Genomic DNA, 72,089 nt, shown 5'->3' on the forward strand with positions numbered 1-72,089 from the left:
TTTTTGAATCAGGAAATTGAATTATGAAACAAAGTGACCTGATGAAAAGAACTGCAGTGACAGTATGGAGCTGCGGGGGTTAAGCCAGTTTGAAGGGCTGGCACTTCACCTAAAGGTTTCTTAATTAGATTGGTTGACAAAAGTGTATGTGTGTGTGTGTGTGTGTCTATAAAAGAGGATCTAAAGTGGTGTGATTATTATCTCTTGACTCTGTCTTCATTTTATCCCCCTTGTTTGGCAATAAAAGTAAGAGGTCTCACTGAATTGAGACCTGATTGGGTCGTCACAGCTGAGACAAGTTTCAAGTTAGCTGAGGCTATTTTTTATATTTCTATGAATAATGTAACTCTATTGCCAGGGAAGAGCATCAATACTGAATGACTCTGGATTATATTTAGTGCCAGTGTTTTTCAGTTTTATGCTTTCTACAATAGCTGCCCCTGACAACTATGGAATGATTAATGTTGCAAAAATATTGTGGTTATGGCAAATGAAATAAAATTGAGGTGTGGTTAATAATGATGCCCCGATGAAGTTTAATTTGGCCTTCAGCCAAATCAGAGTCATTAAATGTGAGGTATCTGGTGATAACAAGTCCAGTATTGTATGCTTTGTAAGATCCGATACAGTGACATTGCTCTGTCAAGCCACAGGCTTCTTTTCTATTTGAGAGTGCAGTGTCCGTTCTAGACCTGGCTGTGTGGAATGGGATTTTGGTTGGGCTGTGGTGATGCTGGTTGCAGCTTTCTCTCTGAAACTGTAAAAAAGCAGTAATTGAGACCGGCTGCAGGACTCAGACTAATAAACCCTGAAGCCACCGCTGCTGTTCACCTGTTTATTCAAAGTTCAGTGAAGCTCGACTTGGTACGAAAAACCCCACACTGCAGAATCAGATGTTGTTGCCATTGACAACGTTGCATAATGAACACACCTGTTGTCATGATTGACGACAACACTACATTGATGAGTCCCTGCTGCTGCGGCCGCTATAGAGCACTGGTCATCTTTTTATTCAAATTGTATTAATATTGATGGTATTGCATGTCCTGATGTCCCCAGATTTGTCCTCGTACTTTCTTTGGAACCTTAAAATACACATGCTAAGTGTGAAGCCCAGTAAAACAGCTCTGAAGATATGCAATCCAAATTCAGAGATATCTGCAATTAGTACGGTAGATAGATGTATGATAATTATAGGTAGATGATGGACAGACAGACCAACTGACTTATTGTGTCTACAGCTAGATGAACTGCAAAGTTTTAACATTTCCCTGGAGGTAACTCAAGGTTAGCATACAAGGCCAGCACAAGCCACATAAAAAATATTTCTTTGGAATTTATTGTAGATTTGAAGTTTGAAGTCAATGATAGTTATATTTAACAATCATCCAAACACCTGTAGTTACCATGACAGAGATAGCACGGGGCTGGAATACCTGGAGGACTATTTTCTTGGGCCATCTCCCTGAGTGACTGAGGTAAAGAGATATTCTTCGCTGACAGAGGGGTCACTCCACTCACTCTGGTTAGACCAGACTAGCAGACAGGCGTAGTCTCCTTTCCATGCGCCCTGCTCTCACAATCTGGGATTTTTCTGCCCTCTTTTTTTAGCTTTTAGTCACGGCTGCATCCAGCACTTTTCTTTGTCTTGCTTCCCCTGTTTCTTTGAACAACACACTCTCTACTTCTCTTCTCTAGTCATTCCTGAAGTGTGGCTCTAAGGATGGCAAGGATGGTCCTCGAGGATAGATTATGATTTTGGTGATCCTGACCTTTCCTTTCCTATTTTAAAAATTTTCAGTGAAATGAAACCTTGACATTGACGTGATGAACTGGCAAAAAGATTTGTACAGATATTTAGTGTTCCCGGAAGGTTTGTCTGGTAAACTACTGGCTCCATGGTTAGAATAGCATATGTATATAAATGCAGGCTTTTACAGCTACTATTTTTCTTCCAATTTTTAATTTAAATTTAAGACCAAGTTGTACAAAAAAACATCAGTTTGGGGCAAATCTCAGCCTCACTATCCTTCTTCCGTCTTCCTCTCTAGGCCTGCCAACAATCTCCGAAGGAGGCACACTTTCCCTCTGAGGCCGATAAACATCTCCCACTGCAAACTTCAGAGCTTTTAATGTATGCATGCCTTGTGCTGGGGATTTCTCAGGACATGTGTAAAACGGCAATTGGTTCAACGTTCGCCTGAGCTCCGTTTCTAAAACTGTCCTTTCTTCTCCTCCGTCTCTACCGGGCCATTATCAAAGATTCAGGACAATCAGTGGTTTATCGCTGCTGGAAATGAGTGCAGGAAGCAGATGTTGTTCTGATTAAACACACACATGAATCCACACACACACATGCACTGTGCCAAGTGAGCAACGCTCGCTGCTGCCTCAAGGCCTGAGAGGAGCTAAGGGCCAAGTCGTGAAATCCAGAGTCATGATATCTGCTTAACATGTGGTGCAGAGGGAACAAACTGCCAACCGTTTGCCCCTTTTTTTTATTATGTGTGTGTGTGTGTGTGTGTGTGTGTGTGTGTGTGTGTGTGTGTGTGTGTGTGTGTGTGTGTGCGTGCATGCGTGTGCGTGCGTACGTGTGTGTGTGCGTGTTGTTACAGGGAGTGACAGTAGAAATAAGAAGGCAGAAACAAGGCCAAGAAACTGCTTGATGTTCTACCTTGGCCTCCTTTTTCTGTTATGTAACACCTCTATTATGTGCAATCATACAATGGAGTAATCAATGAATAATGGTGAGGTAATCAGCTCTTCTCTATAGACATAATAACTGCAATAACTGATGATGACCTTTGTATCCGATACTGCAGTGTGTGTTTGTGTGTGTTTGTGTGTGTGTGTGTGTGAGCGAGAGAGAGAGAGAGAGGTAGAGCGTGCCTGTGTGTGTGTGTGTGTGAGAGAGAGAGAGCACGTGCGTGTGTGAATGTGAATGACAGGCAGGCACAGTGTAATATGGTTTCTACTTTAATAAGAATGCACTTTGGCACCCCTTTTATTTTCTTCACTTTAGGCTATTATTTTACAAACTAGATATAAAAGGACATAAATAAATGACATAAGTTACATGTACCTAGAGCTCCTTGATAAAAACAAAATAAAACAAATAAAAACAAAGCCAAAAAATGATGATCATGTCAAAATAAAAGTACAAAAACGATCGAGAGAATGTTAGATCTACATGGCTGAATCATGGCATCGGAAGGCGTACAATGACAAACAATAACTCTGGCGTTTGTTAATTTTTCTCATTTGTTTTTTCAAATCTTCCGACATTTAAGTAGAGGAACAAAGTATTTTACAGTACATTCTGGTTTCCTTAGCCTTCCCAACATGTCTTGCATATTTCCAAACAGGTCCTTTTACAATAGATAAAACCCCAAAGAAAAAAAAACATGTTGCCAAAACAGGAAAGAGCAGTCGAGCTGTATTAAGGACGGAGGTGTTTTCTGAATTATATGAAGTGTCACTTACGAGTTCAAAGACATTCACATAAGTATACTTTGAAGAGATAAAGAAAAAAAATGAATATAGTCCGTTGAGTTAAATCTGTAGCGGTATGATGTGTGGAAAAATAAAAAGATAACCAACAGTTTTCCCTTCTTAAACACTTTTTTTCCTCACATCTCTGATCCATTGTTGTGTACAAGTGCGACATTTTAAACTGCTCTCACTTCAACAGAGAGCTGGCTCCTACGTGTCCGCCTTGACTTATTCCGGAGTCCAAACTCCAGTGTACGTTTGTTGTGTGTCTGCTTGTGAGCCGCTGTTACTGTCAAAAGCAGAAATCGGTTGCATTCCAGAAAGCTGTTTAATAAAACGCTGTCGAGTAGAGTTTTGCACGTCTGGAGCAAAAAAAAAAAAATGTACATAGTTTTTTTAGACACAAAAGCAAAAAAGGTTCATGTTTTTTTATATAAAAACAATACAACTCTGTTATCTCTTCCTTCTCCACAGTGGCATGAAAACACACAGTTACTGATACTTCAAAGACGTTTTCAATCATTAACACACTCACACACACACACCCACTCATACAGTCATCCATGCACACACGCCATCACATCCGCACTCAAATCAAGCACTTGTTACTTTACATGCAAACAGAACTAAGCAATAAAAAAACTAACAAAATTTCACAAAATAAAATGAGACCTTCAAAATAAAAGCACATTATCCGCTGGAGCAGGGCTTCTCTATTATATTACATTCTTCGTATTGTCTCTTTTTATGCTGTTAAATCATTCATAGTAATTCCAGTACATCGCTGGATGGCCACAAGCAGACGGTGGCTAGTTTGTCAAGTTGACGTGTTGTGAGGGTGGACGTCCCACACGCTCGGGGATGGATTTGTCATCTCTGTGTCGGAGAAGGCTCCGAGGAGAGGAGGAGGGGGTTTAGCAGGAGGTGGAAGACAAAGAGGAAGAATTCTGGTTGTGGCGAGCGAGGCCGGGATCCTGTTTATGATGGACGGCAGCAGCTGGGGAGAAAGAAAAGGAGGGGGGAGAAAAAGAGAGGCTGCATCAGTCATGGTGGTTTTGAATATAAACAATTTAAGCTTGGCATCCATTCCTGACCAACAATATTCTACTCTCCAGCTCTAACTCGATGGAACATTCGACTCATCCGCTAAACAAAATTGAGTGCCAAAGCCAGAGCGTCCAGAGAGTGCGAGCGGCCGCCCAGGGCTAAAATATGGATTTTGATGTATTAACTCATGTGCACCACATGCTGTTGTGTGTACATAATATATGAAACATGCCCTTGACTTACTGGCACACATCAAGAGCACGACAATGCACATTTAATCAGCGTGTGTAGATGATTTCTCCATGTATAGATTCAACAGTAAGTGAGGCCAACTGAAATAAATCCTTTGCAAAGGCTTCAACATTACTCAAGCAGAAACATTGATGAATTATATCTCAACAACTCATAATATTTATCATATATATTCTTTCTTGTTAATAAAAACTTTGTATACAAAGACACCTTCCCATTCAAGAGGACGATAAGGATTTCTATTCTATTCTATTCTATTATTTTCCATTCCATTCTATTCTACTGGAAAATAGCATGTATTATACTCCTCAGTTTTTAATATTTAATCTATATAATGACAGAAATCATTTTCAATATTATCTATTTTAAACATTTTTTAACCAAAATGTCAAACATTGGCTTCTTACATGAGAGGATTTGATGTGATGCATAATTACATATCTAAATACGATTTATAATTACCTTGGGCTCTGGGAAATAAAAACCCATATTTCACGGTTTTCTGAAATTTTATAGACCAAATGATGACTTGGGAAAATAGTAAATAAGGCAGATTAATCTGAATTATTGTTAACTGCTCCACAGTCAACTGACTCCAAAATGACCCTAAAATTTAATTTTAAAGGCTCCAAACGACTGAACATTACAAATTTCACAAAATAAGCATTTATTGCAGAGGTGCTGAGTTAGTTGTATAGGTGTAGCTGATAAAATGACAACACAGTGTAAAGAGAAAATCAAATAAACTAATGTATCTACAAAGAAACTTAAATCAAATAGGCCAAAGTCTTGAACTTGCAAAGTAAGCTAAATCCATGTTTAATTAACTTGTGATCATGTGTTGGATTTATGTGCATAAATTATCAGTTCCACAGAAAATTTAAAAAATCAAGGGTTAAAACCAGAGAGAGAACAATCTATTATCTAATATACTAAAAGTTATCAAAACCCTCCAGTTACCATGGCAACATATTGGTGCTTTCACACCCAAAAACCCCTTCTGTCTTCCCTGGAAAGTGTTGCCCAGCTCTGGTGGGCTGCGTTTGTCTGACTGGGAGTCGGCAGCTGATTAATTCTTTTCATTAAGATACTAAGAGCAGCAGCATTGCAGACTGATCACAGACCAGTGGCTATTGATCTGCTCTGGCTGTGTGCGGTGGCTCGATCTGCTTGTTAATTAACACAGTTTCTGGAGGGGCCAGTGATTGGGGGGCGCAGGGTCTAATGATTCTTATAGTCTCTTGGTGGCGAGACACACATACTAGAAGCATGCTGCACTAATTAAGGGAGCTACACTCCAATAACTTCATTTGTTATGTTTTAATAGGCCTTCTTTGTGCATGAAGCTAAAAAGTAAAACACCATTGATCCTCACCTTGATGATGGATTGATTAAAGGTGAGCGCGTTTTCTTGGCGATGATAATGCTGATGATTCTGATTGACTCTGCATCCAGATGGCCTCTGTTGTATCCTTTTGTCCGAGTAAATCCTGCCAATAAATTCCTTCACTCTCGCATTCCAATTCACAACGGCAATTCAAGTGGTCCAGACAGCTGTCTATCAAAAGTGGCGAGGAAGCGATGGGTCCCGGTGGCGCTGGGGCGGGTGCTTTGATCCAGATGCGGCGATGAATCGAAGAATCCAAATTGTATGTTTATGTGAGGTGTGGGAGAGCATTTTTGGGAAGACAGGGGAGCGGGAAGGCTCCTCTGGAAGATCAAACACATTCTCAGCAACGTCCTGAGGGCAACAAAACACGGCGTTCTGGGAGAAAAACAAGGCCAGAACAGAGCAAAAAAGCAACAAGAAGCCCTCCCTGCAAAGCCATCTCCCCTCGGAATCCAACCCTCAACCTCTCAGAGATGTTCTGTTTATATCTGACGGGTTAGGATCCTCCATTTTGTCTGTGAGATACCAAACAGATCCAGCTGAGAGAGAGAACAATGGTGGCTGGGGCAGCCGGCGAGTCCCACAGAATCTATTCATGTACAATAAACACAGTCACAGGAAATCAAAAAAATCTGCTCTGCGGATTATTCCAGAAAGAAAGTTCCAGAAACAACACTCTGCCCGAGACGAGGGAGAGAGGTATGGTTCCCCCCTCTTCCTTTCCTTCCAGACCATTAAAGGCACTCCAGATTGGTCTCTCGGAAGCACTTTTCCAGCCATCCCTTCATCTATCCATAAATGCTGCAGACAGAAGTGCCCCGTTCTCCAAAAAACCAAAAAAAGGGCATGGTAAAGGTCTGATTAAAAAATAAAAAAGTGCCATTTTCACCACTTTTTTTCGTCTTCATCAATGTCTTCTTTTCTTTTAGATCCAATTTAAAGTGCATGGATGAGGTAAACTATTTCTTCATAGTTTATTTGTCTCTTTTTTTTATATTTCATCTTTTTTGTTATTTATTTATTTATTTTTTTCATAAGAAACGAAGTCGCTTTGCTTCCTTTTCCCTTTTTTCTTAGCGTGAAGCTGTCAGACAGGAACCATTCTGCCTTGCAACTGTTGCATTTGGGACAGCATTCCCTTGACGCTGGTCAGGATCTTGTTCTGGTGAGCTGCCGAGGAGATACCTATGCGAGCCATGTCCCTAAAAAAGAAAAAAGGTAGAGAGGCCTTTTAGGAGCGCGGACAACAATATCAAACACATGAAGGCCTGATACACATAATGAATTTTACAGCCTTCCACAGGAAACAGGCCCGACACTTTAACTGCTGTATAAGGAATTGTAGTTGCCAACGCAGCAATTCTGATCGTAATCATAATATGTGAAGAAAAAAAATATAAAAGACAAGTGACAGCGACTTAGAAACATTTAACACATGTATACAGTGAGCAAAGTCTCAGACCACTTTACCATTCAAGTTACTGAGAAAGGGATTTGATCTATTGTAAGTGTACACTGTATTTTTCAATATATTTCATAAATTATTTTTTAAAGACTGAATTTCTTTAAAAAGTTGTAGTCATAAATCATGTGCTACCACAAATAATTAAAAATATTGTGAAATATGTTTTTCCAGGGATGAAACAGCTTTTTCTTCCTTTACCAGTGTTAATATTCATTAAAGTGTTATTCTTGAAAAAAGTGAATGTTTCACACCATGAATAATGAATGAAACAAACATTAACTTTCGGCATATTCTTTTTAAAAACATTTTTAATTATCTGGGGTCATTTTCTCAAAGTGAGTCCTGCTATATGTGTAAGGTGAAAATAGATTTTTATAAAATTCAATTCACTTGATATAAAAACATTTCCTGTCATGTTTTTGAAGCTTGCACCTTCGTCTTTTCCCTTCATTCTATTTTTCTATTTATTTTTTCACTCTCTCGTTTCCTCCCCTTCCCACTCACTCTTGTGTCATGTGGACCACAGCCTCTGGAGTGGTGTAGCCGGCAGCAGTGAAGTTGTCGATGTATCGCTCCATGCCGATGGCCTGCAGCCAGTCCTCCACTGTTCCCACGGCCGAGGACGCCTCTGGGCTCCCGGGCTCCAATAGGGTGGTTTTGGGCCTGTTGTGAGTGGAGGAGAGAAAGGGAGAAGGGAATAATTGACTATTACTTTCATTGAAGTTTGATGGTTGTCATCTCAACTCTCAGTTTGGTTCTGTATTCAGAGTCGGTGTTTGAAGCTGCAAAATCTAAGATGTGTGCAAGTGTCTGTGCAAACAGACAATAAAGGTTACATTCTGTTTAAGTGCACTTGACTTGAAAGGTAATGATCTGCTTTCTCACACAATCTGGAAATCCACTGATTCATGACAACTACAGAAGCGGCAGCATTATGGGAATTAGTTTCCTCCCATGACACATACACATGCGATTATGGAGAGCAACCCACAAGCTGTAAAATGCACCATGCTACATTTCTCTCTGCCTTTCCCCTCCCCGATGGGATCAGATTCAGCTCTGTTTCGTGTCACTGTTTTGTGAGTCCTGCCAGAGACGGAGCCAAGTCAAACACAGTTCCTCCTGGGTGTGACCCACACAGTTAGTTAAACCATATTTTACAGAAACCACAACCTGGTCTCACTTTGGTATAGTTTTTACCACTTGGTTGAGTTCCTCCTCATATTCAGATATTCATCAGCACATTCATCTCCCGCTTTCTTTTGTACGTCTTTCCCTTCTGTCGAGCTTTGCGGAAGCGCCGTCGACCATGAAACATTTACACGGGGAGTGAGTTTGAGTCGGTGGCGGCCTCGTCCTGCTCTGGTGACTCTCTCACACACTATCTCTCTCTTTAGCATGCTCTCTTGTTTTTAGAAAAGGATGTTGACTTGCAGTGTGAGAACAGGGTGTCAGACTCTTTGAGAAGTCATCTCTACTCAGTAGGTGAAAAGGCTTGTGCACAGCAAGACCTCTTCAAACACACACACATTCTCCTTCCCTCTTTTAACATAAAAACAGCATTTACGGGATTCGGTTCCTGTAATTACACTATAAGGGCCCCCCCCTCTCTCACTGAGTCCCATTAGGTGAGTGTGTGAGCGTGCGTGTGTGCATCCACATTTGCGCGCTCACACACTTGTTAAACTCAAACAGACTCCCGCTGGCCTGCGTCGAGTCTGTAAACATACGTAGGTCATTCTTAACACGTTTAGCCACTCGAGAGTAATGATGGTGGAGCTGTTTGGTCATGTTTGTTTTTTTACTCTGCGTTACGTCGTAACTCTCCCCCCGCTGTTCGAGCAGCTACATTCCTCAGTGCACAGCACCATTAAAGCCAGTTTGCAGAGAAATCCATTATAGGAGGCTGTTTGTGCTGAAAAGAGCCACACGTCGCTGGTAGATAATGTTTAATGGTGAATGTAAATACCAGCGAGAGAACAGGCAAGTGTGTGTGTGTGTGTGTGGTGTGCATTTAATAATTTTACAGTTATTAGGCTGCATATATTGAGTGTGAACTTGTGAGCTTAGCAGATGAGTCAGTGTGTGTTTATGCAAATTACAACGTGCACAATCACACACTGACATTGATTCAATTTACAACATAATTGTTGGTTGTCAGTTTGAAAAACCAAGACTTTTAAGTCATTTTCTAGACAGCTGTTCATCTGTAGATGGAAGCCACTGTGCTACAAAGCTTATTTTAGTTATAGTTTTGTCTTATTATTAGTTTAGTTTAAAAAAGATACAAACAAATACATGAAATAAAGATATATAATAGTTTTTAAGTAGTAGTAATTAATACCTTAAATTTATATTACAAATTAATTTTATGACAAATGTGTCAAACTTACAAACTTTTTCTATTGTTTAAGAGATATCTACTGAAGTAACCTTTTATTTTATATCTTATATGTACAGGCCTGAGGAGCTAAAACAGAATGTAGTCATTCACTAGAAAAAGATTAGATGTCTTGAAAGTCTAGCAAAATAAATTGTTTTTGAGTAGTAGAAAATAGTTTATTTCCGACTAATCTCCTGGAAATTATTTTGAGATCCCTCATATTTATCATTGCTTGAGGGTAGCTCAACCCCTAAGCTGAGAACCACCGGGATAGACAGAACTTTTTGAAATCTGTGATTCTACAACCTAGCATAACTTCTATTGTGTGTCTGTTTGTGTGTGCAGATGCCCCCTCACCTGACTGCGGTCTCTCCCCCGGTCCTCTTCAGAGTGTTGGGGTTACGGATCAGCTTGTCCAGCATGTTGACGATCTGTCCAAACTTTGGCCGGTCGGCCCTCTCTCTCTGCCAACAGTCCAACATGAGCTGGTGGAGTGCCACAGGGCAGTCCATGGGCGGGGGCAGCCGATAGCCCTCATCAATAGCCTTGATGACCTGAACAGTAGAGTAGTGCTGTCAGTCACTTTCTTTCAGAGTTTGTCTGGCGAGTGTCAAACTGTGATAAAACACTGCAGGCAGATTGATCACAGCTATGTTGTTTTTTTCCCTTTAATTTTATACCTTGTTCTTATTTTTTATCACCTTACTTTAGCCTCCAACACAAGACATTTGGTTATGCATAAATTAAATTCTTCATCATCATTAGTGGCATTAGACTCGTGCATTCAAAGTGTAATGAGAAAATAGAATATACTGCTGGTATTTATCACCCCTGGAGATGATTTGATTATCTAACCAAGTTAAAATGATGAAGTATCTTAAAAATGTTTGACAGTAACTGGGAATTATTGTCTGAGCTCTAATATCACACACTAATTCAAGCTGTATAACGTTCATGATGGTCTGCATGTGATTACATTTCTCCAGACTTACGTCTTGGTTACTCATGTCCCAGTATGGTCGCTCGCCGTATGACATCACCTCCCACATGACGATGCCGTAGCTCCACACGTCGCTGGCCGAGGTGAACTTCCTGTAAGCGATAGCCTCTGGAGCCGTCCAACGGATGGGGATCTTCCCTCCCTGTAATTGAAAGATGGGCTGATTAATGAAATCTGACAAAGTCGACAAGTAAGGTGACACACACAGACACTCCGCTGACATGTGCTTGCTTGAACACACAAACACACAAACACACACACACACAAACTCACCCTCGTGGTGTATGCAGCCTCTGGGTCGTCCTCCAGCACTCGGGACATGCCGAAGTCGGACACCTTGCACACCAGGTTGCTGTTGACCAGGATGTTGCGAGCCGCGAGGTCACGGTGAACGTAGCTCATGTCTGACAGGTACTTCATGCCCGACGCGATGCCACGCAGAATACCGACCAGCTGAATGACTGTGAAGCGCCCGTCGTTCTTCTGCAGAAAGGAAGACAGAGTTTAATCCTGGAGTCCTGCATCTTCAACATTTTGAATTGTGTTTAACATTCAACTGCAGTAACTGATTTATTGGTTTTACTGCTAAGCTGTACGTTACTGTTCAGTTTAAAAAGAAAAAAATATATATTTTTTGGTTTAAATGACCAGGAAATGCTGCATATTAGATTCAACAAAAATTATTAAGTTATTATTATTTGACATTTTTGGTATATAATAACTTAAGAAACACACCATAACACACTTTAAGCAGTTCCAAAAATGTAAAGTCAGTGAGTAGAGTTTATTACAATGCTTTACAAATTGTATTAGCTGTTTATACAAATCATGAGGATAATCATTAAATATAATCTTTACCTTTAACCTTAATCTTTTTAAAAGCCCATTTTAGCTTTTAGAAGCAGTGCACAAACACCAATGACTCAGAACAACATGAATGTTTTAAACCTGGATTGTGTTACTTTTTTTAAAGAAAAAATGTATTTACTGTAATGAAGCTTATGATAAATGTATTAACAGATGGGTTTATTATTGTGCGTTAAGCTAATTAGCACATATATAACAACTATATTATATTAACCAATACAATTTTATTTCTATTGCATAGAATCACAATGCACATTATCTTAAGGGACTTTACACTAAAGTCGAGACTTAACAATATTATAGAGAAGCTCCCTTTTAACAAGAAGAAACCTTAAACAGAACCAAATTCAATGTATTATCTGCCCTGGACCTAACCAGACGATGTTGGGGATATATCATACTTCCTAGTATTCCTAACTGCTTTCACAAGTGTTAAATGCATCATAAAAAGGTTTATAGTTACAGAGACATTTAAACATTTAAAAATGTTCTTAAAGTATGGCTGTGTGACTGATACAGAGACAGCACAACTTTTCTCTTCCTTTTTCCTTGTTCTTTCATTGTTTTCGTGTTTGTTAAGTAATTAATCAAGTATGTATATTTACTGAATCAAGTATGTAAGCATCTACTATAAGTGTAGTTTATTCCTGGAAATGAAACCTCTGCCAACCTCCTTGTCAGAAAAACAGTAAGTCGATCAAGATTAGGGCGAATGTTTGCGAACAAACGCTTGTAATTTCGGCGGATGACATTACAGAGATAAGAGGGGATCAGGCGACTACAGTCGTATCACACACTCACACACTCACACACTCACACACATGTGCACAGACAGAAACGCATGACTGACCCTCAGGAATGCATCCAGCGATCCGTTTTCCATGTACTCTGTGATTATCATCACTGGCTTACCTAGAGAGAGAGGGAGAGGGAAAGAGTGAGAGAATGAAAGGCAGATGATTATGGAGGTAAACGATGCACATCACAGCCCGACACAGCAGGGGGGTTCTCGAGGGAACGTGAGCAATGGTGTGTGTCTGTGTGTGTGTGTGTGTGTGTGTGTGTGTGTGTGTGTGTGTGTGTGTGTGTGTGTGTGTGTGTGTGTGTGTGTGTGTGTGTGTGTGTGTGCACGATTGTGTGTTAGGCCATCCATCTCTGTCCCGTAGTGATTTAATTAGCTCAGAGTTACCCCTCTTCTTTACCCTGCACATGCAAAGGCATCTCCACCGAAACAAATTACAAGTACACACACACACAGACACACACATACGCACACCATCTTGAGTTTATGCAAATATGAACTGATGTTGGACGCATTATCCAAAGTCCCATCAGAGGCACCCACCCAGGATCCCTCTGACTCACTGTTTATGTCAGTCACTGTCCCTTTGCCCTCTTTCTCCTCTGCCAACTTTGGACGCAGCTGTCACTCTCCTGCTAGTTCCTCTTTACTGCTCTCTTTTTCCCTCCCTCAGTCTCTCCCTCTTTTCTCCCTAATCCCCGCCCCTCCTCTCTGGCCTTTTTCACCCCATCCCTCTGTCTTCCCCTCTCTGTCTCTCTTGGGGGACCGTCTGTGTCTTTATCTGAGCCGGGGCAAGCGGCGGGGAGGATGGACATTCCCTGGTGGGTCTCTGTCTGTCTTTGTCTCTCAGGATGAGGATGAGGAGGGGATAGCGGGCATGAGGAGAGGAGGAGAGAGAAAAAGAGAGAAAGGGAAAGGAAAAGGCGGGTGAATTGTTTTTGTCCCAAAATGGCAGCAAGCTGGTGCCTAACCAGCCGTGGCAACAGCACATGCTGAAAAGTGCCGCCACCGATTCCTCCCAGGACTGCGGTGTTCTTGGCGTTCCATTTTAAGTGGCACAGTTAAGGTGGACTTAAAAGCTTATTGTGCTGATGAGAAGTGCTGACTTAAGCCTGATGCCTTGGGGGAAAGTCGTGTAAAATCTCTTGTGTCCCCCAGCAAAACGCCTAAAGCGGCAGAGAGCCAGCCGGGTGGTTGGCAGCTGAGGTCTTCAAGGTGAAGTTCCTCCACTCCTCAGCAGGCCTCTCGCCGCGCCAAGAGGCCGTCAGTCACCGCATTACCCACCATATGATTGGCACTCCATTAATTATGGGGCGCCCCAGCAATGCCCCAAAAAAAGGAAGTAGAGTTAAAGTTGGGGGAGAGAGGGGACTCTCTTTGTCGGCCATCTTTGTTCCCTTTGTTGCGCGCCTCTGCCCCAGGGCTGCCGGTGATTGACAGCTCCCCAATCAAGTCTGAGGAGCGTCTGACCTGCGACCTTAAACTCTCGCCTTCCCAGCCCTGTCCTCATCCTCCCATGCCATTTGCATGCTAATTTCTTGTTTACTGAATACACCCTGCCGCCTTTGGCAATGAACTCTGGGCAAGGGCCCCACCAGTGGGACGATTATCACCTGCCAACAAAACAGGGGAAGGGGAGAAACGCAACAGGGGCACAATATTGAGGGAACATTGGGCAAACGCTCTCTTTAGTCCTTGACGTTTGCAGCAAACAAAGATCTGGTTTTTAAAAGCAGACCTTTTCTAAATTAGCACGCTCTTACTTTATGTAAATCAGATGTTTAACATATTACGTCTTCTTTTGAGCTCCAATAGCAGTTAGATTTTAATTATGCACCAGCATGACTGACACATTAAGTATATACAGACTTCAAGATGGTGGACTACAGCCAGCAATCCTCAGTGAGAGATTTTTGCACATTTATGTATTTTAGTGCCTATTTGGAGTTCCTCCATAATTAATAAGGCTTAATTGGCTCTGTTGGACATGCCAGCAAACTGAGGCCAGATTGAGAATTCCCTCTAACTTGATTGTAATAGAGAGGGGAGTGCAATTCAAATAATGGACTTTTAATAGATTCCACTGACACACTCAAGTGTGAAGGACTAATTTGCCCAAAACCTTGTGTCAAGCTCTCAAAAGTAAGAGTGGAGGGAGGTGGAGCAGGAGCTATCGGATGCCCTTATTGCTTTGCCTCACCATCCTTTCATGTCGGCTCCCATCATCGTTGCGTAGCTAGTCTGCTTCTCCTTCATCTCCCTCCCTCTGCCTCTTTCTTTTTCCAGTGTCCGGTCCAGCAGTTCTACCACCCTCCGCTTTCTCTCTCTGTCGTTCCCGCTGTTGTTCTCCGTCTCTCCTCTAATCCATCAGCGCCTAACCGCCTCCCTGTCTCTTTCTCGCCGCGTCTCTATTTGCACCTTCCCTGGCTGCAGCCTGTGTCCAATTCCTTTCCTTCCTCCTGTCCATCTGTCGGCCTTTTCTCTGTCTTTCTCACTCTGTCTCTGCGAGGTCTGAGAGGTCATTCCTCACAGTGAGAGGTGTGATAGGTGATAAGCAATTCTGCCTCTGCTGCTGTTCATTTTCAGCTCCAGCTGGGCTTAGCGTGTGCAGTGTGTGTGCAATTATCTGTGTGTGTGTGTGTGTGTGTATGTGTACAGCGTCTTCACGAGAAGAGTCAGAGAGACAGTGGTATCTACCACAGATAGGGCCAGGCTGTTGTGTCACGACACATTAAAGCACGTCATCCATCTAACCTGAGCCGAAGCTGGCCATCAGCTATGGTGATACTCACGCACGCACGTGAAAACAATTACAGACACACAGACGCCAACATGTGCTTACAAGACTTTCGCACATGCACATGCACACACGTGTACACCTCTAGCCTAACAAAAAGCAACGGGGGAGGTGTAAAAGGTGGGGAAAAACAGAGAGACAGGGAGGAGAGAGTTCCAAGGGTAGAGGGGGAGATTTGGCCGGTGTTTTGTGGCCATGCAGCAGCAGATAGAGGAGGGATAGGGTATCACTCCCTAACCCCAAACACATTTACGGCTGACACCATGATTAATGAGCCTGGTGCTGCACTACAGGGCCTGGTCCTGGACCCATTAAACCCCCTCCCAACTGCCCAACTACCTCTTAATTCCACCTCCCCACCAATGCTGGACCCCTTCCATCTGGACAAAGCCCACCTGGGGATACCCGGGACGGGACATAGAGACATGTACACAAGTGCACAAATCCAAGAATACATGTGTGAATACAGGTATCCTGGAACAAGTGCAACAAGGTTACATCCATACTACTATGTTATAGTTTGAAAACTGCCTTTTCAAACTCTGGGCATGCGCATGGCAGTCTACACAAGAATTGTCACTTATTGCTTATATAATACCTTGTCCCCATAAGCAGTTGTATCATTTTAAAATGCAGAGTTTAACTGCACATCAGCTGGAGCAAAGACATCTGAGTCACTTTATTATTTCACACTTAAATTATTATCTGTTCAACACTGGTAGACGAGGCTAATGGTGGTTGTTAACTCCCAGGAGAGTGTCATGTGATAGGACCCTGACAAATCAGGGAAGCCTAAAACTCCTGTTGACAGCAGGCATATCCATAGCAGAGGCAATTCCTTTTGTAAATGAAAAGGTAGAAGTATGGATGTAGCCCAAAAGTGGCCATGTAGCTATACATACAGTAGCTAAGCAAGCATTAAAACACACAACAGACACACAGCTATGATGGGTAAAGATTTGGTTTGTCCCTACACTCACCCTTCCCCAAAGTCACCCACAACCACAGATTCAGATTTATTGTTAAAACATTTTTAACAGCATAAATTTATGTATATCAGTCTGTGTGTGTGTGTGTGTGTGTGTGTGTGTGTGTGTGTGTGTGTGTGGGGGTGTGTGTGTGTGTCGTGTGCGTGTGCGTGCGTGTAAATGACTGGGTGAGTTGAGCATTATTACAATTTGCTCCCAAGTCCCCAAGATATATTTTCAGATATTAAATTATGCACCAAACCATGTCCTTTCCCTGATTTCTGAATGTTTCTATGGAAAAAGGAAACAAAAGTCATGCTTAACATACATTTGGTGACCACACCCTCCAGGTGGATGATGTTCGGGTGGTCGAACTGGCCCATGATGCTGGCCTCAGACAGGAAGTCCCTCCTCTGCTTGTCGGTGTAGCCGGCCTTCAGCGTCTTGATGGCCACGCAGATCTCTCTCTTGCCTGGCATCTTCAGGCGGCCGCTGCAGACCTCGCCAAACTCCCCTGAAAACACAACACACAAGCACTCTGTTAGTACAGTGCACGGACTATAAATCACATCAAGAGGGGAGTAGGTGAGGGTTTGTGTGCGCGTGCGTATGTGTGCATGTGTGCACCGGTTAGAAAGGGTCCACTTTAAACATTGATCAGGGTCTCTAATCCCTCTCTCCCCCTCCTCTCCTCACCTACTGATGCAGAGAGAGGGGAAATTGATATTGATTCTTTCTCTTTATTATTTTGTCATTGGGTGACTTTTCTCTGGCCACAGGAATAGCACAGACAACATATTTAGCCCCCCCTGATTTTTTTTTTAAATCGCTGACCTGTCTAGAGACCAAATGTTACTGTCTGGGGAAATGCTGTTTTTTGTTTTCAAAGGGTAACACATGAGAGCACACACGGCCACACACAAACGTATCACTGTCACAGAAATGCTTTTAGCGGAAGATTTGCATGAAACCAATAACAAATATTCTTTTATTTCCTTAGGTGGATGCTTTTATCCAAAGAATAATACTCTGGGCCTTACTGCAGAACACACACATTCATAATGATTGATGAAAAGTGGTGGAATCAACTGAAGTCACTGGATTCAAAACAAACTGTAGCTCCTCACCGATGCCGATGACTTTCTCGATCTTGATGCAGGAAGCATCAATCTCCTTGGCAAACTCACGGACGGCTTGGTTCGGGTCCTCGTAGGTAAAGGGATCGACGTATATCCTCACTCCTGAGGAAAGAAGTTTGCAAGAAAGGAAGGAAGGAAAGAAGTTTAAAAAAAGGGAGAGAAGGGGGTGAAAAATGAAGGTTAATTCATTCCGGCAACTAAACCCCATCTGTTCTTTATTTCCATCATGCTACAGGCTACACTGCCTTCCTCTGTGGAGCCTCCTCCTCCTCCCTCCCCTCCTCCTTTCTTCTCTCCAAACCTCACTTCACACTGACTCCGCTGCTTTTCATGTCACTGCGGCTGACTTCAATAAAGATGGGGCTCATTAACTTGAATTTTTTGTGGGATGCAAATAACAACACTGATGACTTGATAATGAGGTGTTTGGAGCATGTTGGGATGCCAGTACATTCACTTTAAAATAGTTTGTTTTTCCCCCCTGTTTTATGGGCTTCATTTGTGGTTTAAAGTGCAGGCACATAAACACACCTGACAGCGCTAATGTTTGTCAATTATACAGAGTGTGTTGTCAGTGTGTTAACGTGGAGTTACCTTGATGTAAGTGCTTTTCTTCATCCGAGTCCTGCTTGGCTTTGCTGTACTTACTCCTTCTGGGGGCAAAGAAAGCAGGACGGTCAGTCGAGGTGAATGAGTCAGAACAAAAACTACAGCAACTGCATCTTCATATGAAAACAAAAAATGAATTAATAATAATAATGACGGAACACAAGTGTCATTTCAGTAATCTCTGATTAAAACTAATACCAAGTCTCCTAAACCCACTTACACATCAAGTAAATCCTGTGAAGAGCCAACACAATCAGTGATTACTGATGAAGCACTGATAATCTTGTTTGATATAATTATCAACCCCAGAGAGCTCATTACAAAGACAGAAAGTGAAACTGTAATGAGATTTTTCAACCACAAAAAAAGTCTTTATATTTGCTCATTGTGCTCAGTTGTGTAGGTAAAATATTTGACGTTTTGGGAGAAAACACTTTGTTGAAAGGTTTTACAAGAGAGGATAGTGTATAAAGACAGGAGACAGGCATGGGACCTTATCGCCTGGTTCTGTCCAAAGGTAAAAATAATCAAATCTGAAATTTACTATTTAAATGTTTTATCTTGCTCTTGCTCGTGTGAAAAGAATTTTAAGTGTATTCCCCAGGATGTCAAGTTACTCATTTATGTTAAATGTATACTCGCTGTATAATGACTTATCACCAAGTTTTCATAATACCTCAAACTGTTAATGGTTTTTTTGAGTACATTAAGTACCTCAAAAAGTTTACGATTAAAAAAAAATAAATACATGCAGAATAGAGTCAAAAAATCACAAAAAGCCTTAAGTTTACCATGTGTCAAAATTCACTAGTTACATTTTTTTAAGTATGCATTTATAGTATTTTATTTGTTATATGACTTTGCTAATTAAGGCTTTACATTGAAAATATATGGGTTTCTACACAGCTGTGTTTAGATAAAGTTGTAAAAGTAACATCAACTTGACTAGCTTAACATTACAATGCTACTTATATGTAATGCATTAGTTGTAATAAACCAATAACAAACACTGTATACCAGTATGACAGTATTCATCAGTATGAGAAAAGGCCATTCTGAATAATGAGTAATTACTTAATACTTAAGTTACTTTGCTGCTCATACTTGTGTACTTTGACTTGAGTAAATATATAAAAGAAAGCATTGTATTTGGTTTTTTATTTGTTTTGACTATTTCTACCTTAAATCCAATATGAAATCAATCAGCACTGTTGGTTTCTGAAGGGCACAGAAAAAGCAGCAAAACCGCGGAGTCAAGAAGCTGGCGGGTATAAAAGCTATAAATAAATCCAAGAGAAGATGCCCTCAAATCCCTCTGAATCCCTCAGGCACCCTGACACCTGTGCTTATATTGATGTGTCGGGTCAGTGGTGGAAATGACCAGATGTGCGAGACATTGTCCTCCTCTATGCTTGTGTAATGATGGTAAACGAGGACGTGATTACAGTCCCTCCCCACAATCACAGGATGGCTGCAGCCGCACAATGACAGTGGCCGTCACATGCATATAAAAAAGGCAGAGACAGCCACCTGCTTGGCTGGGGGAGAGAGGCAATCACATGGAAACGAGAGGACACACACACACACAGGCACACACTCACAAGCAGCAGCCCCATTCACTTCTCATCATCCTCAGCAGCAATACACACATGCAAACAGTGATTTGGTTTCCATATGAAGAGGCACACTCACACGCATAAAGGGATCAACGGATGCTCATAAAAGGAGCACACACACACAGACACACTCAGGAATCAACACACAAGCCATTAACACTCCCCTCCCCCCCAGTGCCACCACACACATGAAACAACACTTTTTTTTTTAAGGATGCGTGCACACATACACCCTAAGCACACAAACACACACGCGCACAAAGGGGGAGTGTGGGTAACACCCAGAGGTGAGACAGCCCCATCTGCATGTAATCCCATTTCTGTGACGGTGCTTTGTCCCGCTCGCTGGTTAACACCCTGAGATTGGGTCACTTGCAAATCCACCTGATGCCTCTCTGTTGCTCTCTCTGTATTCTATCTCCCACTTTTCATTGCCTGCTTATCTCATTGTCCACCCTCCTCTCCCCCTTTCTCTTTTTTCCCCCCTCACTCATTCTCTTCACAGCAGCGGGCAAGGCACAGCGGGAGAAAATAACTAGCGGCCCAGATTACAGCCACTAGCTGAGAGATAGAGGCAGAAGGATGGTGTGATGTGAGGAGCGGGGATTGATGCAGAGGACAAGGAGCGAGGGGTCACTGATTGCATCTCTTCAGCTGTCAGAGCTGTCAATCACGTCTCCGGTGTGGCGAGTCATCACTCGTCCGACGTGAGCGAGTTGGACTAGCTGTCTGACTGAGTGTGTGTTGGTGTGTGACTGTGTTTTTGAGTGACGTCCATCTCCTGACAGCTACTTTTCCCGTCGCTAAGCAAGACATCCTTCACCTACAGCGGGCGAAAGTGGGAGAGACAGAAAGCAGAAGGGACAGAGGGAGAGAGGGAGGGATGAAGCTCACCTTCGGCTGATGACGAAAGCACTGATGAGGATGATGAGGAGGACCACGCTGCCCACCACTGACACCAGTAACACTGTGGAGTTGGCCCCATCGCCAATAATGGGAGCTGGGACTGAGGACAAAGGAAGTAGAGATGGTGGGGAAATAACAGAGAGGAGGAGGGAGTGGGAGAGAAAAGAGAAAGAGAGAACAGTTGTGACAAAGTTAATATCATTGTGCTTCATCGTGCCACAAACAATGTTTGTCCTCTTTTTCTATTCCTCCATTTTACAATTCCCCCATTGTAAATTCTACAGTGTTGCCGGGTTCCTTGAGAAACAATGATGGCCCTTCAGGATGTGAGCTTGACCGTGTCATTATCATGCACCATTGTGTCTATTTACATTACAATGGGGACACCTGAGTTTACAGTGCATCTGTGTGGCCCTCTACAACAGTATCTGTCAGTATAGTCAACACTATGTGTAATAACATTTAATTAGGTAAATCAGAGATGTCAATAAAAAGTTTATTGAGGCAGAGCCAAGGGCGTATTGGCCCCAGCTGAAATCTGATCACTTTTGAAGTGCCCCTGTCCTGTCGGTAGTTTTTTTTTTACTTGTCACTTAACAATACTAATTTTAAAATGTGTCATTTACTTTTAATTTATATAATTTAAGTACACAATGTGCTTGAACAAGGGATGATTTTCAAAATGTATGTGAGCAAACAGTCAACAAGGAATGACTTCAATGTACTGAATCAGAATATGTACATGGATGTTTGGCATAAATTTGGCTCCTCTGTGTAAATTCTGGCCCCTGATTTAGAAAAATCTAATGTGCCACTGTAATATTCATATAAATACAGAAAACTGGATGTTAAAATGTGTTATTTCACTCTAAAATACGTTCAGTATCAGCTTATCCCAAGGTTGTGTTTTCTATAGCTGCTCAATTCAATCGAACGGAAACCTTTGGAAATTTAAATTTAAAAGAAAGTTCTGTGAGTTTTGGCAATTATAAAAATTGTGATCAGAGTCCGCACACGTAGACGCTGTTAATGTTATCTTAGGCATTTTATTGAGTTTCAGAGTCTGGTGGAAACATTTAAAGCTTTTGGCTTTGAAACACTCACATTGAAGGCCACTGATGGGAAGCAAAAAGTATTTTTCAACAGCTTCCAACTAAAATGTCAGAAGAGGTATCATTCTTCAAAAACCCATAAGTTAGCGCATCCACTGAGACTCATTGTGAGTTGTATAAAGGAAGCTATAAGTTGCCAGTCAGGTGCTGGAGCACAATATCATTTATCTTTTATAGGTGACAGCAGTGTTGATTAATGAGTCTACAATGAAAGAGACAGACTCGCAAAAGATGCTATCATTGCAGGGTTTAGCAGAAATGGGCGTGAGAGAGCTGGCTCTGAGCCGCTCTCTGGCTCTGCACTGGGCTGATGTCATTAAGTTAAGTAGAGCAGAGACGACGTGGCTGAACTCACCGGAGTTGGTCATGAACTCAAAGGGCCCGCTGAAATCCCCGTAGCCTGCTGCGGTGCGAGCTCGCACATGGAACACGTAGGAAGTGAGGGGGGTGAGGCCCTTGATGTCAGCGTTCCTGGATGATGTTTTTATGATTCGGTAGCTTCTCTCATTCTGGTCCTGAGGAAGACAGATGATGGTGAGACACTAAAACAATCCAGGGTGTTTTTTTTGCAGTGTGTTGAAATGCATTTCATCAGCAGAGACTACCACTCCCCTGGGACCCCTCACCTTCTCATAGTACTTGACTTCATATTCCAAGATGACCCCATTGGCTCTGTCGGGTGGATGCCAGGACAGTGAGATGGTGTGTCTGGTGATATCCTTGCCCTGGATGGACGACACTGGAGATGGAGCTGGTGAGATGATCAAAGAAAGAGAAAAAGAGGAGAAAACCGTTTTAGTCTGCTGCTAACTCCACGTCCTCCATGTTTCTTTCAACCTTGGCGACACTGAGTCTGTTTTGTGTTGCTCTCCTGTATCCCCCACTCTTTGCTCCTGCTGAGAAACTCAAACAGTGGTGCAGGCCACAAGGCAATCACTTCCATTCGTCTTCACACTTGGCTTCCATTCAAAAGCTGAGGCCTCACAGAGCAGTGTAAGGCCACACAGCTGAAGTATGTAAAGCAATACTGATGTTCTTATGTACTAATATTTCTGAACTGATGGTTGGTGTCCATAAAACGGATCCAATTTCCTCTTGGCTGATGCTAGCATCTCGACAAGCTTGCAAAATAATGTCCAAGTCCATTTTCTGCAGATTCTCAGGTCACCCTGAGAAACCTCACATCGCTACAGTCCACCTCAAAACGCTCAGAATGAGCTCACTGCCTTTGCTTTTTTTCCTTTTCAACAGAGCAAATCAATTGGTTTTCATTAAAGCTCCAGTGGGCGATCTTATCTCAAGCCCTTTCTGCTGCAGCTGATAATGAGGCCATATTTCAAGCAGCGGTGCTATCTGCATTCAGACGCTTTTAACACGTGAAGGTTAAAGCACAGATAATGGCTTACACTCGTCCCCTCCCTCCAGTGTGTCACCGCTGCACAAATCAAGCCTCTATCTTCAGGGATTGTGACAACACCAAAATTGGATCATACACACTCAATGCTACAAAGAGAAATCCATAGACGTAGGGGAGATAGCGTTGTAAACAGAGAAACACTCATGTACAGATTGAGTTTTGGACCGTCAGGAAGATAAATGGGGACAGGTGGAATTATACGCCATCAACAAAAGGGAACATAATTGAACACACAACCCAGGTTCAAGAGGGCAGGACACAAACACACTGTGTACATCTCCAGCATTTTAGTGATTCTACCATCCGTGATATCCCAGTGGAAGTTTAGATGACCCAGTCACTTTCCTACAAGTCCACAACTCAAAAACCAAACAAACAAAGCACCACACTCATACAAACACATGAAAGAATTCCATTGATGCCCAGGTAGCATTTCATTGTGGCATCTGCTCTTACAAGTTCACAAGGAGTGAATCTTTGACCTCTGATACTCACTGATATTGTAACCTCACTCGCTTCAGACCATCTGCCTTTTAAAAAATTACAGTGGGATGATTAATGAGGGGTTCGCGGTCCACCGATTATGATTGGATTATCTATGACATTATATACATTCTCATCACTTTGACCAGGGGCTCCAGGGAGCCTAGCCTTCAAGCTAGCTCTAACAAAACCCTGCTTTTAGCTGCGGATTGAGTTCAAACAGGTCTGGAATTCAAGCACCAGCCATGGATAGAGTTTCAGAGGGGGTGAAGAGACGGCAGGAGGGGCGGAGGGGTTGTGACTGGGTGGGGTGAGATGGAGATAGAGGGATGGGATTGCAGACTCTTGGTAAATAGATTAACCCGAGGTTGTGTCATCCTGTTGGCCTAATGTGTTGCGTCTCTCCGTTAAACAATTAGATGGCGGCCATTTGTATCCCTCTGATCAATCTTACCCAGCAGCGAGAGCCAATTTGAAGGCCCTCCTGGGGCTGACCGAGAGCGCTCCGGCTCAGAAAGAAAACCCCTGAGGGGTCACAGGCCTTCGTTCCCCCAAGGTAATCCACACATCCATCTTTCCTCCCAAAGATGACAGATATGGCGTTTTAATCGCATTCCCCTCCTCTTGTTGCATTTTTATTTTCCCCTCGTCTAATGTGAGGATAAAGATGAGTGATTTTCTGAGTAGTCCTGTCTGTGGTTCACTATGTGAGAAGGCAGCCCAGACACAAAACAAGTAATCCGTCAAGGACAAGTTTTATGGCTTGTCACAGACAAATTAGTCTGTGCCTAAAAACCTAACTGATACACATGCAAATTTAAAATACTGTCAAACTGTGGACAAAACTGATACAAGAATAAATGTTTATTCCAAAGAGAGAAGAGTTTCACCTAAGGGTTTGATTTAGGCAGACCATGGTCTGTAGATGAATTAAAAAATGTGGAGTATATCTGTAATTTCTTTCCTTCTCCTGAACGTGTGGGCTTAAAATACTGGTGGAATAACGAGTGTTAAGCGCAATGAATATTCAAATCTCATTTCAGAATTTTGCACTGAAAAAAAATGTCTTCACAGCCACTTGCACAAACACACATGCAATACACACTGACACACACACCCAGCAACACAGGGACCTCATTACACATACAGAAAGATAGAAATTCACACAGACAAAAATTCACCCAGTGCCATTATCTCACAAAGACAGCAAACACTGCAGTCACACTACCTATGCATACATTACAATGAGTAAATCCTGGCAGAGGGACATGAGGTTCAGAGTTTGGTTTGATTTGATTTGGAAAATCACCCTCCCAAGAGAATAGTGGCGGCTGTGGGGACATTTTGTTGGTGTTTCTTTTTTTCTGCAGGGAACCCGTTGAGTGAGCAAGTTTGTATTTGCGAACGTGTTCTTCACAAATTATTTGTGCTGCGAGGAGTGGCTGTGGTCGGCGAGAGCAGTTGTGCAGAATATGCAGTCGATTACAATCTGACATTAAAAGAGACAGGGGCCGTGGTGCACATGTGGTTGCCAGATTGGAACCTGGTTGCCAGATTGGAGTAACTCAATTTTGCTGCCGCCAAAGAAAAATAGCAAAAGAGGGAGCCGTTTTTCAGTGTGTCGAGAAAATGGCTCCTGCGTACAAGATGCTCCCCCCCTTCACCAACAAAGCCTGCTTCCATCTCCCCGAACACATTTCCACATGCACGTCTGTCCGGTTCGCCAGAGACATGGAAACTCACACACATGTGTGCTGACAGACGCGCCCACACACACACTCTCTCATGCACTAATTCACTTTTAGTCACCTAAGCCTGCCAAGTATTTTGTATGGAGACATAAACACCTTTCACTCTGCCTCTCTCATTCCCTCTTTCTCACACACACACACACACACACACACACACACACACACACACACACACACACACACACACACACACAGAGGACTTGATCCCATAAAAGGGGAAAAACATCCATTTACAACCAGGGGTCAGTTCAAAGCTTGGCCATCCCGCCTCTCTCCCCTCCCTACATGCAGTCCGGGTGAAGGGGTTACACCCCAGCTGATTTACGACAGTTCATGGCGAGATGTGGAGTCTGACCTCTTTGTACACACACACACAAATACATGCCTATATCACACGTGCATACACATGCAAGCAACAAAACTCAAGTTTAGATTTTTCCGTCACCTGGCATTTATTTGCTTCACCTAAATCCATTCTCCTCTCACGCAAAGCTCCACAAACGATACTCCCTTCCAACCTGCCAACTTCACTTCTTCCTCTGTAGCTGAAATTTGAACTTTTATGGAAAGGCAGTGGCGGGGGCGTCTTTCCACAGCATTTAAAAATCCTAATAAATCTATCATAATAAATGTGTAATCCACAGTGTCTGGATGAGGGGAGGCGATACAGAGAGAGGGACAGCCGCAGATGACTGGCTGGATTACCAGCGGGTGCAACCAGATCCTCCAAAGCCCCTACCGAGCATTAGCAGTAAGAAATCCAATCAGTCTGGAGTTATTCTCTTTAACACACACATACACCGACACACAGTCACAAATTAGAAGACACACACACACACACACACACACACACACACACACACACACACACACACACACACACACACACACACACACACTCACCACATTGTTTAAGGGGTAAAATGTATCCATCCATGAGTGCACAAACACATATGTGTGACACACATTTTCTCACTTGCAGCTAAGGATGTAGTAAGTTCTGCAGATGTGCATACACTGGAATGCACTCTCTATTACTCCAGCTGCAAGCTTCACGTGACTAATCCTGGGGACGTGTTGTGAAACATGCAACAGTGACGAGCCAAAAGGCAACATCATCGATATCTTACAACCTGAAGTCAGCAGATCAGCCTGGAGCAACCTCCAGGGCACATCAGTGTGTGTTTGTGTGTGTGTGTTACTATGTTTTTCATGGATCCATGTGTGAGAGTATGCACCTTGGAGTTTTTGCACAACTGCATCAGTGTGACCCTTTTCACAAACTGTTGAAGGCAGGAATGTGTGCTTTTATTACTTTTATATTATATATTTAAATGATATTAATTAATATGCTGGCTTGTTTTGGTTTAATTAAACAAGCAATGACAGCACAACACGGAGTCGTCTTCACGGCAAAATAGCAGCATCTCTGTATAAAAGGAGATACTGACATGCTATTCCGAGCCCTCTGCCTGGACTCAAGGGTGTGCTCCATTACAGCTCTCGCACATGTCTGTCTGGCATGACTCGCCGCTCTCCCACAGGCAGCACATCCATTCATCTCTATCTTGCTGACCCCAGCTGATAAATCAAGCCAGTGGGTCCTTACATTGCCAGTCCAAGCCCTATTCAAGATATTCGCTTTTCCCAGGGATGGAAATTAGTGATAAAAAAAAGTGACACAAAGGAGCACTTAGCTTACCACCCAAGAGCGGAGCAATAAAGAAGACCAAGGTAATGACCGGCTATAAGCTGAGGAGAGAAGGGAGGGATGAAGAGAAAGGGCCAGGGTCATAAAATCCATTTGCACAACAACCAGTTACAAAATGGTTAAATGACAAAACAACAGGAGGCTTTGAACGCAACCCCGGGCTCGATGGCTCCTCTCCAGCTCCGGAGGAGAGGCTGTATTCATGGGCGTATTCTACTAGAATAATTACACGCACATGTAAACGCACACGATCCAGCAGCATTTGTAATGAAGCCTCCACAGATCAATACAACTCATCTAATTCATTAGCTCGAGAGCTAAATATAGTGCGTTGCCCCTATCTTCAGTCTAAGCTTCTCATGCCTAATTATGCAAAACTCAAGTGAAATATTGCAGAAAATCATTTCCCACTGCAGAGAATTTATCATCCTCTTCAGTAATCACCCAGCCTTCGCCCAAATTATTCACAGCTTTAATAAACATGTTTTGACACGGAGATTGCCCCCCAAAAAGTACTTCAAGCGCTCAGTGTAACGAACCTGTGCTCTGCATCAAACATCAGCCTGCACACCCAACTACAAAGCTTCTCCAGCATCCACTCTGTCTCTCACATGCATGGGTGAGTCAAGAAACTAACTTGGATTGGAAGCAAACCACGGGAGACATCCTAAATTTAGCCGACTAAGTGATAGAATCTGAGAATGTGTCCGGATATATGAAAATAATTGATGAGGTCCAGGGGAAGAAGGCCATGAAGCAGAGGCGAGTTCATTCTTTTTCTTTGTCAGGAGACTGCAGAATGCATTAACACACAGAAAACACACAGAAACATCTATTTTGACCATGGTATAAAGGGGCTGTTGTATTCAGTGTCTCCTATTTCCTTAAAACATCCTCTGTTTTAGTAAGGGAACTCTTGTCCTGGAATGATGATAAACCAAATCCATATATCTTGTATGAAAACATATAATTTGCAACATCTCTTTGGGATCCAAATGACATAATTGATAGGGATGAGAAATATGTTGCGTATTAATGTATATTAATATGTATTAATATATCAGTACTGCCAAAGTCAGATCAACATAACACTTATTTATTATTGGGAATCAATCAAAGGGGAAGCCTTTAAGCGACACTTTGACAGTGATTCCTATTAATTATCTAGACTGTGGCGGCCCAACAATATTAAAATTTGTCCCACCACAGTTTCATAATGAACACATTTTTTTCCCCTTCTCACAATGACGTGCACCCATGTTACCGCAATGGATTTAATGATTTCTTTGGGAAAACTGTATATTTATAAATACTAATATAAACTGACACTAAACTAGGGAAAACGTCAATTATTTGTCAGGTTGTCACATGATCTGTTTGGGGGAACAACTTAAATACTTAAACACCTCTCCTTCTTCCTGTTTGCAACAGTTTTTTTTTTCCTTTATCAACTTATATTCTTGTCTTGTTGTCTTACCAGCCTGGTTGGTGGTGACGGTCACCGACACAGCCTGCTCTGGTCCTGGGCTCTGAGGCGAGACTCCGTTCACCGCCCACACCTCGAAGGTGTAGTTGGTGTGGGCCTGCAGCTCGTTGATGGACACCCTGGATCCCTTCAGGCTCAGCTGCTGGGGGCTGAAGTGGATGCCATTACCGCAGGGCTGACAGCGCCGGCCATCGGGCCCGCAGCGCTTGCACACCACATTGTATGTCAAGTCCTGGCGCCCTCCTGAGCTCCGGGGCGGGCTCCACTCCAGGTTTACAGAGGTCTCGTTCACATTGGAGATGAGGTGGACCGGCGCAGACGGAGGACCTAGAGGAAAGAGTTGATTTATTACCAGGAGTAGTAAGTGGCAAGATGATACGAAGGTACAGAGTAACATTATTATTTATCGAGGTTATTATGAAAACTGGAGCGTGCAACATTTATTCTCTGATAACTGTTGCTGGCCAGAATATTAATAATAAACTTCTGGTGAAGTCTCTTTCCATACATATATATAACAAATATAATTGACTGGGTTGTCCCTTGGTTGAGACCTGAGGCTTCTCAAATTGCCTTTTAATGTCCTGTCCGTTACAGGGAGGGAGGGTCCGATTTCACTTCAGTTAATCCAGCACGTTAACTGAAATCCAATAGGCCAGCAGCTTTCTTTCCCATTCATATGTGGAATCAGCTGGAGGTGGCAGAGAGCCTGAGCCCGCTGCTAACAGCAGGGCCTTCATGGCACCCACTCAATAACTTTAGACAAAGTTTGCTTTGGACCCTGTTATTAGGATTCTGCTTTGATGTAAAACCTACGCTGCAGATCTATGTGGGAGCCGCTCAGCAGATATGTGACGCAAACTCCCCTGCTCATCAATCCCACTTTACATGTCAGCTTTATTGTAATTAATGTGTTTTTTGCAATGCTTTCAAACATAAGCAGCGATAATTGACTTAACTCTCCCTCCCTCCTTCCCTCCTTCCCTCCCTCTCTCTCTCTTTCTCTCTCTCTCTCTTCTCTCCCTGTCTCTCTCTCTCTCTCTCACTGACTAATGAAGCGCATGCGAGCGGGCTGGGGGGGATCGATGCAGGGTGAAATATGAAAGCTAGTCAGTCCACACACGATTCATTTCACAACGGAAATTAATTATCAGTGTTATTTTTGGAGGAGCAGAGAGGCAATGAGTGATTTCACAGAGACCCAGAGAGCAGCGGAGGGGACAGGGTGTAGCAGTGCGTGCACACGGTCACCCGAGGAGGGGTAAGTGCACTTTTATGCACGAGCATGGCCGCATTAATGGAGATGTGGAAGTATAGCTTTACCTGAGTCGCATGCATCTTTATAAAACTGGATGGATGGATGGATAATGGCAGGTCAGGAGCGGCGTCTCTAACTGAAAATGACCTAAAAGCTCACTAACAGCACAACAACACAGGCCCGGTAATGAAAGGATGCGGAGCACACTGGGTTAAAACAGTGTTAATATTTGCATCACTCAGATTTCCCTTCCAACTGCAGCCTTCAATGAAAACCTATTAATAAATTCTCATTAAATCCCTCTTCCTGCTTTTCCCCCTCCTCGCCCACTTTTACTCCCTCTCTCTTCCACCTCATTCTCTCCCTCCACATCTCAGATGGTGGGAACACGATACAGATGGGGTTTCTAAAATAAGGTGGCGACACTCACTCATCATTATAATAGTGTCTTTGTCAGTGTGCTAGGTTCAACCAGCCTCAACTACCTTTTAATACTTAACCGTGTGCCGTCTGAAATACTCTCAAAAGCTATAATTTGGCTGTTCGCTGGACTTAGTGAAGTATAAACCAGTCCTCTCGTCTAACTCTTGAGAAAATAATTGCACATTTTCCTAAAGATGTAGCCTCATTAAATGTCAGAGTGATATCTTCACTCGTGAGTGTGTGTGGGTGTGTAGGTGTGTAGGTGTGTAGGCCTATAATCACCTCACAAGATAATTTTTGATTGTTGCTATGACAAGAGTTGCAACAGTGCTATATAACTTTATGACTGTATGAAGTCTTTACCACATTCCACCATGTCAGTGTGTTTCCCTACATTACCACACACACACACACACACACACACAGGGAGGAGAGAGAGAGAGAGAGAGAGAGAGAGAGGCCACTACCTTTGTATGTACCTGTCGCTCTCCCACAATGAACCAGTGGGAGCAAGGGAGCGTGAGAGAGCCGTCGGTTGTGACTGACACCCCATAATTAATCCTGAGAGAGAGAGAGGCAGGGGAAGGCGGGACCACAACGCTCAGATAACCTTCATACAACGTTAGCTCAAACGTGGCCTTAGAAATTCAAAAACTCCGTATGGGTGGAATCCAGGGGGAGACTGTTGAAGTTTCTCCAGAAAAAAGTTCCCCTTTTCCCCTCCGCTCCTTTTCCGTTCGTTTATGTCCGTGCAATTTGCTCAGAGCCTCATTTCTTTCTTTCCTGTCACGCCTTCTTTAATTGGTCTTTCTCAATTTACTTCACTAACATTCTCCATTTTTTTCCCTCCCTCTCTTCCTCTCCACTGTTTCTCCTCCTTTCATCCCTCTCTCTTTCTGTCTCCTGTCTCTTTACATCAGTCCTTTTTAGCTGAGTGTTGCGCAGGGCCAAGGTACTGAGCAGGCAAAATTGGCCTGAGCATCGACCCCGCCATTACCATCCGGCTGGGATTCATTCAGTGCACCCCCCCGAGCCCTCCCCGCTCTGCGTTCATTCCTCGCTCCGTCCCTCCCTCTTCCTCCAACAAACCGCCGCTAAGAAAACTGGGGAAAATCTGACAAACACATCAAGAGGCAAGAGAAACCCCAAAATGGAGAACACCCCCTCCCTATAACCTGAGTGCAGCTGAGCAACCGACTCCCATGGGTGTCTGTCCCTGGTCCTCATTACCGTCCTGTTACTGTAAGTTATTCATGTGTACTGGGGATTTTGCCCTAATAACTCTGTACTAAACTGTATGTTTATTGCATTTACCAGATGTCTCATACCTGTTGAATTTTTCTAGAGTTATTTAAAGTTGAATGTGATGTAAATATCTGCCTTTAGTACACTATTACTATATGTTCAAAGGTTAATTCTTTTACAGTTGTTTATGGGTCTTTGGAGGTGTAACAAGCTTGAAGAAAATGAACTAACGCAAGGCTACAAAAGGGTTTTACAAAGAGGTATAAAAGGAACAACAACACAAGTAAGATAAACTAGGCAGCAAGAACAATGGAGGCGAGCCAGGAAACATAAAAACAAGATGGAAACATAAAAATAAACCATAAAAGGTTGTTACAGCGACGACAATCCACCAAAAATATATTTTTTTAAAGTGATATAACTCATCCACCGTGCCAGGATGTTAGGGCAGATTGATCCAAGGTGTGGGAGGGAAACAACTGGTTGTCTCTTGTTTCTAATTTAGAATGCGATTTAGCCTTTGGATCAAACATAGCGCACATTAATCAACGATCAAAAGAGCAATTGCTGCAAACCAGCAAAAGGCAAAGATGCAAGAAAGGTATCGACAGATAGAAAAGGACGTGGAATAACAGGGCCTGCACACAAATAGTCGCACAATGACAGAATAACGCAACATCTAGGTTTAATCATCTCCTTGCCTCACTATACCCCAAGCTACGAGAGGAAAAGCGTTTTCAATTACCTGCACACACACACACACGCACACACACACATGTTCCCCAATTACCAGACACTGGCTCTTTCCCAGCCTCATATTGAGAAAGTCAAACTGAAAGAGTTTTGTTTTTCTTCATCTGCTCTGTTCGTGACTCTGAGTGGGTTTTGAGAGAAAGACAGACAGACTGAAAACTAAATGTGAATGAGGACGGATGTATGAGTGACAGCTGTAATTACAGAGCTCTAACACGGGGGTGAGAATTTCTGTTTTTTTTAAGCACAGGGAAGGAAAATCGCAAACGACAGGGTGAAAGTTCAGAGATCAAAAGATGACAAGCTGACGAGGCGAGGGTCGTTGAGAGTCCGGCTTATGTTCACTTCCTCGCCGTGGAGTCAGGAGCGCATGCATTGGAAAAGGCAAAGAAGGCTCCTTTACAAACCAGCCAAGTAATGAGCTTTGACAGCTGTTGCTTGCAGCAGCGATGCTCAGATGCCTCAGTGACTAACGGGACAATGGGGATGAACCCCAATCCCTTCCATTAAATTAGTGGTTGTAACTCAATACATTAGTGATGTGACAAAACAGTCAGGGGATGAGAGGGGGACTTAGTCGTTGGTCTCATGTTTTTATTTTTAATTATCAGAGGATTTATCTAATTTAATTAAAACTTACTACCAAGGTGAAGCTTGTATTGAAGAATAAACATCACAAATACCTTGACATGATTTTCTTTTTTCTTTTTTAAGAGATTTATAATCAGCACATCAGCACTTTTTTTCTTTCATTTCTGTAACAGGAAGTTAAATACTCAGGAGGGAAAGAAATATTTAACGCTTCAAATTGCTGCAGTAGTAAACAGCTTATAAAATATGTTTGTAAGTCAAATTAATTTTCATTTTCTTTCACATTTTCTCTGTCATTTTTGTACAGGTATGATCCCTCTTAAAAATAAGTGTATGTGCAGAAAAAGCGGGTTAGTAATTAAATGATGAGACTATTTAAGAAGACCATGAAGTCCTGCATTGCTGACTTGCTCAAGACCAAGACATTATAGGGCTGCAAATAATATATATTTTAATTATTGAATAGTCCCACAGTTATTTTCTTGATGAATCATGGAATGTTTGTCTATAAAACATGCCCATTACAGTTTTCTTGAGCCCAAAGTTATTTCATCAAGTGTATTCACTAACAGACCAAAACTCAAAATATTATAATATATAAATAAATAACTTATTATATTTAAATGTTTTTAAAAATGGCACCAAGATAAAAAGTGATTAAAAAAATAGTAATTATGATTCTAAAGAAATGTGTAATTGTAACTAAATTGCATAATTTCTTAACTTAAAAAAGACGATTTAGAGTTGACTAAATATTTGGGATTATTTTGATTAATCAAGTATTTGTATTAACTGAGTATTTGATTAATCAACTGATCATTGCTGGGTTTCAGTTAGAGACATTTTTGGATAAAAAAAATGCTAATTTCACTCACAGGTCCATTGACTAATTGACTAAGCAGATTCATAAAAAACATTCTTGGGAATAAGGTCCTTGGTTTGGTGTCATTTGGAAAAGTAATGTAAAAATAACACGGTACTTAGTCCCACAATGTGGCCAAAATTCAGTTATGGTTTTGCAGATTGCCAGAAAACTCAATTGTAACACTCACTCATACACCTCATCATGAAAATATTTCACTATAGAACAGTGCTTATTATCCTGCGTTTGTACTGTACATACAACAGGGGAGTAATTAGTGGCTGCTCACTTTTGTTTCTGCTTAGACAGTGAAGTGTTGGGGGGGGCGGTGTCAGCCGCTCGTCTCTTTCAGTTAAGTGTTTTGCTGTGTGATTAATCCACAGGAAGATCATTCAGGCCTAATGGGGAGCCAACTATGAGCTAAGCAACTTAACCAGATGTTTTAGTTGTTAAAACGGAGTCACGACAGATACTCATACACAAACGTCTGTCATATGAATTTTCCCATGAAATCTGGGACTGTATGTCAGTTTTATTCTCTGTTTGCGAATCAAACTAACTCTGTGTTCTGTAATTTCCGAGAGGAAATGAGGTCTAAAAAAGGGACGATGTGTAACTATGCAGCAAGATTGTGAACAGTGTTTGTTATCATTGTCATGGTGAGTCAGGACTTGAGGATAGGAAGAACCAGATTCACCAGAGGTTGACTCACACAGGCGGACAGAAGAAAGTCGAGACACACACACAGAGGTATAAAACTCTGAACATCTTCCTCCAGCGCGATTCACTCCTGTATTTGGTTACTTTTACTTTCTCCTTGGCACCTTAACCCTTTTGTCTCTAACATCTTATTCACTCCCTGCATATGTCTCCTGCTTTCCATTTGCCCTTATTTTTTCACCTTTTTCTTCACCTCGCAGCGTCTCTGTATTTTGTCTCTATTTGTCTTCCTCCATTGTTCTCGTCCTCCTCTGTTGTTTTGCAGTCTCGACTGAATCTGGGATGCAGCGGTTTAATACCCTTATTAGTTCTCTGTCACCATGACTCACTAAGTACCACCTGGAATTAAAGACACCTATTAAACCCGCAGCCGCCTTCTTTGTGTGCGTGTGAGAGGATAATTCAGGTTGCATGAGAGAGAGATACATTCAGTGTGTGTGTGTGTGTGTGAGAGGGGGGGTTAACCCAAGATAGATTAAGCTGTTTACAAATCACAGTAAACCATTGCTAACACAGCTGTATGTCATGTATTCCTGCGCTGCATGTGGGTGTACTTACGGGTGCAGGGCATGGATGCCGGGTCTGTTTCTGAGCGAAAGTATGCCTTGTCGCAGACACAGGAGGTGGATCCCTCCCTGACCGAGTAACTGTGGAGCGGACACTTTGAACAGGATCCATCGGTGGCCAGAGCACGGTAGTAACCGATCTTACAGGCTGAAAGAGAACAAGGACACAGAGGAAGGGAGGTGTGGTTAGATGAGACATCGACATATGCAACAGCATACAATTAGCTGGGTATTGCTCTGATCACACAGACAATGGTGATGTTTAGCACATGCAACTTGCTCAAAGACATAGCATTCTGCTTGTAGCTGCTTATTACAGATGAGACAGATGGGAATTTGAATAGTTATGTCGTAATTATGTAATAAACAAAAACATCACATACACACAGAATCTAAATCTGTGTCGTCCATTGTTCATGTTCATGGTTTATAACGTATATAGTTATAAAGTTCTCTCCATTGCTTGTTAACACAACTCAGAAAACGTTTGTCAAGCCATTCTTAGACATGAACTCCAGATAATCCAAATCTCTGCAGTTCAGTGCATGTCTGAAAACAGCTTCCAAAGTCTGCACTGTCTAAAAACTACACTAAAATAGAGTGTCACTCTGGTGTCTTACATGGACATCATGCAAAACAACACCATCACAAAAGCTTCAATTAGTGAGTATTTTTCAAAGTAATAAATATGGTTTAATGTCTTAGTGATCATAATTCTAACTGGACATGAATTTGAAAGCTACCTACATCCATGAGAAAAATGACAAATGAAGTTGATATAGACGATAACAGCTTACGGTTTAGGTAATAAGGGGATGTTGCCATAGCATTACACTTGACTTCAAATAGTTATTTCACAATTGAGGAAAAGAAAAGAACTCTGTCGTTTTGCCCATTTTCCTCCAATTAGCAAAGAGAAAACAATATGTTGCCCTGAGGCATCTCCTCCCTTTGTCTTCATTTTCCATCTTCAACGCTTTCACCCCTGTCTCCTCTCTCACAAACCTGTGTTCTATTATCAGAAATAACAGAACAAGAGTAAGGGCCGCTATTTCCCCTGACAAAAACAGAAGATCAAATAACTACCGCTTGTCTTCCTCACGAGTTCAACCTGTTCTCTTATTGGCCACAGTGAAACCAGAGCCGTTGGCATTTCGGACCATTTAACAAACAAATGCCACCACACTTGGCGCACCAGGAGGTCCGTCACTCTCACAAGACTGTTCTTACTCTGCCGGGCCTTACACCCACTCACACCTCAGTCTGAAATGGCAACCTAGGTGAAACTTTTCCTACTTTTGGTGACAGTGTTCGCCTTCCTTTGAGTGACGGTTTGATTGGAGGGCTCGTCTTTCAAGGAGTTTCTCTCTTGTCTATCCATTTCTATAATTGCTGGAGAGGCCTAACGGGTATATATTTCACCCCCTGAGCGCTGAACCAGAAGAGGAGGACAAAAGAACAATTCTCCAAGAGGTGCGGCACACACATTCACAACACCGATTGGTCCAAATAACCTGTCAATCAGTGAAGCTGCCGTATGCTTGGCAGTGGCAAATGGCATCGAGGCTGGAGGTTTGGTGGTTTAGGTTTTGGTAGCGTGGGCGGTGAGTGTGTGTGTGTGTGTGTGTGTGTGTGTGTGTGTGTGTGTGTGTGTGTGTGTGTGTGTGTGTGTGTGTCTGTCTTGTTATGATGTAAAAAGACCCATTGGAGACAGATGGGTAGATTCATACGTAGTATAAATCAGATAATTACACACTTAACGTCTGCAGGGGTAAAGCGATCCCAACTGACTGGCACACTCATACACACACATAGCGGTTGGCTGTCCTCACAAGCACATGCACAATCCTGATCTCAAAGTGCGTATTGAAATGCTGGATTTCAATGCCACAGTCATAAATACATCAGGGATCCAATATACAAAAGAACCGTCACATAAACAAACTCCCACATGTGTTCACCACACTAGAAATCAAATCAGTGCTTATCCACATACACCGCAGCGAGGAGGAAGTCCGTCCTCCAAGAAAAACACACATTCCACCAACCATGCGACATGCTCACACGTACAAACAGCAGAGGAAATCCACAAACCCTCTAAAATACTGGGAAATCCCTCTCACGAAGGCGTAATAAAGTCGGGCTCTTTGCCCCACAGCCGCTCCTCTGGAGCAGCTGGATTATCGTAGCCCGGCGTTAACCGGGCCGGGCTAGCTGCTACCTGCTGAGCCATTCTTTGCCTGTTCCCACTCAGTCAATCAGGGCTAAATCCCTGCCGCTTCACTTGCTAACGCTAAGCTAAGGGCCTCTTTGATTGTAGCCTGCAGGGGTGCGTGAAGCCTCGTTTTTCTTTTCTTCACAGTTGCAAAAGAAAAGAGGAGAGATTAGTCGGGAGGTGCTTTGTGTTATCTCTCTATCTTTAAAACAATCTTTCACTGCCCAATCTCATCACTGGAGACAGAAGGACACTAGGATTTGTGGGTATTGTTTAAGAGGCTGTGACCGTTCAGGTGACAAAACACAAAGTTGCTGTGAGGGTTTGTACATGTGCGCTGACCAGGAAAGTGTCCAGAGTTGAGAGTGGGGTCAAACAGCTGTTTGAGATGATGCCCCCATGATAAAAGCTGGAGGGAGAGTTAATTGAGTCCCATGCTTCACAGCCTTTGGGCCTGAGCCTCTTTAAAGAGACGCAGTCTAAGCGCAGGCTACCTCAAACTGTGCACGGTTGATGAGTTCTTTGCTTGTCAATTATTAAGCTGTCCCAGGCTGACCGCCGAATCCCCACCAGCTGCCCCATATTTTTTGTACAACTTCACATCCCTGTTTGTCATAGACAGGCTTTGGCATCTTGATCTGTGGTTTTTTGAACTTGCCTTTCAGAAATTGTATTTCAAAATGTGATGTCAACATATGAGGGCTTGTTTATTGCAGCGACTGCCCTGCAGAAAGGAACAGTTGAGGGAAGAGTGAGGTCGATATACAAGTAAAGCTGTAGAATTTGCTTCCTATTAGCAGCATGAGTGTGTGTGTGAGAGAGAGAAGAGACCACAGTAGTGGGTGGTCCAAGAGACCGTGGTTTCACAGAGGAATCTCCCTTAAGACGTTCTGGATTTATCACTGTCCGAGTCAGCCATGGCAAACCCACATGCATACGCAAATACAGACACACACACACATGAACACACAAGTATTTGGTTTTTATGGGATTTAAGCTGAGAAACCCTCATCATATCCTCTCATACGGCTCTCAAAAGTCTAACCCTATTTTTCCATACCATCTTTTTTAAACCGCCTCCTTTTTCACCCCATCACTCTCCAGCTCTCCTATATTATTTTTACTCAGTCTCCTTCGCCCTCTATCTCTGTCTCCCACTCTCCTAGGCTTTCTCTCGGCAGGCCTCCTTTCAGACAGAGCGGGGTTTGTCAGGTGCCAAATCCCTGAGCCGAGAGATCAAAGGCAAACAAAGAGACTGGTGACTTACTGTTCTATTCTGGAAGGCAAAAAAATGGAATCCCTCATAGACTGGGACATCACATTCTTCCCCCTTTTCTCCCCTGGCAGCTCTTTCACTTATTCAATACTCTTCTCTGGCTTTAGTCCTTTTTCCCTTTTGTCAGCCTTTCCCCCGCCCCATCCACATCCCGGTTGTCTCTAAGCTAAAGCGCGTTTTGGAGGAAAGGGGGCAACAAGGGTGGAGGGAGAGGATTGGGGGAGTTAATAAGTAGTTTTGTCCATGTGGGGGGTGGGGGGTGGGGGGGTTGCTCACTGAATTGGATGCGCCGCGTGAAATCAGGAACTTCTGTTCAAGACAAAACCGTTGATGCAGCTTCTGCAAAAGAAAAAAAATAGGAGTGCACCAAAGCTAATGATACAATGATAGCTACCCACACGCGAGCCAGCTATAACCCAGCTAAGTTTTCCTCTGAGTGGTAACAACCTACACACCAGGCTTTGAACAGCTATGGATGCTCCCCACAACGCCGCCAAATAAATCCACATCTACCCACTCACACATCCCCTGCAGCCCACCTTGAGTGACCCGCTTCAAAAGCCTGATAGGCGAGCTATTCTGCAGCCTACAAAACAAAGTATCCAATACACTGGGGATTGAAAGCATGAGAGCAAACTTGCGCTACAATAGCCATCCAAAAATCCTAGGAATATAACACCCAGCACACGGCACACAATAACTAGGCCGGCCCGGGCAGAACAATCCCCTCTCTTGTAATCAAAAAAAGAGAATTAACTTCAAACTATAGCATTTTCTCTCCTTTCATGGTCGTGCTTTATCTTCTTTGGGTGATGAAAACTCGGTCACTCTTTTTTAGTCATAACAGACAGTGAGCGCTCTTCAGAAGAGCAGTCAGAGGCATCCTCACAAAGCCGCTCTTTCAAAAAAACGAAGCGATCATCTTTCAAGACCCGAGGGCAAGGAGAGTCTCTCCCTCTCCTGCACCTTGAGGAGCCAGCACTCTCTATTCAACTCGCCTCTTTGCCATATCCCTCTGCCTTTGTGTCTATTCTCTCTCTTTTTGCAATTTTTTTTCCTGTGGAAAGCAGTTTGTTGCTCAGGTAAGACTCCTGCTGGAAAGGATTGCCATTTTAATGGTGCTGTGTTTACCTCTGGCTACTGTCCCCAGCTGGATTAAAAAAGCATGCTCTATACTGTCCATCCCCATGCAGACATACATGACAGAGACATTTAGATAGTAAAAGACCCTACACATCAATACACCTGAGTCACTGGCACATTAACAGGGATAACTAGCTGCTGACCGTTAACATCTGTCACTGGAACAGCAGGAGAGTGGAGCAGGTTAACTCATTAATTCCGTCGCTGGGGGTTATTAATTACCTCCGGTCCTGACGGCGACGCGTAGCCACACGGCCAGCGAAGCCCATCAGCGTGATGGATGAGGGACACACGGCCACCGAAACTGATCACTATGATTGATGACATATACTCGACACACATCTTGACCTTGACCTGGCGAGGGGAAAAGGTCCCATACTAGTGGTACCATCCTTTAAAATGCAAAACCAAAAAAGGTTGGGTCGTGAAATCTGGGTTGACATCTCTACCAGTGTTAATGAAGGCTAAGAACAAAAGCCAGCTAGGCAACAGTGTTAATAACACACAAGCTAACCTTGCTGACAATCACTGCTAATGGTGGCCAGCAGTGGGGCGTGCAAGAGTTGCCAGCAGACTGTCAGTCAAATGCCAGATGATTAATAACTGTATTTTCAACAGCACCAATCCATCACATGAGAGCCACCCAGGATGCTGCCCTAATTAAAATGTCTGTACCCACACCAGCCAAAGAGCCAGATGAGCAAAACATGTTGTGAACATGAACAGCGATGGTTATAGTCAGTAACAATAAAACTGTCAAATACGGTTTGACAAATAACTCTTTCTTTATGCTTCTTTTTTGTCATTTTGGCGAAAAACTGCAATCAAAAATTAGCAATCTGCAATCAAAAATTAGAAACGGATTTCTTGTGTGTAAGTATATATATACTGTATATATATATATAGCATGAGAGGGTATAAAGCCTTTCACAGTTTTTTTAGCCTAAGGGTTTTATTAACAGGCCAAACAAACCATTTCCTCTTCCAATATGGAGACATTCTTTGTTACGAGTACTCTGGTGCCACCTGTATTGTTGTGGTTTGGATTGCGTAACTGAACAAATTGAAATATTGTTCTGAGGACTTCCTGCGGAACGTTCCTATTGACACGTAGGCCTCAACTTCCTCCATTATTCCTCTAGCCTGGCCTTAAGAAGGAGTATTACCACAATGGTTCTATCGCAAACATCTGAAGTATTCCACCCAGCCACTTCAGAATGGTCAAAGGCCCCTCCTTTAAAAACCAAGACTCTGGGTACTGAAGGTGACTGTGAGGAAAAGAAAGAGACATAAAAAGAAAGCTAAGGAGAGAGTTGGTTCTAAGGGAAAAGTGCACAGAGGAGACATACCTGGGACATAACGGACAGAGAGAACACAGAGAGAGGTACAGAACAGGGAGAGGTACAGAACTGATCCTTGTTTGTTGTGTGAAACACTGTTTGAATTGGCTACGTTGGGTGGCCACTCAGATTCCACTTTTGCACCCATGCCAGATCCACAGGGGTGGCACCTCCCAAAGCCGGGCCCAGCGCCAACTCACTCAGGACCTTTTGTGACCTAAGATCCACACAGCAGGTGGGTAATGGACGATAATTCAGGGCAAACAAGACAGAGATTTATGTACACAAACAGAGGCTTACAAACCTGTGCACACCTGCACACTCTCAGGCTTTCAGACAAAGTCCTTCAAAGGCCCTCTGGACTACACAGATGCAAACTGCAATAGCGTGATCGCATGCAAACTCACACACACACATCTACCGAGAAGGCTTTGTGTAAGTATGACGACAGGAGCACAGCAGGGAGGATGAGAGGTAAACAAACTCAGTAAAGGTACTGTCTTGGTCCAATTTCCTCAAAGTCTCCAGGGGTTTGAGTCACGTGTGTGTGTGCACACGTGTATGTGTGTTAGCGGGTAGAGTATCTAATATGCTTTCCTGACATTGTTTACAATGAAAAGAGCCACATTGCAATTCAATTATGGAAAAAAAGGCAGAGGGGTGCGGGGAGTATGCTAATGTTGTTGTGCATGGGGACACTCACATGGGCGCACACCCCTAAACAATCGGGAAAACTGAGCAGCAGTGAGTCGAGGAGAATGGGGCAGGAAAAGGGAGGATGTGTGAGGACAACGCACACACTAAGAATAGGAGAAGAGGAAGAGGAAGCGATAGGGAGGCAGTCTCAGTGGGGCCTCATGCAATTCTGTAAACAAGTGTAAACCATGTGCCGTGCTGTGGCACAAACACAAAACAAAACGCTGCAGTCCGCCACAATGCAACAGTCACAACGCTGACTTCTGTTAACTTATTTTGAGGTAATTGCACTTTTATTCTGAGCACACGTCATGTGGGATTTGGTTTGCATTAAAAATCTGTCCCTTCCAGCTTTTTATGGCTGCATTACAAGTGGTTTGAGCTTAATTGAAGTCTGTAGCTCATAAATAAAAATATATAAATGAAACATATCAGATCTCTACATTATATTGTTAATATGATCTGCTTTCCTGTCTATTGAAAATAAGGAAGGGAAACCATACAAACATTCTAATCAAGGTATAAAATATATATTGACCATATAAAACAAAAAAAAAGTGATGAGTATTTTTTTTTATTATATAAATATAAATGAGAAAATAAAGCTAATAAATATCAAATATATTTTTGGCATTTAACCAATGTTGCAAGTTGGGATAGATGACTAGATGACTTAAAATCTATATCAGTGTTTGAGTTGCACCCTCAAATGTTTATGACTGATTAATTCTATTTTTTGTCATTTAGTCTAAGAATATCAAGAAATAGTGAAAGATTCGATGTCATGAAATTTCTATTTTCACTGAATTAACGACAAAATCTAGAATTGTTCAGTTCACTCACAAAGATAAAGATAAGGAAAAGCTACAGATTCTGGCTACAGAGAGGATGTTAATGGAGACTATCAAAATTAAAAAGGGACAAACAATTCATCAATTAACAAAACTGATTGTTAATGTGTTCTTTTAAAAATGATAATTTCAGCTCTGTTCAAGACCAACTCCTCCAATTCCTGCAACATTATTTCATGCACTTTACTGCCTGTGATTCTAATCTCATACCATTCCACTTAAATACAGTGAGACCAGGTTGAGACACTGGGTCTGTTTGAGCTGATTATCAGTTTTAATATTTCCATCACTGCTGATCTGCTTTCTAAACTCAGGTATCTACAGTTGTGATGGAAAAATGGTTAGAGCCTGACCTCATTACCACAGAACCACCTCACATACAACTTAAAGTTAAAATAAACCTGAACATTATCTCATGTAGCCTGGGATCCAGATAAATACGTATAAACAAAATGACAAAACTGAAGTTCGGAAGTTTGACAAGAAAAACAACACCAATATCTTAATATGAACATCTATCAATGTGGCCACCCTATTACCCAATATGTCATGTCTGAAGAGTGAGTCTAGGTAGCTCTACTACGAACCAGATTAAAATACACATGGTGTGTTGAATCAGTGTGAACACTCATCTGTCAACGCTCAAGTGTGCAGAAACACACAAAACTTTAATTACCTATCGTCATCTGTGGTCTAAGGGGCGAATTTAACATCGCCCCTGTCCGTTTCTCAGAAGCGGTGTGGTGGGTTATGAGGAGGGGCTGGAGGGCGCCGACTTACGGCTGAAAATGAAGGTATTTTTAGGTTGTTTGTTTAGGTAATCTGCTCGTAGCTCCCAGACGACAGCCTGTCTGGGGCCTCAAAACACCTTCTATTGTGCATGTGTGTGTGCGTGACGGTGTGTGCTCCTGAGAAAAAACGTGCATGGCATTGTGTCTCTGCATTTGTGTGTGCGTGTGTGTGTCTGTGGTGTGTGTTTGTGTGCGGTGTGAGTGCGTGCGCTCTGGCATGGTACATAAAAACTTTCCTGGGTCACTAGCTCTTCAACAGCTCATGTCAACCCAATGACGGTCGGCTGGTCTCCACTGTGGCTGTCACTGCTTTAACCTTTGACCTCTGCTGGTGTCACCCGGGCCTCACTATCTCCACACCACTTTCCCCTTCTCTGTCCCTCTCTCAAAACGGCAAAGAGGTCACTGTTGCCGTGGAAGTGATACCCCCACCGTTTTGAAACTGTGGCAGCTCCTTCTCGCATGGTATGGCTCTGCATGGTGTGTGTGTGTGAGAGTTCCAAAGTTAGCAGCTCCTACGTGTGTCCACAGACTTTGCTGCAGGGTTCAGGGTGTAAAAGGACCCCGGGGTTAATGGCTGCTGCTTAGACTGGGTTACTCCGCTAATGTGTAACGTTGTAGCCTTTAGCTTTGATGTGAGGACAGACACACAGGCACGGTGATGATGGGAAGAGGCAAACAAACGGAACAAGAGATTCAGTTGCACAGCGAGCCGGTGTGTGGGCACCGCTGGAAGAGAGCCAGACTTATGTTTTCTATTTTTTTTGGCCTCCCCATCCTCTTTCACTCAGATTATAAACACCACTCTCCCCCTGCCGCCTCTGTTATCTCTCCTTATCTTTATGGTTTCTTTCGCCACTTGGCAGCTTTGTCGGCGACTTGAGCGGCTGTGCAGAGCTCCCAGAAATCTTTGCACACCAAACACACATGATCTATATCACATCTACTTACAGTTTAAAATGGAGATTATTTTACACAATGTGATAACAGCAGTTTTTCAAAGGGACTGATTCTTCAACAGAGGAATATGTTGTGACGAAGCAGTTCAAAATGAGTTGAACCTGCTCAATGAAAAAGATATTGACAGTTATATCCGCTGCAACTGCCGGAGGTCGTGACACAGCCACACTAGGCTTGTTCAAAGAGCGATCACTGTCTGTGCCCACAACCCCCCATTCACCTTTTACACCCCCTGCCGTTTATCAGGTATACAAGACAGGAGTCAGTTCATCTCTCTCTCTCTCTCCTTTACTCCGCACACACATCCTCTGTCACACACATCCACGACTCCATTTCATTTCAATCACTTCTTTTATCTCTATCCTATCTTCCTTTGTCTGTTTTCTCTCTCCTCCTCCTCCTCCTCCTCTTTCTTCTTCCCCTCACATTCCTCTGCTCCGTGCAGTGAACCTTCAAGGGAACGCGTTGTGTTTTTTTTCCCTTCCTCCTCTTCCAGCAGTATTTGACAGCTCACTGCGGATCAGGAAGGATCAAGGTTTCTAATCCCTAAGACGTGCCCTAGCATGGACACACCTCTGCCTTTGGCTGGAGATCAGCAGCTTTCAGATTCCCCCGGTGCTGCGAGACCTCCACATCCCCAAATTACATTCCAGGTCTCCTGCAGAGAGGTTGCACCTCGCAGGCAACCCCACCGTGTGTTTGATACACGTGTAGTTTGCTCATCTGTGCACATACACATGTCGTCACAGCAAGAGATCAGCCACCTGATCTCAAAGTCCTGCAACCAAGAATAGGAGCGAGAGGTGTCACATGCTTCCCAATATACAAACTCATTTCAGAGTTGTCTTTAAAAAGGATATTTTTATATTCTGGGTATGGGCTTTCTTGCTGAGAAGATCGGTATCAATCTCATGTCTGTATGCTTAATACAAAGCCGCAACGATCAGGCAATTAGCTTAGTTTAGCATAAAAGCTTGGATACAGGGAGAATCACGAGAGGGGGTTTTACAGGAGTTTATGTGACAGACTATTTTTCAAATGAGGTCAGTGACGAGGATATAATAGAAACAGATATAATTTTGGTTTATGGTATGGTGGTTAAGTCTGAATAATACACTACCCAGCAGTTAAAACTGTGCTGTACTTGCAGAATTAAACCAGAATTAAACCAGAAAGTAAAAGTGAGCCAGTTTTAATCTGCTGCATATTTTTCCTGATTTCAGTAACTGAAGGTTCGGCTTTTCCGTCAGCAGCAGACATAACATATCTCTGTGATCAAATGGATTTTACCTAAATGGACGTTGGAAGTCAGAGTGTACCTCTCTCCTTATGAAATGATGTGCACAGGCTTGAACCTTCAACTCCCAACACATCAGCTATATTCTGATGCAGTTGTTCATTTTTTCTGGTCATAAATGATCCTGATGAGTTGGAAAACCTTGGAAACTCACCTGCACTTTACTTCTAGAAACCCAGGCTCACTAAATTAATCCTCCCACTCGCACCGACTGATGTTTCCTTGTAATAACCTCCATGTATTCCTCTTCGATACAGTTTACATCAGGAGTGTGTGTGTGAAATTTGCTCCACCTCTGTGATTACAGAGGGATCTCAGCTCATTAAAATGGACACTGCGTCCAGTCACTGGGCCAATCAGATTACAGAGCAGCCTTTTATTGCGAAGGCTTTTTGTCATAACCCCTAACTGATTGCAACGGAGCAGCCTATGATTTGGCCACTGAACGCTGCACCCTCTGAGAAAACAGATGAGGACAAAAGAGAAGAAAGGACCACCTACTATCAGCCCGGCAGGATGGAGGGAGCTTAGGATAGAAATGGGCACAGGAGAAACAGAGAGGGAGTGATAAAGCTCTTCCAAGGTGTTTGCAATCAACCTCCCATTGTCAGATAGTGAGGGAGAGTTGGCCGTCCATCTGCAGGGTTGCTGGGATGCTTTGTCTACGGGCTCAGATCGCGCAACGCGATTAGAACATTAATAGAAGTTTATGATACAACATGCGATATGCCTGCCGCGACAGATCTATGGGACAGATAGTGGTTCTGACGTGCAAACACTGTCCACACACACGCGCGTGCGTTCCTCGCGATCAGTAACACATTGCCCCAGATCAGAAGGATTTCCGTGCAATGGTGAACCGATGGATGAAGTGTAGAAAAAAGCACGGTTGCCAGACTGGAACTAAATCTCTTTCCACTTCACTTCCCCCCATGTTTTTTGTCTGCTTTTCTCTCCCTCTTCTTCCCTCCCTTCCTCCTCATCTCCATCTCCTGCGCTCGTCTTGGCGAGAGAGGTCTCTTCTCCCTCACTCAAAGCACAAAGAAGGTGGCAGAGGCCCTCGTCCTCTTTCATAACCTCTCTCGCTCTCTCTCTCTCTCTCTCTCTCTCTCTCTGAAACAGTCCACCCATGCCCACTTGATCGCTATCCACTTCTCTCCCCCTATCCGTCTTTCTCTGCCTATACATCCGTCCATCTCTCTTTACAAATCCTGTCTCTTCTCTCTGTCTGTCAGCTGAAGGAGAAAGCAGGGGTTTTGAGAGGAAGAGAAAAATTTTAAGCGAGTGAAAGCAAAGGAGAGGGGCAAGCGGGAAAGTGTGCAGGAGAAAATGGAGGGAGAAGAAGGGAAACAGCCGGAGGAGTGGGGGAACGGCAGGGACGGATAGAGGGAGAGGGAAGAGGGGGTGAAAGGACTGCAGGGTTGTGTTGGTAGAGAGCTGGGGTATTGATTCAGGGCCTTTTGACATGCTAATTTGCATGCTGACTGCTTTAATCGCTCCCTCTTCCCATCACGGGCTTCAAAGAGAGGATGCTTTTCAAAAAGACGAAGTAGAGGAGAGGAGAGGAGAGGAGAGGAGAGGAGAGGAGAGGAGGAGAGGAGAGGAGAGGAAGAGAGGAGAGGAAGAGAGGAGAGGAGAGGAGAAGAGAAGAGAACTTGTTGCTAATTCCAGCTGACAACCATGTTACGCTGCTCTGTAGGAACATCCATCTTAATGTAAACTGCTTCTAGCAGACACTGATAAACGTATCTGCATCGTATAGTTCACCATCGCTGTCCAATGAAAAGTTACATCTCAAGCTTTTGTGAATTGGATTGAAATACGACTATTTCAACTTTTAGCTTATTAAAAGTTGGCATTTTTTAGATGTTTTTGTAGGACAGTTTCCATTTTCATAAGCAGTTTGCAACTGGCAAAAACGGAACATAAAATTTCAGATCTAATATTTGTCTTCTTTCTCTCCAAGATGTTCCTGGAGCTGTCTCGTCACTCTCAACATATTTTTCCAGCTGTGCATTGCATAGAAAAGTGTCCATCAACAACAAACTCAAACTAATTTAGTCAGCCTACTGGCATCTTTAAGTTTGAGTATTTTGTCATGTTTTCCACTGTGGATAAACTAAAAAAATCTGCTTGATTTTTTTACTCTCATTTTGAAAAGCTCAAGCCAGCTTTATGTCTGCCTGTTCAGTTTGAGGTAGTTCACAATGTAAATCAGCCAGTTTCAGGCATTTAAATGACACCTGTTGCTATTTACCTCCACATGAACTTAGTGAAATGATGTAACTCTGACAGCTCCTCACTGTTAAAAAATATATAATATATAATATAATAGTAAGATTAAGCAGAGTTGGTGAAGCCCCATGCTATGATGTGAACAGAGTCCAAAATATTTACACAGAATTTTCTAGCATTTTAGTCAGCCAGTTCTAAAACCTTTGCAGCTCAACATACTATTCAGTTTCATATCCAGCACTGAGAGCGTATTTTCCACCAGGCATTTGAGGCCGTAATGATTCTACTCATTTCAAATGTAGCTTGACATGCTTCTGGCACTGTCTTGAAAACCAGTGTCAGTTTCTTGAAACCAGGCAACATAAAGCATGTCGCTCCAGTGAAAAAAAGGAACTTGATTTTCATAGGAAAAAACGAGCTTTAAAGCCCAAATAGGAAATAAATGACTTAAAGATGGATGCTCGTGGCAGCGTACCGGTACACAGTGTGGTGTATAGCTGGCACTGGGGGAGCACTATGGCCATCCGCCCGGGTCAAGCTCGATCACCGGTGGCTTCCTGCCCTAAATAGGGCACCACAGACACAGAGGTGATGAGTGTCGAGAAATGAAAAGGGAACAAACACTGCGGCAGGACGACAGCCCGAGCAGGAAAAGCATTTCAGCACCTCCGCTAATGACCGGCTGAATTACCACTAGAAGCCCCCCGACGCACCCTCTCGCCTCCGTCCAGTCATGGGAAGTGTTGAGAGGGCTTTTTTTTTTCGTCATTTGTGGAGCTAAAGAAGAACAGAATATTACAACAATGCTTTAAGAAAATATTTCAGCAGGAAGGAGAGGGTATAATGAGGATTGCTCATGAGACATTTTGTCCTTTCTCTCTGTGTCTGTTGTTCTTTCCTTCTCTCTGTTGGTAATAGATTCTTCGTCTCTATTCAGGAGCACAAAATGAGCCTCTCTGGTGGCAGCGAGAGTGATGAGTACATTCACCTCTATTCTGCTGCGCTCTGCTCAGCTTGGAGTGTGTGAGTGTGTGTCTTAACACATACTGAAGCTTGTGTGTGGGGGCATCTGCTGTACATATTTATTTGCCTGTGTACTTAACGTGTCCTTTCTTACATGTGTGTGTTTGGACTTGTGTGTTTCGCATGGCTGTACATGGGTGAGTGCAAATGCACGTATTGGTGCCTCTCACTTAAGACATCCTTCTCTGCAGTTGTATCTGTGTGCACACTCACACACTTGCGCATGTTCCTGTGTGTGTACACGCGCCTGCATGTGGGTTTGTGTGAACGGCAGCGGGTGACTAGCTGAATCCCTCACAGCAGTGAAGGTAATCTCATTATTCAGCCCACTTCCTGCCGCTGCCACCAGAGACAGGCTGACAAACACTAACCACCTCATCGGCCGGAGCAGAGACGAGGAGGGGGAGAAAAAGAGAAGTGATAAAAGAGAGGGACTGTGAAGGGGTGGAAATTGTTAACAGAAACTCAGCGACAAAAAGGGAGGAAGATAAAAAGGAAAACGAGACATAGGACAAGAGAAGAAAGCTCATAGGGAGCAACAGGTAATTTGAAGAGACAGGGGGACACACAAAAAACAACAAGCTACCGAGCCGACCAAGAAGAAGAGACACACAAATGGTTGATTTGTGTGTATGCAGAAGAGAAGGAGGAGGTAAACAAGGAGGGGAGAGAATGACTGAGTCTGTGTATTTAAAGCCAATGGGGACCGACGGGCTAAATAGAATTACTTGGTGAATTTAGAATGATGCTCCCGAGTGCATATTTAACACTGTCACAAGAGAGAGAGAGAGTATTGGAGACCTAGATACACGCACACTCACACACACACCAACACAATGGGTAAAGCGCAGGAGAGAAACTTCATCCCTAAAACCTCTTAATCTCATTCCAATAAGAGTTTCCAGCTCCACAAGGAGAGAAAGAGAGAGGAGTCAGGTGAGAAAATGTGGTCCTAAACCGTCAACTATGTGTTAAGATTGGTTAAGATAACTGCCACTCTGCAGTCTCATCAAACAATAATGATTTGAGGACAGAACATGCACACTCAGCGTCCTTTTTAAATAGACACCCCACTGCTGTTACGCAGACTCCTCATTTGCATGTTTTCACTGTACCAAACAAGCCAGTATAGTTTTACTATTGCCGTCCCATTCTAGTTGACGGCAATCTGGAATAAAGGCAGTTTCCTGAAAACAAACAACATAGTAAAACTGCTTTCAGAGCACACCATCTTTCTAAATGTAGTCTCACATTGGCAAAAAAAAACTGTCATCATCATTTTTTCATAATGGCATGCTTAGTTACCTCTCTCTTCCACCATCTAATCAACACCCCTCCAACAGAAGGAACCCCCTCACCAGACGAGGAGCGAGGGGACACCCTGACCCCCTTTCCCCACTGCGCATGTGGGGGGATGTGGTTAACAGGGAAAGGGATCCCAAATGCAAACAGACATAGTACCCTTGCCTCAGATCAGGGGGCCCTTGGCCCTAAGTGCCCTGGTTGCCCCTCTTGCCGTGGTCCAGAGTGAACACCCTAACCACCCTTGGCCTACCTCTAGCACGCAAACACACACACACACACACACACACACACACACACACACACACACACACACACACACACACACACACACAGCCCAGCCACAGCTGTCAAAACTCTGACATCTTAATCAATCCTGGATCCACGACCCTGTCAGACACAGCAGTAAGATGGATGCAGAAGGGGGTGACCCCTGACCTCTGCCAGGGGTGGAGAATACAACTCCTACGTGCCCCACCAGCCCCCCCTTTTACCACCACCCCCAACCCACCAAACATCACCAGCCTCAGTCGGCTCGGCTGCTGCCCCAAACAATGATGGAGGAGAGCCCATTCATCCTGGGCTGGGAAACAGGGGCCAAGGTGCCCTTGTAACCCCACACGAACACAAGACAAGAACAGACACACAAGTATGTGAACACACACTCTCACACACACACACACACACACACACACACACACACACACACACACACACACACACAAAAAAAACAGAGCTCATGTTCAAACCCTTATAAACAATAGTTTTACACAACACTAAAGTGAGCATAGGATGAAATACTCTAATACACTTCTTAAAACTTTTTAATTAATCATAAACCCCCCTCCCTCCCTCCCTCCCTCCCTCCCTGCAAACCTGGATCCTATCTAAACCGTTGGTCTACATGGAAACATGGCTCCCATAGAGCCTGTCTCACTGAGGAATATTAACCAGCTCATCAGTGCACTTGTAGACTGACAGTGGCCACCACCTTTGAACCCTTGAGTTACTGGAGCTGACCCACACAAACGCATTGGGCTGCCATGCAGCATCACATCCAGTGCATGTTACCCTATGTTCAACTGAAAGCGAAATGTTTAACATTTTTAAACAGTGTAATTGGAGCTCAAAGTGAATGGAGTGCATGTACTGGCACTGCAAAGTTAAACAAAGCAAAGCAGATGCAGCGATATGTGAACTAAATGGATGTATTGGCTTGAAAAGCATTTCTGCCAGCTCAGAGGCTGGCAGGCACTACGAGGCTGCATTAGTCATATAAAAGCAAGGGTTCCAAATCCTTTATTGCCTTCTTTGCAGGGTAACAGCTATTTATCTTCACTGGAATTAAAGGAGAGATAAGGAGTCTATTTCGATGTGGCAGGCAAATTAAAGTTGTGATATACAGTATGAGATCAGGGTTGAAATGAGAGGTTATTATAGTAAACAGCATGACAGAATCCTGGGGAGATTTACCCAAAGTCTGTAACTAACTACCTTCTGGTCTCCTTCAATCACCCCTTCATTTCACTCTGCTTCTGTGAAGCCGCCCCCCGAGGACAGAAACCCGGTCGCAGCCATCTGAGCAAAGCGACAGCGGAGATGGACAACAAGAATTTATAATGCTTAAATAACACTCTTTTTCTTTTGGAACAAATACACATGCACACAAACCCATCTGTGACTGCTTGTACCCCTTTCCCCCCCACCACCCCCAAGCAGCCAGTAGTGCCCTTAAATCACCAGACCTGTTTGTCATGCAATTAGTCCTCCGAGATAAAGGCTCCCTTGTAAATTAGGAGAAGTGTAGTGGTCCATCCCACTGTTAATCACCCGTGCCCAGCCTCTGACCCCTCACTGCTGTGGCCCACTGCTTTTTTCTGGTGTAAAGGTGGCGGGTGGAGGTTGCTGTAAACCAATCGTGGCAGAATTAGCATCCACTCCTCTGGCCAGCTGACAACTGCGCCGTGTCCTGGCAAAATGCTGCATGTGATCCACAAAACAGCTGCTGGAGACTACTGGATGCTATCCACAATACAATGCTGCATAACATAAACTGATACGATGAGCTATGAAGCCACCCAGTTAAATTAGCGGAGTCTATCAAAGTGCCAATGATAATAACAGCCTGAGCTTGAAACCTGTAAAAGCAGAAGTTTTGAAAGATCTATTGGCAGGTTTTGTAGACATTTCAAGGCTATGATTTGAGCTCACCAACATACTGAGGCCTCTGTCGGAGGCACTGTTCACTGACCTTAAAACCTCATCAAGCAGCCCTGTATAGGATCACAGCGAGCTGAGACTAGAATAATCGTCCACGAAGGGCCATTCCCCCCTACCAAATAACACCATTCCAACTCCATCTCACAGCTGTGTATTTTCACTCTTGTCATACCTGCTTGGAATGATAAACTCTTTCTCTCCTATATAGCTGTCTATCTCATTTTCCCAGTTTCAGGCTCCATTGGGAATAAGAGAAAGAGCAGGTGGGGGTGAAAGACAAGGCAGTAGTGTGAACCAGTTGGAGCTTGACTCTCCCCTCCCGGTGTCACCAATTCTCCTGGGATGCACCCCACTGCACAACACCTCCCAGTGGGCCCACTAATTACTCCATTTACAATCATCATTGCTCCTATCATCCAACCAGACACTGGCTGTAGAAAACGGGAGAGCGAAAAGGAAAATTATCCAACAGCGCAAGAGGTAGGTGAGTCGAGGGAGGGTGGAGAGGACAAAGAGAATGAAACAGTCATTAAGAGGGAGATAGAGCAAGAGGAGGGGTAGGAGTGAAGAAGAGGTAGGATACAGTACAGAAAGGCGGTGTCAAAAAGAGTGTTCTACAAAAAGCGAAGGGGGCCAAAACAGCCAGTCAGCCCCAAAAAATCAAGACAAATGTCATTTCCTTACCTTGGCATTCTGCATTGCGCTCCTCATATCCAGGGTTGCACAGGCAATTCCCAATGGGGACCAACCACTCTCCGTCAGCCCCGCAGTACATCTTGGGGACCTCCTTCTCCTCTGAATTATCCACGCATGAGCCACGAACTTCCACAAGTGAGGAGGTATCGGCTCCAGTGATGGTATCAGGAAACTGGGCCAAGTTGCGCACTGCTAAAGGACATTTCTTGTAGAAGACCCTGACAGACACGAGAGCGATGCACGCTCCAACATCCTGGAAGGCCAAATAGAAGCCCTTGCGGGTCAAGGCGCCAACATCTCGTACCTCGGTGTTCAGTTTCATGATGCGATCACCAATGTCCACCTGAGTGAAGCTCTCGTCCGCTGCAATGGTGTCGATCTTTCCAAACTGGTTCTCACGGATGTAGCGCTCTTTGTCATTGTTGGACTCATAGTAGTAAAGATTGAAGGTTTCCTTGCAGGTTCCCATGACCCCCGGGAGGCTGTTGCAGTCTCGGAGGGTGAACTTGATCTCAATGTAGACTCGTTGAGCACCACCACGGGGGATCCAGTCGGTGCGGAGCCAGTTGTTCTGGTTTGGCTCCATGACGTTACACACCTGGTACGTCCGAATGGGAATGTTCTTCTCATCCATAATACTCACTTCCTCCCACTGGGGAAAGGCCAGAACATTAAAATGTTACAAGGACGTAAACATCTTAAATCATACTTAAATTACAATACCAAAACTGTGGAAGAATGTTGTTGTTAAAGGACAAGAACATCAGAAGAATATCAGAACTAAAGGCTCTCCTGATCAAAATGGACTGTGTAAGTATTACACATGACTGAGAGCAAGTCTATACAAAGAATGAGAGATACTGTGCAAAACAACCTGCAGGAAAGATTAGTCAATATTTGAGTCTCGCCAGAGCGATAAATTGATGGCCAAACTTAATGCATACTTGATCAATGGCACCTAATAGACTTGTTAAACCCTGAAATAGAATCATAAAGATGTTAATATTCATGTTTTTTCCCTTAGTGAGAGAAAGGACATTTGTAATTAGTTCTATGCATAGGAAATGCCTAAAGTTAAGTAAACAAAATCCTGTATACCCACACACACACACACACAGACCTGGATGGCTCAGGGTATCAGGAGTATATAAAGAGGGGGTTGTGTGAATGTAAAAAGTAAAGGTCTCTCTGAACCAATGCTAATGATCTAATATGTGCCTGCTTTACATCTGCATACATGATGGGGGTTGGGAGACAGCGCAAATGTTCACCGCTGTTATGAATTAGAACTTGTAGGGAGCGAGAGGGAGACGCTGACGCGGGGCACATGGATTACGTTATCCAACGAGGCCTGTCTTATTTTTGCCGAGAGCCATGTTTGTTTTACTTGTGATAAAGTTCCCCTCTCGACAGAGCACTGTGAAGCTGTATTAAGAGGCTCAAAGCGTTGTGTTCCCTCAAGTTTTTCACCGTGTGTTTTAAATAGAGTCTTTGAGTGAGCTGGGCTGTAAACGGAGCAGACAGGCCTTTGGCTGCCGTAGCTTCAACCATCTAGACACTGAACAAAAAAATAATAATAACGAGGCAGTGGAAGATATAGGTTATGCTGCCAGATTTGATTTGAGGCCTTATCGTAAACAATCTGGCTTAAAGCTTTATTTCCCCAGAGAAGGGTGGGATAATGCTAAACATAGCTGCAGCTGTATGATTTGAGAAAATGTCTATCATTCCCGCTGCTCCATCTCACTCTGCTCTCCTCCTAGAGCCCCCCTTTTGTTGTGGAAATCAAGCAGTGCTGAGATAAGGCTGCACCTTCCCCTGATAGCAGGGAAGAGGAAGAATAAGGCCAATTGGTCGTAATGAGAGGGTGAATGTGGGCTTGACGGGGGCAGCCGGGACCCTGTCAATCACTTGTTTGTGATAAAATGGCCAAGGGAGGACCTGAGCTCAGCAGCAGCCAAGTTGATTAAGAAAAGCTTTGTGTAGTCGGCAACATGTGCATGAGCTGAAATTCGGTTCCCCAGGATTCATATTAATTAGTTGACATTACTGTTGCTAATTTGTAGTGATTTTCAGAAAAGGTTTGAGCTTGATTCCATGGGCATTTATAAATTTAGGTAACTTTTGGGCCCTTTTTAAACCCTCAGATTTAGACCTGGTAAACGGTATTGCATGGTCCTCACCTCTCTCTAACAAGCTAATGTCAGTGGCACATCAGATTCACTGCAGCCTAACTGCAGTCCCAATTCTTTCCCCACTAAGAGACACTGTGGATATCCCAATTAGACTGAGAGATCACACATTGGGCCGACCCGATTCCACGTTGCTTTATAGCCCGACCCAGTCGTCCTGCGGCAAGAGCTGGACCCCACTACACTTTCCCCCTTATTCATCCATTCTAGAGGACCCTCTGTCAGCTGCCAAGTTCCTCTCTCCCCTCCTCTCCCCCTCTCTACGACTCAATGGTGGAAAGGGATATAAAGTTTCTCCACAAAGACCGATTCAATCCACCGTCTATTCAGGAAACCTGACGCCCGCTGCAGTATCGGCCCAAGCATCTGACCATTACAGAGTGGTTAGAGAGAGGGGATCGAGGAGAAAAGGGGGAGAGACGGGTGCCTATAGACCTCGTGGCTCTCAAAGTGAATTCCGGGGACCCCATGGGGCCCTGGAGTGATCCAGGAGGTCTACAACAAAACAGCAAAGTCTGATTTATCCATACTTCAGTGTATGATACTGGAAATTTTGCCTGGACCTCACCCTGAGTCTAATATCCCTACAGTGCAGACAGCTGCACAATAAATCATGGACAGAGATATTCCCGTAAAGGCCTTCCCGGGACAAACGTCTTATCAAAGGAGTTTGTGAATCTAACTGGTGGTCCACTCAAGAGCTCCTGCCAATAAAGCATATTATCTCTCCATTTTTGCTCAATAGGGGTTCATGCGTTCCTAACAAGGGGACACTTCTTTGCAGTAGCCTACTCACCCCTCCTTCTGTCGGGTTGGCGACCCATCCCAGCTCCCCCTGTACAGATCTGGAGTCCAATAACGTGACTGGAAAACAAGAATGGGAGAGGTGAGCATGATGCAGTCTCAGTCCCTCCACACAACATTTATAATCCACTATGGTCTCACAGGCTGAGGAAGGAAAATGTGTTGATAAATATATATATATATATATATATATATACATATATATATATATATATATATATATATATATATATATATAATTGTTAAAATGATTCATCAGGTGTAAAAATATGATGAATGTCAGAACAGAGACAGAATATAAAACTGTAGCACAGTGTTTCTTACAAATGACTCACTTGTAATGTTAAGTTGTGTGTACAGTAATCCTCTGCTGGGCTTTACATGTGTCGCTTCGATTGATTTTCGTTGAGAAAAAGATTTGTTCTACAAATGACAAATGCATTTCCCAAGTGTGTGTAAAATAATGATTTTTCAGTTCGCTCAGAGGCAGCTTTAAGCCTGTCTGATGTGATCGGAGTCAGATAGAGGAGCCGTGTGCGTAAACTTGAACAAGCCCCATTTAAATTGCTCCTGACACAGACGGACAATCTACCTATACACAACAAAATACAAAATGAAAATTGCAATGCAATAATTCAATCATATAGAGACATGGATTGAGAATATCTATATTTATTTTTAGGGTTGTTTTGAATTGTGTTCGGTTACTGGACACTTCAGCATAATCAATAATTCCCCCTTGGTGTAATTATCCTGTATACAATAGACTGATCCATTTTTAATGTCAAACCCTTGCTTCATATTGAAATAACAGTCAGAGTGTGAAGCTGTTGTGTTCAACAGCTTTGCCGAACAGGACAGACACAGAAGCGCAGAGGATACTTCGTGCGTCAGACCAGTGTTTATAATAAAATCAAATGTTGAATTTTTTTTAATATTTGCGGTAAAAATAAATGAATGTAAAATAAAGGTCTATGTGTTGTGTATTGGGTCTAACATTTTAAAACTGCGCTCCGGGACCGCGGGCAGGACGATCGAGTCCTGAGAGCTTCTGAGCGTCTTGTTTTGAGGACACAGCATGTTCAATTTAAACATGTTTTTTAATAAACTCTATGCACAACCGAAGATCATTTAACAAAAACCATTATATGCTTTATTATGGATTGTATCTAGTGCGTCATGTGGCACAATTGAACTTTCAGAATTGATTTTCCTTTAATCCCCAAAATAATTTCCCATCTAAACTCGACGTGACAACAGCAGCGATCACTGTTGTAAAACTGAGAATGATTCCTATCTCTTCTATAGGTCTGTGTATGTTGATGCCACTTCTCTCCGGACACACATCGGCTTGACCTTCTCTCCTAACAGAGATCGGGGCTACAAGTATATCCCTGCTCCCAGCCTGTCCTCTCGGGCAGCTGGCACGATCCATGCCCGAGACACCTCTCGTCCCAGTGCCGTTCACAGGACAGAGAAGACGCTGCGTAAAAGGTGACCGCCGGTGTTTTCCATCGCGGCTCCGCGCAGCCACAGAGGACACTGAGTGAGTGAGGCTCCGCGGCGCAAAGACGCACACACACGCGGGGCAAAGAGACAAGTCCGCGGCAGTTGTTGTTTTCTCCCCGTGTCCTTACCTTCATTCGGGGGATATATCCGAGCCGGCGAAACAAATGTAGTTATCCCAAAAACAAGAAAGGTGGCCGTGAACAAAATCCCTGCCATGAGTGCCATTTGTGTCGCTGCTCCGTTTTTCTCTCCTCTTTTTGTTTCGTTGCTCTTCTCCCAGCTCCTACTCTCTCTCTCTTCTCACTCCCTCTCTCTCTCTTTCTCTTTCCCTGTGGAATATGGGTTTGAAGCGGACAAGGGGAGAGAGAGACGCACCGAGCGCACCACAGCCAGGAGGCGGGTCTACTTTTTGAGTCTGTGCGCTCTGACGCGGAGCCCGTCAAACCATATAGGAAACGCGGTGGACAGAGGGGGGACGGGGGGGAGGATGGGGGCAAATTATCACAAACACACACACACACACACACACACACACACACACACACACACACACACACACACACACACAGCCACCATCCTGCACAACTCACTCTTTGGTCATCTAGCCAGAGAAAGGACGAGGATGGGCTTGTGTGGAGTGACACTTCTTTGGCTCGCAGGTCCAAAGGAGAAACTCACTCTGGGCCTGAGTCACCGATTGACATATTAATAATAAACAGCGGGTGAAAATGCCATGTGTTATAGTCAACAGTGACAACGTATAGCTCAATGAGTGTGTGTGTGTGTGTATCTGTGCGCCTTTATTCCATATAGCCCTGAGCGCACTAAACAACGCCTGCTTACTAACTTTAAATGAGACACAGAACCTGCCCCTCAACTACATATTAATATGCATCAAATGCAGTGCGTCAGTGCTCGTCCTCTGCGCTCCTCAGCAGTCACACTGTGCTGATCCTGCATGTAAGTCTGGCTCCAGTCGAGCGCAGCGCTGTCCAAGGTGAGCCGCATCAGACTAAGGTCGCCACCTAGCGGATATATTGACGCCTGTTCTGCCTCCAAAATTGGATCAGGGAACAAGCATGAGCATGACCTGCATAACACTACAAGCTATTGCACTTTGTGAAATTGACAATATCGTTTTTTTTAGCTTGTGCTGGACTAGTCACTCGCTATTATTCTAATGTTATTAAGGCTTTACAGGTGTTTATGGTGAAATCTGCACCCTCACCCATGTGTAGGTGCAGTGTAGAGCAGATGTGGTGTTTTGGAGCTCCAGAGGTGAGCGGTGCACAGGGATAGATGTTCTTCTGGGCTTTTCTTTTAAACAAAGGCCCCATTGTTCATGTTTGAGAAAGGCCAGCTGTGTCCAGGTTTGGGGTTTTGCCCACAGGGTGCTCTCACTCTTTGTATGTCCTCCCACACAGGTCTTCAACAGCTCCCATGAGATGTGCCCATCGCAGTGGCCGGCAGCCCCCTTTGACTGATCTGCAGAGGAGATTGTCACTGAGTGGGCAGGTTAGGGTGTTCTGCATCGCCACACACTGCAGCCATTGACTACAGATAGGTTTCCACATCCATAAAACAGCTCCTTCATAATATTGTGTCTGCCTTTGCTGAATTTTTCAGATTACAGACAGTGATTCAACGGGAAAACATACATGGCCCTGAAGTGTCCTTGGGAAAGTCATTGCATCGTTATCAGCTGTGGGACTTCTGATCCATCCTGAAGGTCGAAAAATCACAAAAATCATAGACATGTCTGGATATCATGATGTGAAACCATGCAACCTTCAAATGAAGCTACAAGCATTTTGAACTAAAGCAACTTCATTCAATTTCTTCACTCTGGTTCACTCTAGTTCACTCTGGTGTCTGAATGTATTTTTCTGTCATGTCATTACAGCATCATACATGCTCTGCATGCATGTGCCTTTGTGTTGAAATATAGTCTGTTGCCTCTAGCATCAGCTTTTGGCTTTTTCCCATACCTTTTTGTAGCTGTCACACGAACCTCAGGCTTCCAAGACTTGCCTACAATATATTTATTTTTGCCCATACAAGGACACATCTCAGAGTTTTCTCATTGGGGTGATCTCACTGTGAATAGACCTGCCTTTGTCTCAAATGCTTCAACACACATATTGTGGCTTTATTTTCCCCTCACAGATGCCACTCAAAGAAAGAGAGAGTACAGTGTGTTTATGTATAACTGGTTGAGGAGGGAAGCAGTGGAGTCAGGATCTTGGATTGCCGAAGGAAATCAATGAATGAGGCTGATTTGGAAGCGATGGAGAGGTGTGTTTATGAGTTTATGAGGGTCCTGGGACACAACACTGTGCCATTGTGGGGTTAAAGATGCAAAGCATCTCAACTGGCGTAATGAAGCAGACAAAGCATCTGGTGCTCCAATGAAATTGGCCAATTTACCCCCAAACATTGATTGTCCAAAACTACATCCCCAGATGAAAGGCACTTTTCCCCTGGCGACAAGCCTGGCAACCTTAAAAAGCCGGAGAGAGACCTGGAGGGACGCTTTTGATCGTCTTCGACCAATGGTGGCAAAGTATTCAGGGCCCAACAAAGACAGGACCGTGCGTGATGGTGGTCAAGATGGAGTGCGAGTGGGCGTGTTGTGTTTCTAGCGTCTTTATTTGTGTCACAGTGTTTTTGATTGATTACACTCCCATCATTTCTTTTATTTTCCTGTCAAACCAGCAGCCTTGTTTTTCTGGGTGGGTGCGGGGGGTTGGTGGGTGCGGGGGGTTGGTGGGATGCCCCCCCCTCATTCCCTCCCTCCACCAGCCCACTCCGCTTTCTCCAGATGGCATCTGCTGCCCACACATCTGCATTGTGTGCCAATCATGCACACCGACTCCAAACCCTTTGCTTGAGCAGACACGCACACACACACACAAACCCACTCAAATTAATTACCACAAACTTGTGTTGTCAACTGATTTGCTCACATATGTGTTTGGCCACGATCTGCTTTGTTAAATACTGAATATCAGTCATGGTGTCAGTCTTTGAAATCATAGATGAAACTATTGTCAAATTATTTTCCATCTCATTTAAGAAAAAGTTGATAGGGAAAAAACGCTATAATAATTAAATAAAACTTTCCCCCTCATGTTTCTCCGGAGGAGTCTTTTAACTTTCAGTGTACGCAGGGAGTAGGAATCATGTCATGTCATGTTGGGCTGCAGTGGGCAGAAGAAAAATGAAATGCTTTTTCCATGACAGTCTCATAAGCACATCCACCTTTATAAGCAGTCATACTCCCACTAGAGGACCAGTCCTCCTGCACAGCATCATGATACACGAGTTATTATAGCTAATGTTCATGTGAGTGGTCAGAATGTGCTGGTATTTGTGTTTTTCTAATGCATATATGTACACAGAGGATGTTTACATGCAAAGTCAGAGTATTCAAAGAAGCTGTATTTGCATCGCGGCCCATTGTACCACATGTGGTGTAATAGAAACATTAGCATCGGCAAATTGTGCAGCCCCAAGAAGAGGAGGTGACATCCTTGTAAACTGAGATTTTGTGACTTTATACATTATTTAGATGTATGTTACAGAAATATATGATGTATATGATTGGAGTTAAAAAAATATATATATATTTGCCATGAGTTCGATCATGAACATTATAGTGTTTTCCCCTAACTTGACCTGACAAAGATGCAACTTCACTAATGCTTACATCCAACTACTTTGCAACAACTGTGCTTGTAATGTGCATACATTTTTTATAGTAACTCAACAGCATGCATACATAACAGCATCAGTGCTCTGGCTGACTCAAACATCAAGCTACCGTAATCTGATTAGATAACACTGTGAATTACTTCATGCTAAGATCATGTTTTTAATCTGATATCTGCAAATGTAAATGTATGTTCCCAATCAGGGCTGAGAGTTTTGACTTGTGTTTTCTTACCTGTGTTAGGACCCACAAGACAAAAGTTGTCAATTCAAAAGACAAATTATGGGCTACCAGTCATCACAGCAACCTCGCTCAATCATTTACATCTCTTCAGGGAGTGCACCACACATTTATTGTCAACAAAGCAGAAACCTCCAACCCCCAACTCACATTGTATTTTTCTCCCACCTCCGTGACTACAGTTCGGACCATTGTTTCAACTAAAGCCCCTAAACTCCCTCCTGCTGGCCTGTGACCCTCCAGGCTATGAGCTCTGCCCACCGCCCACGGATCCCCAGCCTCATGCAGTGTTCACCGGGCCGCAGTCAGGAAGACCGTCCCTGGAGGTCGGAGCGAGTGGGAGTCAGGGGAGAGTAGAGCAGAATGGGAAGAGGAGATCAAAAGAGCAGCAGGAGAGTCGCTCTGAACCAGAATGCCAGGGATGAGATCAAATCCACTGGACTGGAAATATTGCTGACACAAGCACATAGAGACACATGCACACTGATATAAACACAATTGTGTTGTGTTATTCCAACATGCAGAGGTTTGACAGTTATCATCTTTATCTCCTGAAGCAATTTTCACTCACATACATCTCCCATTAAATCTGACAGCTCAATATAAGCCCATATATGATCACGTGAGTTTCTGATGATTTGAAACTTGTAAATCTCTCATCAGGACGACTGCAGTGTCTCCATTCGTTTAGTAATTGTATGTCTTTCCACATCCTTTACTCTCTCCTCTTCAACACATACCGAATATCTATTTTCAGCATTCATTTTTATGTTCTCGCTCTCTCTCTCTCTCTTTCTCTCAACTATTTCACAGTTACCACACTCATAATGCCCCTCCGCTGTTTATTCTTTATCTCTTCACGACAGCCTTTGGAAATGTTTAGGAGACATGTCTGACTCGTATTATGTCTGTGTTTATCTTCCAAACCACTGCTCCACCACTTACTTCTCCTTTTCTGTTTACATTTACATTTAAATGTGAGGCATTTTGCGGAGGCTGTCATCTGGAGCGATATAGTACAAACCTGTTCAATATTCATGATTAAGACATCAGGACAACTGAAAGTAAACATTTCCTGGCATTTCCTGTTTCTTGTGTTTCCTGTTTGTCCTTAAGAGATAATAAAAGAATGTTCCAGTTTTTCTTTTGCAGTAATTCCAATCCAATGTGTTTGTGACTTCTTAATCCACTGATGCTGTTTTGATATTTCATACAGAAACAAAGTCAAGCTGATTATTGGTAAATGTTGCCAGCAGTTTCCTATAGCGTCTGTTAATACTAACGCTAAACTTCCTTGAGGTGGTTGAAGACTGTCGCCAGGTGACTTTTTAATGTTTCCATCTGATTTGTTTTCAAACAAAAAGCTTGTAAAAGGGTTTTCAATATTCACTTCATGGCTACATATATGATACGATGCTAAAATACCGAGGCTAATATGCTTCACACTATTTTGTGATGTAACATGATCTAACGTCGGTGATGCTGGATTCAGTGCAATCATCCCCAAATCAAAGAGCAAGAACAAACCATATAACGCTACTTCAAATCATAGACTGTAAACCAAGATGGACGACGTCGCTCCACTTCCTCCAACTATCCTGAAAGGAAGCTAAAATATCCCGGATATGACCGCTGCCATCTTGTGTAGTTGGAGCCAGAGTCTTTGCAGTAGTTATCAAGCAATGAATCCGCGGCAGCGAGGTTCGGCCAATACACACGCTGAACCAAACTCTGACGCAAACTGTGAATGTTACAATGCTGAACACAGATATATACTGTAATATATCATTCGTTAATGACATTCAATTCAATTCAATTTTATTTGTAGAGCGACAAATCACAACATACATTATCTCAAGGTACTTTACATGGTGAGGTCGAGACCTTACAAAATTGTAGAGGAACCCGACAGTTCCCACAACAACACTTTGGCGAATGTGTAGAGGAAATACTCACGCTAACTTTTGTTGCTTATCTTAGAGCAGATAAAGACACTGTTTATCTTTTGTATTTTTTTTATGTAAGAAGACAACAACAACTCAAGTGGCATTCAAAGGGGCTTACAGTCCTGCTGTGCCTAGTAATGGATGATAAGCTATTGTTGGACAGTTACAGAATCACTCGAAAAATGTTCCCATTTACAGATGCAGAGGAACATAAAGACAGGCACAGTGACATACAACAAAAATGTTAAAGGATCCCCACCATTCAAATATAAAAGAATATGTTCACGTTCTGTGTTTAAAAAATCTCTGCAGCTCACTACAAGCCGTGTGCCGTGCAGCATCATGCCCCACGCAATGTCGCTGGCTGTTATCTGACCTATTCGTGCCCCTGCCACCCGGCTCTTTACCCCCTGACAGCAGCGCGTCAGTCGATAAGCATCACGGCAGGTCCAGCAGTCGAGCCCAGCAGGCACAAGCTTTCTTTGTGGTGGTGGAAAAGCAACCAAGCGACTAGAGACCCTTTGTGCCATTTTTGAATTACCTGAGGGTATTCAAAGCGAGTCTTGTTGAGTCTACCCTGTTGTTTACCGCCCTCCTTTTTCCAGTCCTGAGTTGTTGTTCTGGGAAATGCCACTGGTTTGAGACCTAACAGCAGGAGGCCTGGCTCACACAGAGAGTCGCTCTAATGCCACACATGGCCTTTCTCTGCTCAGTCTGATAGAAAGAAACAGAAATGCACTTTTTAAGAAACCGTATCTTCTTACCCTGTGACTAAGTTGTATATACAAGTTGCCGTGTCTTATTTTATGAAGCGTAAAGACAGCAATATGGGAAGTTTTATCAACTTCCCATATTTCTCTTTGTAACCCCATGAAAACGTATCCCACTGTTTTGTTGTAAAAGCATCATTTTTGGTTGTTGGTGGGGCGGGTAACGATCCAGAAAACTCTCATCTGGCTGCCAGAATTAAGCTGCTGTCGGTGTATGCATTTAGATGTCTGTGGCGGCACAGTCACTCAACGCTTAAAGCATCAACACAAGCAACAAATCAGGCCCAAATCTAGGCAGCTTTAGAATTTTTATGTAAAAGATTACACACAAAAGACATTTGGCAACCGCAGAAGGGAATAAGCACTCCAGGGGAGATGATTTAAGGTGTCTCTAACTTAATTTATGGTGCCGTGTCAGGCGTTCGGGAGCACCTCCTAATTATCATTCTGAGAGAAAGACAAGTGCATGTGTATGTGGGAGATATAGAGGGGACGTATGTCTCAATGAGGAACATCACCCTGTAAGCTCTGGTGTTAGCTGTTTGTATGTATATACGAATACACATGTGTGAATGTCTATGTATGCACCAAAGTATGCATATCTATTTACACATGTGTTTATGTACTTTAACAAGCATAACTTTCAGCCAAATTGCATGAATAAAGGTCATGTACAGAACTCTGTCTGAGATATTGTTAAAATTGTGTAGTTTAGGACTCAGGGGCTGATGCAGACACAAGCATCACAGTGACACACAGACACTCTGCTGTACCGTCCAACTTGTGATTTGATGATGGAGAATGTGTCCCAACTGATGTCATCTCCTAATTGAGTGAGAACCAAGAGAAGGGACAGACGGCAGTGGGAGTTTATAAACAACCAACTAGCATTTGGCCCTTCAGCTGTTACTCTCAGACAAACTGGTGCAAATGAAAGGTTCTGTGTGAAGAATTTAATATTATTTCAGTAAACAAATAAAACTGTGGTCAGTAAGCAGCCTTTTATTTCTCTCCAGTGTTCATACTGGTGTTAGAAATGTGGTTTTGCTAAACTAACACCACATTTTCCAGTGGCTTCCAGTCACGGATTGTTGCTAGCCAGAAAAGCCTCAGCTGTGTTTGCAGTGGAAGAGCAGCCTCCTCTTCCTGTTTTCAACCCTAAAACAATCAAGTTTTACAGCCAAAAAGAACCCAGTGTCACAGCAAGGGACACGGAATGACATACAGATGTTTAATGGCGACAGTGTGCTGTCTTAAACTTACAGAATTCATAAATCTGCATATTTATTACATAGAGTGATGCCAATGATGAAAACTATAAATAAATACAGATGGTGGACACCTGAGGAATGGAAAGTTGATGAGAGCCCATTCACTACCTGAGATGATCAGGTGGGAGGATGGTTAGAATAAATGTAATTTTAGCTTCAGATATGATCTCCGTAAAATGTCCGAAAACTTGGGTGTGGACATTTTCCAAAGTTTACCTTTCATGTATGAAGGTCGCAGCAGGAAACCCTTGTTTATAGCACATCAGCAACAGCATAGCCCCTCATATCCAAAAGCTCTCGAATCGTGTTGTCTCATTTGCACCTTGAGATGTTAGAATATCTTTTGTTTCTTTTCACTTTTGTGTCCGTTGTGAGTTAGAAACATAATCAGCATGACCACTTGCTCACTGTTATTTCTCTGTTCACCTGGACAGTTTCTGGACACTTTACAGGGAGTCTGGCAGGAACAGATAATGATAATTATTTTCAGAACTATGAAAACAACATTCCGTTTGTCTTGTTATGATTTTATATATAAAATTTCAGCAGAGCCATAACTGTGAATGATGCTAGCTGATTCTTTAGGGGCTTTGATTGGATGAAGTGTGTTAAAGGTTATATCACAGTCACTGTCGCAAGAACAACAGTATTTCAAAGAAATGATTCATTGTCTACACCTCCCCCCTCTTTGTTACCTTACTGTTATGTAAACAGTCTATGGATGTTGTGAAGCCCGGCAAAAGTGGCCCCTCAACACAGATCCAGAAAAGCAGCTAAATAACGTTACACCGCGAACAGAGGAGCCAATGAAAAACAAAATCTCATTACCTGTGATGCAGACGGGTAAAATGGATCCATGTTATCCAATCCTCAGGTTGATGCTCCTGTCACTGTCTGAGTCTGGGTGTGACATAAACTTTGGGTTGCGCTCAATCTTGCAGCGCTGGGAGCAGCACACACTCTGTGGGCCTGCATGGTGGCTAGCAGCTAGTTAGCATTACAAGCATTATCAGCATAGCAGTGTAGCCAATCAACTGTATAAAAATAGGGTGTAGCTGTGGTGTTTCTGGTTTAACAGCACTCAGGTGGGCAGGTGTGCTCTGACAGAGTCAGTCATGGTTGACCACTCAATCTGTTTCAAAGCAATGCTGGTCTTTTACCTTAAATCAAAAAGAATCCCAAAGAGTTTCAAGCAGTAAATATACAGATGTAGATTTGGGATGGGTGAACAGTATCAGTAAATAACCTGAGCTGAGCTAGAATCCCTATCAAGAGATTCTGGTGCATCTCTCCTCCCAAGACAAACTGGATCTGTTTTTAACCGAGAAGGTGAAATCTATACTTGTCTACAGTCTTAGATGTAATTTGAGAACTTGCTTGGCTTGTCTAAAACCCCTGGAATTGTGGAAGGGGATAAATCATTTCGTATATATACTGTATGAACTTGATTTGACTCATATGCTCCAGATGAACCATGAACAAGTTGGCACAGGCAACAGGTCGTCCAACAACGTCTCCAGGTGAAAGTGAATACGATGTGTGAAGTAAAAGAGAACTTGAAAGAGAAGTTCACACCCTGCTGACTGTGTTGGGATCCGATGGATTAACAGTTACCTCTGTGCTCATGATTAACACATAAATATGCTGCTTTTCACTGTAAGGTGCTTTTTATAGCTCCTCAGCATCATGTGAATAAAATGTATTTACTGTTTGCTCTGTATGCATCATGTAATTCAGATGAAAGTAGCAACAACAGCGGCTGAAACACAGTGTGAGTGCATAATACAACCTCTTAGCCAAGTTGAATTTTCTCTGGTGGTTTACTCCAAAGTGATTCAGACTCAGAGAGGCTGCAAAGTATGTTTGACTGAACACATTTACTTTCTCTTCTCACCAGTGAAAGCAACACATTCCCTGCTGTCTGACAATTAGACACAATAAACACACACACGATGCAGGGGCCTAATCTTACAGAGATGCAGAGGTGAAATATTTTGCTCAGACCAGATTCTCTCCCTCTCCTTCTCACCCCCTCTCCTCCTGAGGGCGGGTGTGTTTGCACGGCGGGTGTTAATTGAGGAGGTGGGTGAGGCTGGGCCGAGCATGGTAATCACCTAAAGGTGGACTGGTTGCTATGGCGTCCCGCTGCTTCACAGTGACAGCAACAAGGATTATTGAGTTGCACGGAGGAGGAGAGAGCTGTCGAGATGTCGAGCTGATGATTACAGACACGTAAGCACACACAAGCATGCACGCAACACACAGTTTGACTTACCATACACTTGGAGAACTTTCATTAGCTGCATTAACATGGCTTTTCGTTTTCACACCAGCCCATGACTCGAATCTTAACCTCACATTGTCTTCATACATATGGTCACACTGATGCTGGGTAAGAATAAACATGCAGATCACACACACAGTCTGCGGTCAGGAATACATGCAAAGTCATTTAAAATAAACATATTCACAGAGAATCGTCCAAGGCAACTGACAGCTGCCCACATATTTGCTTCAAATAAGCATAGTCAAACACACACACACACACACACACACACACACACACACACACACACACACACACACACACACACACACTCTCTCTCTCTAGAGTTGTGAGGACACTCATTGGCATTATACACTCCTTAGTCCCTTACCCTAACCTTAACCATCACAACGTAATGCCTAACCCTAACCCAAACCTAAACTTAACTCTCACCCTAACCCTAAAACCAGGTCTAAACCCTCAAACAGCCCATTGAATTTGTGCCAAGATGCCCTCAAAAAGTCAAAATGTCCTCACAATGATTTAACCAAAATTGGCTCTCATAACTACAGATAGACATGCACACACACACACACACACACACACACACACACACACAGATTGGGAGGCGGCAATATCCACTCACACCAACTATCTAAAACACACAACCACACACTTGCACAGTGGGAGAATATGTGCTGATAACAAACAGCGCCAGCCCAGCACCAAATACCAAGCTGAGGAGCTGTGGGCTACAGACGCAGCCGGCTGTCTCCCACTGGACCCAAACGAACACAAACAGCCACTGAGACATGTGCTGCAAATAAAGAGAGGAGAGGAGGAAGAAGACATTTATTCTGTCAGGATCCAAACATGTACACTTGCACACATGCACACACCAATTGAAAATAAACACTCTTAGTCTGACTCTTGTTCAGATGCTCCATCCTAGCGCACGTACACATAGTCAAACACACACACACACACAGGTAGCACCTCAGTGCCAAAATAGCAATTACCCATCCTGTGCTGTGAGATAGGAGCTGCTGGGCCTCGGAGCAGCTGCCTGTTATTACTTATGTAAATATCCCATAGCAGTGTCTCTATCCAATTTGGAAAAGAATGCCAGTATGTATGTACGTGTGTGTTTGAGAGAGTGTGTATGTATGTGTTTGCTTGTGCAGTGTGAATACAGAGGAGATTTTAGTCTAGTGGGAGGCAGAGAGGCAGGCGAGACGTGATGAGGGAGATCATAGAGGAGAGATCCACACATTTGGAATAGAAATGGGTTTTTGTTATTGAAAGAAAAGAATTCGTTCTGAAGAGGTGCTTCTCACTATACCGGGTAGGATTGGCTTTGAGAATTAAAGAGAAAGTTTATAGATAGAGGTTTTATTTCCAGATGATCTCCATTATTTGAAAAAGTTTCCAACCCACACACTGACAAACTTACAACATTTCAATCAGGTAAAATGATCATACTGTATGAACACAGTTTGTATGGGGGCTGGTTTCATCCCAGTCAAAGAGCTTCTATAACAAAAAAACTGCAAATAGACTATACACATGTTTTTTTTACATGTCCTATCATATTATAGGGCTTATAAGGCTTTCCAAAGTAAAAGTAATTGCAAAAGTAATTCAAAAAACAGAAGCATTTCAAGTGTGGCATTATTGTTGCACTAACACATTGTGAAATAATAATACATCAGGTTTGTTAAAGATATATTATGTAACAATTCTTCATTAAAATTTCTCAAGCAACGAAACCTCTGTTTTATATTTGGTTGACTTGTGTGCTTACATTATCGATTGTGACTCTTCGAACCCAGTGAAATCCACAACTTTATTCAAGGTAACGGGACGCTTCATTTTTTTTGTCGCATTTTAATTACGTCTTATCTGCTTTAACCGTCTCTTATAACTTCCAGGAAAAACATTGTTTACCAGTTTGCTAGCTGGTTGTTTTCCCCCTCCACTGTTTATATTAGTCACTCGTAATGGATCACGATTATTCATTGCTGTTTGTTGCGTAACGTGAATAAAACTGTAATACATTAGCTCATCCGTGAACCGATTATTGCCTGAGTCGCATCATATAGATTTTTATCTGATCTGCTTTTCATCAAGATGCTAATGAAAAATATAGATATACATCAAATGTTGTTTTCACCTCTTGCAGGTCTTCTTCTCAGGGCTGCAGCCTGATATAACCTCCACCAATCAGTGTCTCTATGGAGCCTGAGAGGTTGAACCTGAGGCAGAAAAGTACACAAATAACGTAATGCGGTGTGTAAAACCAATGACAGTGAGAGCATGATAACACTTGTCGGGACCTAGATGATCATATCAGTATATTTTTCCTTTGGATAAATTTGGATAAAATAAAAAAAAGAAACTCAAAACAACTACTACTGTCATAAAAAATTATACAAAACAAGTAATTTTTTTTAATGCATTTCTGACTCTGACTTTAAACGATACTGATGTGGTAAAACAATACAATTATAAATTATCCCATAGTAGTATTTCAACCAAACAAAATTTCATCAATTCTAAAGGCAACATTTACATCTCACTTTATGCACAAAAACGAAGTAGCATGAGCACAATGTAATCTGATCTCCGGCACCCTCCACACTTTTGTTCAGTGGATAAAAAGTCAACAGTAGTCGGCCAATCATTGACCGGCTCCTGTTTGTCTCAGCTCAGACGGGTGGATGATAAAGAGATATCTCAGCCCTGACCCCACAACCTTTCTCATGTGACCAGTCACTGTGCACTGCATTAACAAATCATTTGACTGCTGATATCACTGAGGGACCAGAACACGCTTTTGCAATGGTTTTAAATGTGTCCTTTAGTTCTACATAGACTTGACATTTGATGTTCTCAGTTTTCAACCGAAAATTATTTCACATTAATTTCAAGATTTAAGGTGTTAGTAAATGTCAATGTAAACTGCGAGAATAAAGTAGTAAAATTTGAGAGACAAAATAACAGTGCCTCCTTCACAAAAGAGGCTTTATCCCCCAAGTCTGTGTGGTTCTTTCGTCTGAATAGACCTAGTTTCTTGCACAATCTTTTCAAAGTACGGACAAACTGCGCAGTGATTTCATCAAAAACTACCTTTTGATTTCATCAAGTCTAAAGTCATAGAGTAGTCCATGACACAAATAGTTGAAAGTTCATTCAACATTTGACACTGTTGTAAAATGTTACAAATTCTACACAACATAAAGAACAAGCCTGTACTATACAGTGTGCGTCCAACATAACATACCAACACAATAACAGATGGAAGTAGCAACATTTTCACAACACTTCAGTAACATCACATAGCACCATTCCAAAATCTACACTCTATTCTAAAAGGGGGGATGTTGGCCCAGTCCTATTTTTAAAGTAAAGCCCACTGCACAGTCCTGCAGTGAGTAAGCCCTGCATTAGGCCACTTCAACCACACTGAATCCACTTACAGCTAAAAGCAGGTGGGCTTCTCTCTACCCCTCCACCATAGGTTCAGATATACCTTTGGAGAGGAGTCCCCTGTGTCCCCCCTTGCAACCTGACCTACGCAATAAACCCCCCTGTCCTCCTCTCCAGTTCCCCCTCAAAGGTTGCAGGTAAATGGAGTAATCTCCTGGCCCATCGCCCCCTCTCTCTGCATGGATGAAACTAACCCCCCCCCAACGCAACTCTTAGACCCCCATCTTGCCCACTCCCAACAAGGCCTACCTATTCCTCACTCTCTCTCTTTCTCTCCCTCTCCTCCTATCTAATCACAGTCCATTAGCCGCCCCATTAAAATTCTTTTGTCCAATTTGGAAGGAATGCTACCCTCGTGGAAAAACAGAATGAAGCCACAATAGGCCCTTTTCAAATCACGCTCGACTTTTATTACTGAGTCGCTGAGGAGTGCCACCCACCTCCAAGCACTGTGTCTTCAGTCCCCTCCTGTGTGTGTGTGTGTGTGTGTGTGTGTGTGTGTGTGTGTGTGTGTGTGTGTGTGTGTGTGTGTGTGTGTGTGTGTGTGTGTGTGTGTGTGTGCACGCGTGTACATATTACAGCTTGTCTATAGACACACAATCTGATATTTACCCATTGATTTAACATGAAACCTACTGAAAATGAAATTATTTCCTTCTGGTAAAAGGTCTGTGTTTGTATAGAGCTTTTCTAGTCTTTATTAACAGTCAAAGTGCTTGACAGTAGAGTTGTGC

At 43.2% G+C, this 72,089-nt stretch overlaps 1 protein-coding gene across 2 annotated transcripts; it reads right to left on the reverse strand.

The window, feature by feature from the left end:
- Positions 1-2,963: 2,963 nt before the first annotated feature.
- On the reverse strand, positions 2,964-58,062 carry epha4l (eph receptor A4, like). Of its 2 annotated transcripts, none has more exons than XM_035154373.2 (18): positions 57,790-58,062; positions 56,145-56,212; positions 53,145-53,808; positions 35,104-35,259; positions 28,685-29,020; positions 22,472-22,596; positions 22,201-22,360; positions 20,722-20,833; positions 18,197-18,252; positions 17,591-17,704; positions 16,792-16,977; positions 12,747-12,808; positions 11,303-11,512; positions 11,022-11,171; positions 10,387-10,583; positions 8,151-8,309; positions 6,167-7,383; positions 2,964-4,489 (listed from the first exon to the last, which is right to left on the reverse strand). In XM_035154373.2, exons 1-17 carry the CDS (start codon positions 57,884-57,886, stop codon positions 7,269-7,271), a joined length of 2,967 nt encoding a protein of 988 aa, XP_035010264.1. In that variant the 5' UTR covers positions 57,887-58,062; the 3' UTR covers positions 2,964-4,489; positions 6,167-7,268. The 2 variants fall into 2 exon arrangements, with proteins under 2 accessions (XP_035010264.1, XP_035010263.1); XM_035154372.2 differs by having other exon boundaries at positions 18,197-18,255.
- Between the last annotated feature and the right edge of the window lie 14,027 nt (positions 58,063-72,089).

The sequence above is a fragment of the Hippoglossus stenolepis genome, chromosome 4, assembly GCF_022539355.2.
Source record: "Hippoglossus stenolepis isolate QCI-W04-F060 chromosome 4, HSTE1.2, whole genome shotgun sequence".
Classification (NCBI taxonomy): Eukaryota; Metazoa; Chordata; class Actinopteri; order Pleuronectiformes; family Pleuronectidae; genus Hippoglossus; species Hippoglossus stenolepis.

Coding starts and splice junctions, on each gene's coding strand:
- epha4l (XM_035154372.2), bottom strand. CDS start 57,886: ATGGCACTCATGGCAGGGATTTTGTTCACGGCCACCTTTCTTGTTTTT. Junction 17,705..18,196: donor AGAAAAGCACTTACATCAAG/GTAACTCCACGT, acceptor TTCTTTCCTCAG/GAGTGAGGATATACGTCGAT. Junction 8,310..10,386: donor GGGGGAGAGACCGCAGTCAG/GTGAGGGGGCAT, acceptor CACTCACAACAG/GCCCAAAACCACCCTATTGG.